The following is a 70575-nucleotide window of genomic DNA, read 5'->3' as shown; positions in this document are numbered from 1 at the left end:
CGACGGTGGCGGGAGCAGGGCGGAGCGGTCAGCACTTGTGTTTTACTGCCCTGCGTTTTCGATATTGAAGCGAATCTGATCCGAGGGCCGCCCTGTCCCGCTTCTCCTGGCCGGGGGGTGGGTGATTTATTTTCACTCCCTGCTTTAGTTTAAAACCTCTTTTCAAGATGACATGCCTAATGCCTTACAAAGATTGGAACCTTCTCTATGGGTTTTGTCTAAATAGCATCTACTTGGAGCCTAAATGCAGAGCAGCTGCTAAGGCTTGAGTAACAATGAAATTTTGTTTAGGCCTTGAGAATGAGTCGACCAAAGAAACATGCGAGATGCCACAAGGATGAGAAGCTCTCTCATCAGCTCAAAATGTGACTGGAGTTTGATAACAGCAGTCTTAGAGCTACTTGGAGGACATCCTGGGTATTTCTTGAAACATCACCAAGACTGGTCAGCAGAATGGTGTCCTGAGATGACTCAATACTGAGTATGGACAATGGGAGTCAGGGGCTTTCACCCCCAAACCACCACCAGAGACCAGAGACTTAGCGCCTGCACAGAAATAACAACGGGACACAGGGAAGTTACAGTGCGTGCTTCAGCACGATGTTGTGAATACACATTAGGGAGGTTAAGCTTTGTATGAGATGAGTTTTGGTTCCTTCTGACATCTAAGAATCCCCGGCAAATTCCTTTTGGGTGTGCTGGTTTAATCCAGCATCCAGACTTGCTCAACTCTGTGAGAAAACAATATCTCATCTGTGAGCGCTATTTGGTGTTTTTTGCACTCCGGTAATGGACTCGCAGCTTCTGAGGGCAGGGAAGATGGGCTCGGCCTATCCGATCCCAGGCTCAGCCTGTCAACTGCTCCCACAAGTTCTTTATGCTATTCCCTTGACTTCTCTGTGGTGGTGCCTTCCCCCACCCTTCCTCTATTCTTAGGGAATTTTATACTATTTGCTACGTTTAGGTGGAGCTTGAGTGACTCAAGACATACATACCTTTGTTATGGATTGGTTTAGAAATCCTCGCTTCCATTGTTAAGGTAAAAACCTCCCTGTACATGCTTCAAGGTGGGTTGGGGGTGGGTACGCTTGGAGATGGAGATGTGTGTTGGGATTATAATGAGATTATAATGAGCAACCTTTATCCATTGGGCAAATTTCTGGTTCAGTAACTAGCATTTTCAGACAGAAATTAACATTTATCCTTTTTAATGGACAGCAGCTGTACCTCATCTGCAAACCTGACAGCAGCTCCACCATCTGGTGACAGCACCCGTGCGTTGTTACAACAGGCCCAGCCACAACACCTTCACCTCACTCCGACCCCCATGTCTTTTATCTGATCCCACACTGAGCTTCCTCAGGCGCCACCAATGGAGAACGCAGGCCGGGGCTGTGGGGTGGAATCACAGAGAACAGATTTCTTCAACCCTGCACAGCTGCCTTTGATGCTGAAGGTGTGGATGTAGCTTTGTTCTCAGTAAGTGTATCCTTGGTATTTAGTTCCAATAACTCGCCCTCTCAGTAATTATTCCACAGAAGGTCACATTAATAAACACTTACTTACCTGAGAACAAGCTCCAGGTGGGGAACAGAACCATCCTATTGAACGTGTGCATGATGAACAGTAACTAACTAAGACTTCCCTCTCGACTGAGAACAAAGAATTAGAGTAGTAAACAACGGTGACGATAAACGAAAATAATCAACAACGTGGGACGATGGATTAATTGGATAAGAATAACATCAGTGCAGGGAATTGTGAAATGCTACGGAATGAAATAATCGAACCTCACCGAGCGAAAGTTAATATCAGATCTAACAATCCAAAAGCAATTAATTACTGACGATGCCGGCACCGGTTCGGTCACCGCAAGCGCCGCGGGGGGTCACGGTGCGCTCGGCAGCCGGGTGCCTGCCCAGGGGTGCCCGGGCCAGCTCAGGCCGCAGCCCGGCCCCGCTCCCCAGGGCTGTGCTGGGCCCTCGCGGGGGCCCCGGCCCCGGCCCACGGACACGGCGGCGCCGGGGCCGGTCCCGGGTTCCTCAGGGCGGCCGAACCGGCGCTGCCGCCGGGCTCAAAGCAGCGCCCGCGGCCCGCCCCGCGGCCCAGCGCCGGCCAATGAGCGCCGGCAGCGGCGCAGGCCCTCGGCGGGGATTGGTCAGCGCCGCTGCAGGGCTCGGCCTGTCAGGGAGCGGCCGGAATCGGCCCCTCAGCCCCGGGCCGGGAAGCGGCGGCCCATGGAGAGCACGGGGAGGGGGCGGCGTGGGCCGGGGCGGCTCCGCTCCCCGCGCCGGGCCCGGGCCGTGCGGCCCGCGGGTCCCCGGGCCCCGCTCCCCGGTGCCCCACCCCGCGCTGCCCCCCCCGGGCCAGGGTGCGTGTCCGTGTCCCGGCCTGGCCCCCCGGGCAGCGCCCCCCGGCAGTGGCTTCGTGCAGCACCGGGCGCCCCCGGCCGACACGAGCGACTCGGCCCCGCCCTCGCCGCAGCCTCGAGTGGGCGCCGGAGCAGGACGGGGGCGTTGGGGGGCGGCCCCCAGAGCCCCCCCAGCCTGGCCCTGCGGCCCTTCCCGGCCCAGCCCGAGGGCCCCGGGCCGGGGCAGCCGGGGCCAAGGCCGGCGGGGCAGCGGGCAGGGCCGCAGCCGGGCAGAGGCCCCGGGAGGGGACAGCGCCGGGGACACGGGTGTCCGCACAGCGGCCGCAGCCGGTGCCGCTGCCGTGGGGCACGCACACAAACCAGCCCAGGCAGGTGGCGCCTGCACGGGGACTGCCGTGTCCTCTTCCAGCCTGATCGGAGGCACAAACATCTTTTAGAAACCCCTAAGCACAGCGTAACAAGGGATATATAATATATTCTATTATAATATATATAATATAACAGAAACCTCAGAGAGCTCTACAGAGACCGGGCACGAGGCAAAGCGGGGTGTCCTTGGCTTGCAAGCTGGGAAAGCGGAATGTTCCACTAGATGAAGAAAGAGCTGCGGGACTTTTGCTGAGTAGCAGCACAAAATAGCAAAATGCACGCTCAAGAAATTAAGTCAAGAAGCCGACACCGGGAGCACCAGAGACCACAGATGGACTGCCGGCAAAGGGCGGGGTTATGGAAATAGTTTATGTTTAATGCATTGACTAAGTGGTAGAAACAAACGAACATGCAATAGGCATATGTAATAAATACCAAGAAGTGTGAATCACACATGCTCAAAGCGGCAAAAGGGGGGGCTTTGTCACCCCCGCCACAAAAGTTTTGTTGATGGTTCAGGGAAGTCTCATAAAGCTGTAGTGGTCTGGCGTGAAGATAACGATTGGCATCATTCCGTTAAAATTATTGATGGTTCAACTCAATTAGTAGAACTTGGCACAGCTTTAGCTTCCTTAGAGCTTTTTAAGGAGGAACATCTGAATCTGATTTGTGATTCTGAATACGTAGCCAAGGTCCTCCAGTGCATCCCTGTGGGGGACTACGGTGGGTCCCTGGATTCCCTGACGGAGGGCGTGGGAACAGGGATCAGCCTTGAAGATATTAAGGCCTACCCGTGAGAAAGATGGGAGTAAAGGAGTATCTGGAGATATTAAGGTGTACCCGTGAGAGAGAAGGGATGTACCCGTGAGAGAGAAGGGAGTAGAAGAGTAACACTGATGATAGAAAAATTAGCCAATGAGATGTTACTGCTGTAACATGTAACCAATAGTGAAGAGACACATGAATTGGTAAAACTGTATAAAAATGCACTTGTGGCAATAAATGGCATCTACTACTTTCATCCTGGAAGAACTTGGTCTATGTCATTTGTCCGTCTCAACCGCGTCACATCCCTTCTGCTTTTCTTAAAGAAATGTCGCAACAGCAGCTCTTTGAAATGTTTATATCATTGCAAACTGTACTACAGCTTCGCAGACACCCACTGTTTGTTACTCATATACGCTCTCACACAACTTTAGCAGGTCCCATAACAGAAGGAAATGCAGTTGCGGACTCTTACACTGTAGCTACAGTCTGCTTGCAGTCTGCCAGGGCTCCACATGCTTTTTTCCATCAAAATGCTGCTGCTTTAAAAAAGGATGTTTGATCAGCCCCTCTAACAAGTGAAGGACATAGTTCGCTCTTGCCTGGAATGTCAAGGCCTTATTATAAATTCACCCTCCCTTGGAGTTCACCCTCACGGGCTCACAGCTGATGCCATTTGACAGACTGAGGTTACATCTCATCTTTTGACCATTTGAAACATGTACCCGTTTCTATAGATACGTTTTCAGGTATGCTTTGTGCATCTGCTCACACTAGTGAGAAAAGCAAGGGTGCTCAGTGCCACTGGACCCGCTGCTTTGCTGTGCTGGGTGTGCCACAACAGATTAAACTGATAACGGTCCTGGCTACGCTGCCAAATCCATGCAAGATTTTTTACAGCAACAGGTGTTTCACATGTCACAGGTATTCCACATTCTCCCACTGGACAGGCTATTGTTGAACGGGCACATTCTACTCTGAAACATCTGTTATTAAAACACCTTTACATTTATGCACCCAGCTAAACGCCCATGCGTCTGCAAACGCAGACATGAAGGCATATGCGGGTACAAACGTCTACAAGGACGACCCTCGTGTTTATGCGTGTGAAGGCACGCACATCTGTGTGCACAACCGCAAACTGACAGGTGTGGGCTGGCGGCGGCTTTTTCTTAACCGGCGGCAGCACCGAGCGCGGTGCGATCGCCCCACGGGGCAGCACCAGCGCGGAGCGGCCGCGGCAGCTGCAGTACCGGGCTCGGGCCACCAGGTGGCAGCAGCGAGAGCAACGAGGGAGACCCACCGCGCATGCGCAGTTCCAGCGCGGCTGTACCGGGTTTTCCGCGCGGGGCAGCGCAGAGCGCGTTCACACGGGGCCGGTTTTGAGATGCGGTGACGAATTGTTCTCACCATGGGGCAGCACAAACGATGTTTACAGAGCGCCACTGCGCACGGGCCGGTTTCCAGCTGTAGTACTGAATTGTAGGCAGCAGACGGCAACAGACACCATGGCAAATGGGAGCCAGCGCGCATCGCCCCCTGCGAGCTGCAGTACGAACTTTTTGCAACAGGTGGCAGAACAAGCCTTGTTCGAAGGGTGCCACTGAGCATGCGCAGACCGTGAGCGGCTGTACTGCAGCTCACTGAGCAGGCGGCAGCAGAGAACGTGCTCCCTTGGCGTGACTTGAGCAGCTGCAGGGTCCCTGGAGCTGCAGGCACCGTGGCTCTGTGAACCCTAAATCTAAACGTAACTGTATACCCTATTGGCAGCCTGGTCCTTGGGCTCAAATGCCCACATGCGTGGGTGGCTGAGATCAGAAAGGTGTCCCTGGAGCTGTAGGATTTGTGGCTCTTAGAACCCTAACACTAGCCCTTATTGCACCCAGCGACTGGGGCTCAGCACACAGAATCACAGAATAGTTAGTGCTGGAAGGGACCTCTGGAGATCATCCAGTCCAACCCACCTGCTAAAGCAGGGTCACCAGAGCACATCACACAGGGTCGGTCCAGGCAGGTTTTGAGTGTCTCCAGAGAAGGAGACTTCACAACCTCTCTGGCAGCCTGTTCCAGACTCTGGCACCTCAAGTTAAAAAGGTTTCTCCTCACATTTAGATGGAACCTCCTATGCTTCAATCTGTGCCCATTGCCCCATATCCTATCATTGTGCACCACTGAAAATAGTCTCGTCCCATCCTTTCGACATCCACCTTTCAGATATCTGTAAGCATTCCCCTCTCAGCCTTCTCTTCTCTGGGCTGAACAGACCCAGCTCGCCTCATAAGAAAGATGCTCCAGGCCCCTAATCACCTATGCAGCCCACTCTGGAACTCCCTACAGTTATTCCTTGTCCTTGTTAAACTGGGGAGCCCAGAACTGGATGCAGTGCTCCAGATGTGGCCTCACCAGGGCAGAGTAGAGGGGAAGGACAACATCCCTCGACTTGCTGGTCACACTTTTCCTAATGCACCCCAGGATACCGTGGTCCTTCTTGGCCACAAGGGCACACTGTTGACTCATGGTCAACCTGTTGTTGACCCACACTCCCAGGTCCTTCTCTGCAGAGCTGCTTTCCAGAAGGCCCACCCCTAACCTGTACTGGTGCCAGGGGTTGTTCCTCACCAGGGGCAGGACGCTACACTTGCCCTTGTTGAACTTCATTAGGTTCTTCTCTGCCCAGTCCTCCAGCCTGCCCAGGTCTCGCTGGATGGCAGCACAGCCTCTGGTGTGTCAGCCCTTCCTCCCAGCAAGCAAACTCGCTGGGGGTGCACTCAGCCTCTTCATCCAGGTCATTGATGAACAGGTTGAACGGGACTGGACCTAATACTGATGCCGGGGGAACCCCACTAACGCATGGGTCCTCACGTGTGTGGGCTGCCCACATGAGAAAAGTGTGGCATTCCATCTAAAGCCACAGTCTCCCTGGAGCTGTAGGATTTGTGGATCTTGGAACCCTAACCGTACCTCTACCCCTAATTGCACCCAGAGACTGGGACTCAGGTCCCCATATGCGTGGGTGGCCCAGATGAGAAAAGTGTGCAAGGAGCAACATTGGTGGCAGTACTGTGCTCTCCTTGGCATGCCTTTTGCAGATGCAATTTCCCTGGAGCTGCAGGATTTCTGGCTCTCAAAGCTCTTCAACTAACTCTAACCCTACCCCTCATTGTAGCCAGCAACTGGGGCTCTGGTCCCCATGGGCGTGGGTTGCCCAGATGAGAAAGGTGTGCAGTGAGTAATGCTGGTGCAGTGCTGTGCTCTCCTTGGCATGCCTTTTGCAGCCCCAGTGTCACTGGAGCTGTGGATTTGTGGCTCTCAGAACCCTAACCCTACCCCTAACTGCACACAGCGACTACAGCTCATGTCACCATGGGTCACAGAGTTTATAAAGGTGTGCAGGGAGAAATGCTGGTGCAGTGCCATGCGCTCCTTGGCATACCTCTTGTAGCCCCAGTGTCCCTGGAGCTACGTGCTTTGTGCCATTCAGAACGCTAACTCTACCCCTAACGGCACCCAGTGGCTGGGGTTCAGGTCACCACATGCGTGGGTGATGCAGACGAGAAAGATGTGCAGGGAGCAATTTTGGTGCAGTGCAATGCTCTCCTTTTGCACTCCTATCTTGTTCTTGCTGTCAGGCTCTTTGGGATGGGAGTTTCAGCTGCAGAGTCACACACTGATCTTGTGTGTCCTTTCCTGCCGGTGTGTCCACGGGAACAGGTGTCCCAGCTTTCCTCTGACCTGGGGGGCTGTGGGTAATGAAGTCTGTGCAGCCGGGGAATGAGCTGAATCTCCCTAAATCAAATGCCATCATTAGGACACTTGGGTATCTCCTTGAGGTTTCCTTCCAAACTCTGAGCTTCCGTCCAGGATGCAGACCTGTCCTATGTCATCTTCGTGTTATCTGAAAGCCCCATGGAGAAGTGCAAAGATGCTACAACAGAGAAATCCTTTTGGCTTTGTGAAATGAGCCGTGTGTGTCCTGGGCTGCAAGTGTGGTGCAGAGACCTTAGGAAAGGCGAGACATGTTGTGGTCTGATGTGCATCCCTCCGCAATCAGCAGTGCCTGGTGGCTTTTCGGGGTAACATGGGAGTGTCATCAGCCTCCACCTCAGAAAGGTGCCAGCCCAGGGCAGCTGGAGCAAGACAGAGGGACAGACCAGCTGCCCTCACTCTGCACCGACCCACAGGCCCCCTCTGGTCTCGCAGGACTCGCTCTGTTCTCCCTGAGTGCAGCAGAAATGCTGAGGGTTCCTGACATCCGAGAACTAAGCCACAGGGTGGGAGGGGAGAAGCAGTTGTAAAAACCCAAACCTCATTCTGCAGTCCTGGTTCCTTATCACTGGCAGTGCAGATGCTGACGGGCCCTTCTGCACCAGGAGCGGTTCCATCAGACACAGCTGGACCCCAGGACTGGCCCCTGTCCCCGTTCCCATGGCCCCTGCTGCAGAGCCGGGCCGACTCCTCGGCAGCCAGCGGGCACAGGGCTGTGGCTGTGTGAATGAGGAGTCATGCCCTCTGTGTGTTTGGACAAAAACAAAGCCCCCCCAGGGATTATTTTTTTTTTTTCCCTGAGTTCCTTCCTCCAAGGCCCTTTTGGAGCTGCAGGGACAGCTCCTGCGTGCACGGGTGGAGGGGAAAACAGTCCCAGCAAGGCAGCAGTGCCAGGGACCACCAGTGCTTGGTCTTCTGGAGCTGTTCTCTTTCCACTTCCACACTCTGCTTCTGTATTTGTGCAAGGCCTGAGTGCTCCGGCAGCCTGGTCACCATCCTGCTGTGTGGCAGAGCTGTGAGCGCAGGCAGGGACAGGCAATGGGCACTGCTGTGACAGAGCTGGACTCAGAACAGCCTTTCCAGAAAGAAAGCTGATCTTGTCAGGGCAGGGCCTGAAGGTTTAGGTCTGTCCCCATGTGCCAAAGCTGGTGGGGAAGAAGACTGGCCTGGCTGAACAGAGAGCTTCAGCTGCAACCCAGGAAACAAAGGGCAATATATAACGTGTGGAAGAAGGGGCAGGCAACTCAGGACTACAAGGATGCCATGAAGCTGCACAGGGAAAAAATTAGAAGGGCCAAAGCACAACTAGAGCTGAGCCTGGCTACTGCTGTAGTAGGGAACAAAAAATGTTTCTATAAATACATCAGCAACGAAAGGAGGGCAAGAATCTCCACCCTCTGATGGATGCAGGGGGAAACACAGTGACAGAGGACAAGGGAATGGCTGAGGTACTAAACGCCTTCTTGGCCTCAGTCTTCAACAGTAAGACCAGTTGTGCTCCAGGTACACAGCCTCCGAGACAGAAGACAGGGACAGTGAGCAAAATGAAGCCCCCATAATACAAGGGGAAATGTTTGGTGAGCTGCTCCACCATTTGGACACACACAAGTCGATGGGGCCAGATGGGATCCATCCAGGATACTGAGGGAGCTGGGGTAGGTGCTCACTAAGCTCACCATCATTTATCCTTACCTTTATTACTTTTACAGCTACTGGAGAGTGTCCAGAGGAGGACCACAAAGTTAATGAAGGGTTTAGAGGGGAAGCTGTATGAGGAGCAGCTAAAGTCACCTGGTTTGTTCAGCTGGAGCAGAGACTCAGGGGAGACCTCATCACAGTCCACAGCTTCGTCACCAGGGGAGGAGCGGCAGGGCTGAGCTCTTCTCTCTGTGACAGGGACAGACCCCAGGGAATGGCAGGAAGATGTGCCAGGGGAGGGGCAGTTGGACACGAGGAAAAGGTTCTTCACCCAGAGGTGCTGGACACTGGAACAGGCTCCCCAGGGAGGTGTCCCGGCCCCAACCTGACAGTGTTCAAGAAGAGACTGGACAACGTCCTCAGACACACGGGGTGACCTGTGGGGTGTCCTGTGCAGGGACAGGAGTTGGACTCCATTATCTTTGTGGGTCTCTTCCAACTCAAGATATTCTATGATTCTGTGGTTCTATGATCATGTGCTATCTGCTCTGGTGAACTTGCTTTAACAGAGGGATGGGAGTAGATGATCTCCAGAGGTCCCGTCCTACCCCAAGCATTCTGTCATTCTGTTACCTCACACCCTCTAGCACTTTCGGGCCATGACACCCACCTCCAGGGTCATGTCCCCACTTCCCTCCCTTCCCAAACTCACTTCAAGGGTGAGAATCCACCTCCACTCCCCCAAAAAATGAGGTTTGGCCCCTTCTTTCTTCCCAATAGACACTAGAATGCTTCTGGTGACACTGGTTTGCACTGGGACAACCCTAAGGTAGATTTGGGAAGGGAGAAAGAGGCTGTTACTGCCGCTTCTGCAGCCCTTTTTAGGGGTTACACCCCCCAGCAACTGCCTAGGATCCCCACCCTGCTGCCCATGGGGGACCCTCCTACCGCACACCAGGACCTATCAGCTAGGACTGGGGCCGCACCTGCCCACACCCCTGGGGTATTTTCACACCTCCAAGATGCCAGGTAAGGTTAAAAAAAAAACCAACAACAAAGCTAATTTTAGCACTCAGGGACAGGGTGGGGTGTGACTTGTCTGGGGACCCAAGTGGTGACACATGAGCTTGGGGATGCTTCCACGTTCCCCACCCACCATGGGAACCGCAGCAACCCCAGGATGACACCCCCAAGCATACCTGCATGAGGTGGAGGTGATGCTCAGATGGGTGGTCCTGGACCCTCACATGTGTCCCCACATCCCCCCCTCCATGGGTGGTACCACCTTGGGGCCCCCTCAGTGCCTCCCCCACCAAAGCCACCACACCTGCTCTCCACCCCACCGCCCTTTGTCCCCTTTCCCATGAGGAGGGTTGGAAGGAGGCATGGATGAACCTCCATGCTGATATTTTACCCCGGGGGTGGGGACAAGGACAAATTCTCCCACATGCATCACCCATCGGACTTGCACCCTTGGGGTGATCCGATGGCAGTTCCTAATTGCTTACTCAGCAATTAACTCACCTTGAAAGTTTCCCTTTCTGTTTTGAGGGTGTTTTTGGAGTGATTTGCATCCTGCCACCAGCTCTGTCCCTCAGCCAAGCCCACATCTCCCCAGCGGGGCACTGGACCACTTTGTGTGTCTCCAGCAGTCTGTGGAAACAGGCAAGTGACAATAAAATTAGTGTTTTATTCAACTATTAAAAGTGCTGTTGCAAACAGCCATGCAGGGAGGAAGAAGATGGTAGATATCCTGGTGTCTGCCACCCCCAGAACCCCACCCATGCCCGTGTCCTCCCCCACTCGCTGCTGGCTCTTGGGTGGATCCACTCAGGTGTTGACAATGTGGGTCAGTAGCTGGATGTGGATCCGGGGAGGAAGGAGAGATGGCAGTGAGATGGAGGGGTTGTCCCCACTGCAGTGGGTGGGGGGACACAGCGTCAGGGTCCTGGAGATGTGGCACCCACCTCCTGCGAGGTGTTCACCTTCTCCAGGTTGACATTAGTCCTGGGGGTCTCCAAGGCTGTGGGGGTGGAAGGAGAGGTGGCGTGGACACCCAGAAGTTCCACTGGTGCCACAGCCCACCCATCCAGCTGCCATCCAGCTCCCCCTGCCCCGTTACTTTCCCACGTAGCTCCAGGGTTGCTGGCGGTGAAGCCGTGGTAGTCATGCCAGTTTTCATCTACATTGCAATACGGGTCTAAGTAGGAGGTCCACTTATTTCTCCGTGGTGGGACAGGGATGGATGAGAACAGGTGTGGTCCCCATAATGATGCATTTGCCTGTACTTTTCCTTCGGCCTCTGAGCCCACACCATGAAGATGGTGAAGATGGTGATGGTCATGACCAGCCTGGCCACTGGCACTCCTACTGCCACCCTCATCTTGCTGAACTGTGAGCTGCAGGCACTGTCTTGGTACCAGAATGCCACCTGATCTGAGCACCTGGTGGGGACACACAGGAGGTGAAGGTGATGCTGGCTTCACCCCAGATCTAGAGGGGACACAAGTTCTGGGGAGTGGATGCACAGTGGGGTGCTTACCGGCATTCTAGTCCCAAGTGTGCCAATGTTCATGTACCATGGATGCAGAGGTAAGGGTGAGCAGATCATTTGTCACATCTGGTGATGCAGATGACACCAGTGACAGTGACATGTGGGGATTAGTAGGACTCACAAAGCTCCAGGATGTAGCTGTCGCACAGACCTAAGGGTGGAGACACATGGCTCAAGGTGTGCAGGGATGTGGCTTGCGGGGTTCTGGGGTGGGGACAAATGTCCCGTGGTGTCCCTTATTCTTCCAACCTCTTGCACCCCATAGTTGGCGACATTGGTAAATGTACGCTTGAAACAGAAAGTATCTGGGATGGAGAGAGCAGCTGCTGGTGGGAACCCTTGAACTCAGGTCCCTCCCAGAAAGGACCTTGCCCTGGTGCCAACTGACATGTGGGGACTCACCACCAGCATCACTCAGTTTTTTCCTTGACAGTTTTCATTGCAGCTGGTGTAGTTGTCAAAGGTGCTGGCAACGTTCTTGAAGATACTCTCCACCATCTTGTTGGCTGTGGTGCTGGTGGGCACCTTCAGGATGACCGTGTATTCCAGCACAATGCTGCCCTGGCTGCAAGGAGAAGGGGCACCAGTGACTCAGTCATCCCACACTGCAGGGAACCCAACTGGGACCATTTTGGGGTTCCCAGTGTGGAGGGACAGTGTGGCCACCATTACATGGGGCTGGACCATCCTGGAGGAGACCCAGGGACACGATATGGCTTGTAGGGCTGTGGATGCCCCATCCTTGGAGAGCATCACCTTTAATTGACCCTCCATGGATGCCTTCACCCCAAATCACCCTGCCAGAGCAGATGGAGGGGGTCAGCACCCCATGAGGACACACCACCCAGCCCCAGGTGGGCACTCACATCAGTTTGTGGATGACCACATCTTGGTAGCCCTCTGTGTGCTTGTAAACCTCCCTCATCTGGAAGACAAAGAGAAACCACGGGGAGATCTGGGCATCAGCCCCAACTTGCCCTGATTGTCCCCCCAACATGTCCCCCAGCATGGGGGGCATCGCTGTGCCCTGACCCGCTCCGTGAATTCCTTCTTGAAATCCTTGAAAGCTGCAAAGGACTTCTCTGCTAGGTCATCTGTGAAATTCCTGTTTTCAACCTTCACCTTCACCTCCACCATCGCATTCACTGTCACTTCTTCAAGCAGAAGGAGACCCGTAAGTGACAGAGCCAGGTGTCCCCATCCCACTCACTGTGCCCTTGGTCATGGGACCAGGTCAATCCCTCCATGGTGACCCCATTCCCAGGTTGGTCCCTCTGAGGTGACCCAACCCCCTTCCCAGATGAGTCCCTCAGTGTGGCCCCATTCCCACATTGGTCTCTCAGTGGTGGCCCGTTCATGGATCTGTCCCTCTGTGGTGAACTCAACCCCATTCTAGGGTCAGTCTCTCCATGGTGGCCCCATTCTCAGGTTTGTCCCTCCATGGTGGCCCCATTCCCAGGCTGGTCCCTCTGTGGTGGCCCCATTCCCAGGCTGGTCCTTCTGAGGTGACCTCAGACCAAATCCTGAGTTGGTGACCCCCAAAGCAGGCCCAGTGTGGTACAGCACACCATGAGATGGCTCCCTACCATCTTGGACCCCGATGATCTCCTTGGCAAACTGGCACTCAAGGCCCTGGAAATTTTCAGGGCATTGGCATCTACTGTTGACCCAGGTGCCACCATTTTGGCAAATAGCTGTCTCACAATAGGTGCTGTAGTACACGCCAGGACACCAGCACTTGATGCTGTCCCACATGGCCCCATTCTGGCATTGACGTGGAAGAGGTACCCCAGGACATGCATGCTGTAACACAGCCCAGAGAAACCCCAGAGGTGCAAGAGAATGCTTGGGGCATGGTGAGAGGTCAAGGAGTAGGGACATGGCCAGGTGGTGCCACCAAGAAGGAGGACTCACCTGGACTGGTGGTGGTTGCTGCAGTGGTGGTGGTTGTAGTAGTGGTGATGGTCATAGTAATTGAGGTGGGGGTCGTGGTCGTAGTAATAGGGACAGTGGTGGTGGTGGTCATAGTGGTAGGTACAGTGGTGGTGGTTGTAATGGTGGGGCTGGGGGTGCTGGTTATAGTGGTAGGGATGGTGTGGGGTATGGTCACAGTGGCAGGGATGGTGGTGGTGGTGGTCACAGTGGTGGTGATCACAGAGACATGCTGTGTCAAGGAATGCCCAACACTCACTTCCAAGGTCCATGAGACTCCTCTGGGCGTGTCCCAGCACCTCCAAGACCCTGTCCTATCCCCACCAGCCCTGGCCGTGGCTTGTCCCCACTGTGGAGTGAGACCGGGAACAGAAGCAGGGTGGGGACAGGGGAATGGGGACGTAGGATGGGGGACACACGATGAGGACATGGGACGAGAATATGGGACATGGGATGGGGATGTGGGATACAGGATTAGGATGTGGAACATGGGATGGGGACATGGGACATGATGTGGGGATGTGGGACAAGGGATTAGGACACGGGATGAAGATTTTGGACTTGGGATGGGGATGTGGGACATGGGATGAGGACATGGGACATGGGATGGAGACGTGGGACATGGGGATATGGGACAGGCCTGGGAGGTAGCACCAGGCCAGGGACATCAGATGACACCCATATGTCCCCTGCCACAACCAGTCTCCTACAGAGTACTTGGGGACCCGACCAATCCCGTGTAGCCCCTGTCTGCTCCGCATCCTGATGCCACCACAGAGGGGACACAGAGAAGGGACATCTTGGCCACATTTGGGGCCATGGTGGCTGAGGGTCATGGTGGTGACAATCTATGGGGTGCTGGTGTCCCCACAATATCCTCACCCAGGGTTGGGAGCAGTTCCTGGTAGGAAGCCATCCATTGCCCAGATGTCATTGAGGTCACCTGGGGGTGTCACCAAGCAAGGGACACAGACAATTCCTTGAGCAGATGTCACACTCCCCATGTCAGGCGATGTGGCCCAGCAGGTGACAAAGGGTCCCATATGGGGACACCGGGGTGGGAAGGGATGAGCTCAGGTGGTCCCTAAGTGTGAGGGGACACTGGGACACCCTCATGGGGTGGCAGTGCTGTGTGGGGAGGCTGCAATGTCATGGAGTAATGCTGCTGTGGGGTGGCCCTGCCATGGGTGACAGTGTCACGGGGTGACAGGGCCGGGGGCTGTGCAAGATTTTGGGGTGGATCCATGCAGTTTTGGGGACAATCCATGTGAGCTTGGGTCTGTGTGAGATTTTGGGGTGAATCTCTTCAGGCTTGGGGCACAAGGACAGTTGGGGTGAAATCCATATGAATTTGGGGGTGAATCCATGTGAATTTGGGGGTCAATCCACAGGGATTTGGGAGTCATGTCACTTTTGGAGTGGATCCACGTGGTTTTGGGGTGGATTCATGTGGTTTTGGGGTACAGTGACACTTGGGGGTGGATCCATGGGTTTCTGGGGTGCAGCACCCATTTTGCAGTGAATCTGTGCAGGATTGGGGGCTGAGCTGGATGTTCCCCCCACTCAAGACCCCTCCGGGCCCCACAGGAAGGTGCTGAGACCCAAATGAGTCACCCCCGCCTGAGTCACTCCCCCCCTGGGGCTGGGGGGTTTGGGGAGCGGGGGCAGATGCCGGGGGGGTCGTGCTGGGGTCCACAATAAGGACTCGTTTTTGGGGTGCAGTGGGACATGCACGTGCATGGCTGGGGGGGGGTGAGTGCACCCCTGTGTCTCACACTCGTGTCCGTGCCTGTGACGGGATGTGTGTCCCCCCAACCCCGGCGTCCCACTGTCTGCTCCAGCCCCGTCCGTGAATAATCCCCTTCCCGACGCCTTGTTTGGGTGGAAAAGCAGTAAATTTGGGTTTCTGAGGAAATTCCTCTCCCCTTACTCCTTTCCCTGCTCCCCCCGCCCCCGCTGACACAATGGCCAATTTTGGGCAAAATAACGCCGGAAAAAGGTTATTTTCCAGTATATTTCTGGGCTGCAGGTTTGGGGTGGCACAACTCATGGTCCGCGACCCGCCCCCCCAGTTCCCCTCAACCCCTTTACGAGCCCCTGGGGAATCCCCATAAGGGTGGGTACCAGTGGGTCTCTGCGGGATCTATGGGGCACTGGGAGCATGGGTGGGCGTTGGGCCCGATCCTGGCGCCGTTTCAGCCCGGGTTATTTTTACCCCGGGGTGGTTTGGCCACCGTCCCCGCCCCCTCGCCCCCTCCATCCGGAACCGTCTCTCGGAAGGACCCAGGCGTCCGGGCAGCGCACCCAGTGTCCCGCCCCGCCCTCCTCTCTGGCCAAGAGAACCCAGGCGTCCGGACACCCGCCGCCGCCGCCGCCGCGGGTTCGGGCTCACTCAGCGCCCTGGGAAGGGACCCAGGCGTCCGGGCAGCCCCCGCCCCCGCCCGTGTCGGCTCCACGCGCCTGAGCCTCTCTCAGCCCTGGGAAAAGAACCCAGGCGTCCGGGCACCGCGGGGTTTCCCAGCCCCCCCGCGGTGTCACCGCAGCCACCGCGTCACCCCGCAGGAAGGGGCTCTGGCGTCGCCCTGGGGAGAAACCCGGGTTCGAGGAGGCGGTGACACCCTGATCGGATGCCTGGGTCCTCTGAGATCTGTGACACCCCGTCAGGTCACCCGCCCCCCCATAACGCCACCAAAGGGCCACCCGTGGGGATGGGGGGATGTGGGGGACGTGGGGGACACTAGATGCCACTGAGGACATGGGACACATGTGGAGACACAGAGGGGACGCAGGAGACGTGAGGGGGACACACTGGGGACATGGGGGAGCACAGGAGGCCAAGGAGGCCACTGGGGACATGAGGGAGGCACTGGGAACACGGGACACAGGGAGGGGCATGGGGACACGAGTTGGTGACACACACACCCCCTCCCCTGGCCCCTCCCTCTGCCCTTTAAAGCCGCTGCCAGGGCCGGATGCCGCCCAGAGCCAGGAGCAGCAGCACTGAGTGGGACTGGGGACACTGGGACGCAGGTACAATAGGGACACTGGGACGCAGGTACAATAGGGACACTGGGACGCAGGTACAATACCGGGACCGACACTGGGAGACTGGGAATGACACTGGGACCAAGACCGAGACATTGGGACTGAAACTGGGGACCAAGGCTAAAACCAGGATACTGGAACCGACACTGGGACCAACACCAGGACCAATATCGGGATACTGGTACCGACACCAGGGTTGATACTGGGGGAGCGGAACCAACACTGGGCCTGAGACTGGGACACTGGGATTGAGACCAACAGGTAAAGGAGCAATAGGACTAGGACTGGAACCAGCACCGGGATTGGGACTGGGGCCAGCACTGGAACTGGTATTGGAATGAGCACTACAACTGGGATTAGGATGAGCACCAGGATTGGGAGCAGCATTGGGACTGGAATCAGTACTGGGGTCACCACTGGGGTCACGTTGGTGAACTCAGTGACCTCCAGATGCCTGGGTCCACTGGGAGGGACTTGGGTCATCAAGGTCACACCAGTGACCCCCAGACGCTTGGATCCCTCCAGGATGCGGGTGGTCCCGGCGGCTCTGGTGGCCCTGGCCTGGGTGGCCCTGGTGGGTGCCAGGATACCAGCGACAGGACGGGTGGCCCAGCTGGTGGCTGATTTCGGGCTGAGGCTCTTCCGGGAGGCAGTGGGACACCGAGGGGACACCAACGTCATCTTCGCCCCTCACGGGGCCACCACTGTTCTGCTGGCCCTTCAGCTGGCCACCGGCAGGCATGGCCGTCACCAGCTTGAGGGTGCCATGGGCTTCAGTATCAATGGTGAGGGTTCTCAGGGTCCTTGTCCCCATGGTGGGGTCCCCACCGCCATGTAGGACACTTTGGGGTCCTTGTGCCCATTGTGGGGACCCCATCCCCACACCAGCTCACCCATGGGTGTCCCAATCCCGATCCTGGATCTCCCACAGGTGTCCCCACACTAGGTCACCTGTGGGTGTCCCTATGCCAGGTCGCCCATGGGTGCCCCCATCCCCACATTTTGACTCAGTTTCCCTGAACCCACAGATCCAGGGGTGGTGGCAGAGCTCTGGGTGCTGCGCCGGGCACTGAGGGGACCCAGACATCTCCTGGCTGTGGCCGAGGGGCTTTTTGTGGGGCAGGGGCTGACGCTGACCCCTGGCTTCGTCCCCCTCTTCACCCGCACCCTCGGCCCCCGGCGCCTGGCCAGGGTTGACTTCCAACAGGGAGAGGGGGCCCGTGCCCTCCTCAACGCCTGGGTGCAGGAGCGGACGCAGGGTGAGACCCTGGGGGGCTCGGGGTGGGGGTGCCTGGACTCCTGGGTTCCTTGGGAATGGGGGTGCTGGGTGCCTGGACGCCTGGGTCCCCCTCCACCACAGAAGGGGACTCCAGGAGCACCCTTGTCCCCTCAGGGCGGATCCGGGGGCTGCTGCCCCCTGGTGCGGTCGGTGCCAGCACGTGCCTGGTCCTGGCTAGCGCCCTCTACTTCAGGGGGGCCTGGAGGAGCCCCTTCCCCACCCTCGCCACCCGCCCCCGCCCCTTCCACAGACCAGATGGCACCACAGTGACTGTCCCCATGATGGAGAAGACGGCCAAGTTCAACTACGGTGAGACCCCTGGCCCTGAGACGCCTGGGTCCCCTGTGTCACCCCAGCCTCCCCATGTCACCTTGAGGTCCCTTATGTCACCCTGCTTGAACCCCCCACCCCATCTCCCGGATGCCTGGATCCCCCCATGTCACGCTGGTTCCCCTGTGTCACCCTGCTTGACCCCCACACCCCATCTCCCAGATGCCTGGGTCCCATCATGTCACCCTGGGTCCCCAATGTCACCTTATTGACCCTCCTGCCCCCCCACCTCCTGGACACCTGGGTCCCCTCTGATGCCACCGTGTCTCCGCAGGGGACTTCGAGATGCCGGGAGGGGTCCCCTATGAGGTGGTGGAGGTCCCCTACGCTGGGGGGGAGGTGGCCATGCTTCTGGTGGCCCTGACCTGGCAGGATGTCCCCATTGTCACCCTCACCGCCTCCTTGATGCCCAACTTGTCACCACCTGGGTCACCAACATGACCCCTGTGACTCGTGTCCTCATCCTGCCCCGGTGAGTCTGGACGCTGGGGTCCCCTTTGGTGTGGGGAGGGGGAATTCTTGGGTCCCTGGGTGGGGGAGATGGGTGAGTCCCTTATGGATGTGGGGGGGACCCCTGGATTCCTGCATCCCCCTAGGGATATAGGGGGGCCCCCCAGATCCCTGGATGCCCTTGAGCAGGGATGATGGATGGGTCCCCTTGGAGATGTGGGGTGGGTGGCTCCAAAAGCCTGGGTCCCCTATGGATGTGGGGAGGGTCCCCCAGATGCCTGGGTCCCCTGCGAACTCCACTGCCCCTCAGCTTCTCCCTAGAGACCAGCTGGGACCTCAAGGCACCACTAAAGTCCTTGGGGGTCCATGCTCCCTTTGACCCCAACGCTGCTGATTTCACCCCACTCTCAGGTAAAAGTTGAGAGTCCCTGGGTGGGTGGTGGGGGGAGCCAGGCGTCCAAGGACCCCCCTCACTCACCTCTCACCCCTGGATCAGCTGAGGAGCCCCTCGTCCTGGGCCAAGTCCTGCAGAAGGTGAGGATGGAGGTGACAGAGAATGGCACCGAGGTGACATCGGCCACTGGTGAGTGACATGGGGGGCCAAGATGCCTGGATCCCTGCATTGGGGAGAGCCAGACACCTGGGTCCCTTTGGGAGGGGAGTGCCTGGACACCTGGGTTCCTTGGGGCTGGGGGTGCCTGGAGGGAGGGGTCTCACTGCTCACGCCCTCCCCTCCAGCTGCCATCATATATTCCCGCATGGCGCCCCTGGAAATCCTCCTGGATCGGCCCTTCCTCTTCCTCGTGCGCCACAACCCCACTGGTATGGGGGGACATGGGGAGGGTGGGAGTTGAGGGGCTGGGGGGAGGTGCCTGGGACACATGGATGTGGGGCTGGGGGAGTTTCGTGTCCCCTAGATCTGGGTTTGGGGGTCCATGCCCTTGGATGTGGGTCTTGGGAGGCTTCACACCCATGGATGTGTGTCTTAGGGGGCTTCATGTCCCATGGATCTGGGTTGAGGAGCTTCACACCTTATCGATGTGGGTCTTGGGGGACTCCATGCCCCATGTCTGGGAGGCTCTGTCCCCCCTTGCTTTGGGTCTGGGCGGCTCCCTGACCCCTCTCTCCCCCACAGGCACCATCCTCTTCGTGGGGCAGGTGACAGAGCCTTGAGTGCCCCAAGGCAGGGTCAGCTCCACGGCAATGTCACCCCCATAGTGGGACCAGCCCCACGGCAGGGTCAACCCTACAGTGGGGTCAGCCCCACGGCATGATGGGCCCCCCCATGGGGGGATGTGGGGTTGGGAGAGCTGTAATTTATTGGGGAGAGTATTACATTGCGGGGAGCCAATCCCCACGTCCCGGTGTTGGGGCCCACCATGACATCCCAGTACTGGGGTCAACCACCACATCCTGATATTGGGGTCAACCCCCCATCAGGACGTTGGGGGTCAACCATCATGTCCCAGTGTCGGGGTCAATCATCACATCCTGGTGTTGAGGTCAACAACCTGTCACGGTGTTGGGGTCAGCCCTCCATCATGTCATGGAGTTGGGGTCAACCACCACATCCCCATGTTGGAATCCACCATCACATTCTGATTTTGGGGTCAACCCCTCATCACAGTGTTGGGGTCAACACCCCTGTCCCAACACGGTGGTCCCAATGTTGGGGTCAGGTTTGGGCATTCAGGGTGTTCGGGATGTTTGGTTTGGGTCAAAATAAAGAGATTCTGGTAACAATGTGGGCTGAGGTGGGGTGGGGGACCCCAAATTGTGCCTGTCATCCCCAAATCTGTCCCCAAGGATCACTAACTGCCCCAGTCACCCTCAAAACTACCCCCAGGGACCCCAGATTACCCCCATGACAACCCCAAATCTGCTCCCCCCACCATGGTGACGGACACTGGGGTGCCCCTCTCTTGCTGTCGCCGTGTAAACTCACCATCATCGCCATGGAAACAGCCCCCCGTCGGTTGTCCTGTTGCCATGGTGACCGGAGTTCCCCTGCCCCCCCTCGCCACCCTGTTGCTATGGTGACAGGAAGACACGCCCCCATCCCCCCCCCCCCCCGCGTCACCAGGGAGGGAACCCCCGGGCTCCCCGCCCCCCACTGCCACGGGACCCCCCCCGTTGCCATGGAAACACCCCCCCCCCGCGACCGCGTTCCGCGCGTCCCGCCCGCTGCCCTCTCCCGTTGCCCGGGCAACAGCCCCGCCCTGACCCCGCCCCCCGGCAGCCCCGCCCTCCGGGGAGCTGCGGCGCATGCGCAGTGAGGCCGGTGCTGGACCAGCGCGAGTCTGACCCCACTGGCCCCAGGGCCTGCCCTGGGCTGGGCCCCAGCGGCCCCCGTTTGTGAGGGAAAGGCTGTGGGTGTTGTGTGCCTAGGCTTTAGGAAAGCCTTTGACACTGTGTCCCACGGCATTCTCCTGGAGAAACTGGCAGCTCATGGCTTGGATGGGCGTATTCCTCCCTGGGTAAAGAACCGGCTGGAGGGCCGGGCCCAGAGAGCTGTGAATGGAGCTGGAGCCAGTTGGGGGCCGGTCATGAGTGCTGTTTGCCAGGGCCCAGTTCTGGGGCCAGTTCTGTTTAACATCTTGATCAATTATGTGGATCAGGGATCGAGTGCACCCTCAGTAAGTTCAGAGATGCCACCAGGTTGGGTGGAGTTCTGATAAATACAAGGAATTTGTTCATTAAAGTGCCTTTGTTGGATCTTGGGAACAATTTCTTCCCCAAAGGGCTGTGGGGCATTGGAACAGGCTGCCCAGGGCAGTGGTGGAGTCACCATCCCTGGAGGGGTTGGACAGACGGAGATGAGGTTCTCAGGGACATGGGGCAGTGCCAGGGGTGGGGGAACGGTTGGACTTGATGATCTTGAGGGTCTTTTCCAACCAAAATTATCCTATGATGCTCTAAAACAAACATTGCAAGCATGCCTGTCATCATTTTTTTTAATCTTTCTTTGGATTTTCTTAGTGGGAGAACACATTTCTGCATGTATGTTCTCTTGAGGGCTGGAGGGAATATAATTAAAACTGATTCTGAGATTTTATTCCAATATCTTTCATATTTCAGTAACTAGACTTGCCGAAAACCAGAGGGGGATGTACTGTTCACATTTTGTCCTTCAAGAATTCAGGGAGATACTTTGCATTTTTTGGTGCTGCTTCTTGATTTTTGGACTTGATTATCCTACTAGTTTAAAATTGCATGCTACCTGAGGATTTCCTATCAAAAGGCAAGTAAGAATAAATGGTCAGTATGAAATCATAAGATCTAAATCTATACAGTTAAAACAGAAAACATTACTGTGCGCACATTTTCCTATGGGGATAGAAGAAAAGCTATAGAAATAATGTACTGCTATAGCCATTTGAAATGCTGAGAAACACTCCAGTGACACCTAAATATATTCCCTGTTTTCATTGTAATACTCCAGCTCTGAATGGAGCAAGCAGAATATGGAGATCCAGTAATACCACACTAGACCATGCTGAATTCTCAATAAAGCCTACTAAACTCATTAAAATATCCACTTCCCATACAGCTTTTTTGTCAGTATGTAAGATACAGGAGCATACAAACCACATCAACTGTGTCTCACCTCAGCTGAAAAACATTTGACAAAGTGAGTGCAAGATTGCAGTGGCCAAGCAACATTATCACAGACAAGGGCAAGACCTCAAGTGTAAGAAAATCAAGAGCTCGGTGTAATACATAGGAAGCTGCAAATACAGTGTTCTTCACTTACAGTAGCTGCAAGATTTTATTAATTTTTTTTTTTTTTTTTTTAATCCATTGCTGGGTTGGGGTTGTTTGTTTGTTTGGGGTTTTTTTGTTTTGTTTTCCCTGCATTTGAGTTGTATTAAACCACTTGGCCTACCTGGTGTTGAACTGTGCTTGTATTCTAGCTTGTGCTGTGGATTCTTCCTGCAAAGAAGAAAACAGTAAAAAGCCCAATTCACCACTGTGTTCCACAGTTAAGAAGCTCTGAACTCCCTGGTATTTTATGTTTGTTTTTTTTTTTTTTTTAATAAAATTCTGTGACCAGTGCCTCAGCGCAGTCTCTCAGCTTATAGAATGTGAAAAAAAAAAAAAAAGGTTAAAAAAGAGTTCCTATTCATTCGGCATTAAAAAAATACAGATGGCCGATCAAAAGAGATGAGAGAGTTTCCAAAGTTGTGAGATGCATTTGTTGAGCATGGTAAGAACCCATCCAATTATTTACTCTCATTAAAAATGAATCCAGAACATAGCTCCTGGTGCATTAAGCACGATGCATGCACAGTGCATCACAGGTCAGACACACCCAGATGAAGCTTCCCTGTTCTGCAACATAAAGCTACAAATTAAATAGTTTTGAAAATCAAATAATTTGGAAAGAACTGCTTGTCTCAAAGAATCACAGGGAGAGGCCCCAGAAAGATTCTTCAGAGGGATCACTCATTTCTGCAGTATGCTGCTGCAATCTAGCAAATTCAATTTACAAGCATGTAGGACTTCTATAAAAACATAGCATGAAAGCAATGAAAGAAAATATGAAGTCCATGTACTCTTGGATTTGCAATACATGTTCCTTTCGTGATCCAGGTCATTAAGACACTTATTGATCCTCCTCCTGTTATCCAGTGCTGCTCTACTGCTTTAATGTAGTCCAACTTGCATTGTGCTAATAGGCCTTGTTAGTATATCAGAGGCTTTTCTCAGAGCCGCATGTTAAAATAGTCTCAACCTGATGTATTCTTGTGCAGAAAATTTAAGAAATTTCTAACTTTGGAAGAAAACCCATTCAGTTGCTCTGATTAGGTTTTATCAAGCTCTTCTGCTGTGCCACTTCTTGGAGCTGAGCTCACAGCTTGGCCACAGCAACAGCTGCTCTGCTACTGCCCACAGGGCAGCGTGGCAGGGACATCGGGGCCACAGGGCAGGGGGAGTCAACTAATATCCTGACAAAAACCTCCTCTTGTAAGGAAATGGTGTGGTGACGAGCAAAGCCAGGAGCGTCCACCTGTATTGCTCGGTGGGTATGCATCAGCTGCTGGTAAGCCTTGTGCTGAAATGGCCACAGATGAGTCTTATGAGACTTTATTAGAGGGGAGAAAAATGATTCCTGAAGGAGAGACTTGTACAGCTCTTGGAGGCAAACTCTGTGGTGTTGCCAAAGGGGGATTTTTTTGTGCTCTTGTGAAGTTGTTCCATTTCCGCACCCTCACGTGAGCACACAGCTACTCTGCATCGATGCCCAGCTGGGGTGAAGGCTCCTTAGAAACACGGGATTTCTGCCGAGATCGCTACGCAGCCTGACTGCCCCGGCAGCTGCTCTCTCACATGGCAGCAGCAGGTCAATAAGGTAAGCACTTCCCTGGAAGTGTTTAAAAGACGTATAGATTCTTAGGGACACGGTTTGATGCCAGAGTTAGGTTAATGGTTGGATTTGAGGATTTTGAAGGTCTCTTCCAACCAAAACAATTCTATGGTTCTATATTGCCTAGTGAAAGGCAGCTGTTGGTGTTCCACTCAGCCACTGTGTAAAGCAGCACTGCATAGGTTGTTTAGTGCCTCCATGTCACAGAGGAGTGATTTAGGGTTCTGCTCACTGCAGAACAATGTTTAGATTTCTCAAAGAAAAATGTGACTCAAAAAGAGTTCGGTGCTGGGTTCACTCTATTATTTACTGCATGGGGGAAATATGCCAAGCTGAATGCTGCTGGCCTTCTCTCCAGAAGCCTGTACCCGTTCACAAAGCAAACGTTCAGGCGTCTTCCCTCCCTGATAACCGTTCACTCTGGAGTCTGTATTTTAGAATTCCAGAGGCAAACTTTCAGGCGAGGCCTGATAACCGTATGCAAAGCGGACTTTCAGGAAACAAAATTCTCAGACATAAAAAACAAAAAAAGGAATAGAATAGCAGGAGGGCTGGCTCAAGCTGGGTACCTGCGCAGAGGTCCAACCTGAGCAGAGGAAACCATTGACTTTTATCTCTTTACGGACCATTCACACCATGATTCAGTCCAACAGCAATGTTTCACTTTGGGGTCTCCTTGCTTCTCATTGGATCTTTTTCACTGATCTCACATGTGCCTTTGTTTAGTTCAGCTGTAGACACTGTTTATAGCCCATGGCCTTCCAGGTACTGTTTGTCTGAATAAATCCTTTTCTTCTCAGCAAAGTGCAAAACAGGCCCCGTTCTGCAGATGTCTGCAATGTCTCTGTGGAGGGATGGTTAGATAGTAGGGGTCATGTGAATCTAATACAGTTAGCAGAACAAGAGTTAGATAAGCAGCGAACTCAGCTCATGTGAACCGCAAGCAAGACGCTGACTTGACAAAGTTATAAGAACCTTGACATTCCGTTTTTAACAAACAAAAGCCTTGCTGTTAGAAGTTCGTTGGGAAAAACAATGTAGAAACAAAAAGAATGTGGATCTAAGGGTGGAGTTGGTAGTTAAATTGTAACCAATAATGAGCTTAAGTTTTGTAATATGCATAAGCCAATTACTGATTATACTGAGTATCTGTTGCTAGACGAATTAAGTTAATGTAATCCCTAGATTTTAGCCAATCAGGTTATGACTAGTAGGCATAATTATTGGAACATGTATAAAAGTGAACTGCTCTGTAATAAAGTTGAAGTTTGCTCATACTTATATTAAGTGTTTGCGTCTTCCCTCGCTGCGACAAATGCGACAAATGGCGCCCGAACAGGGACCAAAAGGAAGCCCTGCAGCCACGGTCTAGCACAGTCCAGCGAGTAGGGGATAGCGGTCTCGAAGCAGCACGAGAAGACAAAAGAGCTGGACTCCGTGCCCGGAACGACCTTAAAGAAGGGTTCCGCCGCTAAAGGCCGCCGACGTCTTGCAAGGGCTGCAACAGCGCGCTGAAGAAACAAGGTATGGATAGACAAGCGGCTTATGATTTATTTAAGTGCTTCTTACAGAAGCATCAGCTTAAGGATATTGATTTAGATAAGGAGTTAGCAGGGTTGCTCACGTATGGAGTAGCCAAGGGTTGTCTTAATCCTAATGAGGTTTTTGATGTAGAGGAGTGGTGTCGCTTTGGAGAAAAATTGTGGAATGCAGCTATCAAGGAGGAAAAGGCAGCTAGGAAGTTGGGACAGCCCTGGCGGGTGGTAACAAATGCCTTAAAACAATATCATGTGGAGCAGAAGGCTGCCCATGCCACCTCGGCAGCCCTAGCTTCCCCATCGGCCACTAATGCAGCCACTGGAGAGGGTTCGGCTTTTGCCTCGTCATGCCCGTTGCCCCCTGCCACTAATGTTGTTTTCATGCCGTCGGGTTCATACGCCAGTTCAGTTCCTTCTGCGCCTCCTATGCTATCTCCCGGTCAACCGAGCGAGGAGCACTGGTCATCTCCCCCCGAAGGGGAGGGGAAGGCTCGCGCGCCTATAGACTCTAAAGACACTGATACGAGGGGAGGTGCAGAGCGGGTGGCGAACGAGTGGCAGAAGTTGTGGCAAGAGGTTTCTAATCAAGCCTGGATGTCAGGGGACAAAGAGGCGGCTGAGGCCCTGGCCATTGCCTTTCCAGTAATATATTCTCCCACTGCTGGTGGCCTGAACGCCACCATCACTGCCCTAGATTGGAAGCTGCTGTTGCAATTACGGGCCACGGTTAGTGACTCGGGTCTCCATGGTGAGCCCACCCGTCAAATGCTAAATTACATTTGGGGAGGTGTTTTAGAACGTAAGAAAGCACTTGGAAATATGAGGAAGGAAGATCTTGTCAAACATTATAATCAATGGTGGCTGCTGGGTAAATTAGATGAATGGGAAAAGTGGCCGGAGAATAGAACCTTGAAGTATAACATTTTGTTGCAAGTGGTGTTGTTTTTAAAGCCAGAAGAGCAGGACAAAAATAAAACTCTACAAGAGATCATTAAATAATTTCAGACAGCTTTACAAGTGGAATGCTTTGAACTTCAACAAGCTGAGAATTAACTGATAACACACAAGTCATAGAAAACTTACTGAGGTCTGCAAGATGTTTGCTTTATTAACCTGTTTTCTTTGTAGGTATCTGTTTAAGCATATTACAGTTTAATAAGTCTTTGCCTGTTGTATAATATAGCAAGTTCACAGAATCATGAGAATCTGTTGACTCAAAATATGCATTTTGTGATTATACAGAAGAATATGAGTAATTCAGTTTTTTACAGCATGAATGTGATGATTAGATTTTGTGTGTAACAGTTGTTACTTTTCTTTCTACCATGCTAGCTTTATTCCAACATCCAGACTTGCGCAACTCTGTGATAGGCTGTGTCTCATCTCGGTGTACTAAATTTGGCTCTTTTGTACGCACACCAAGTAAAGAATCTTGTTTTGGGATAACAGTTGTAGCACTTCAGATGAGACGCATACAAAAGCCTTGCCCAGTCCAGCTTGCTAGGGCAGCAGGGGGGCAAGTGCCGCTTGGGCTCCAGCGCGCACTGACCTGTTTTGTCAGGGAGATCCAGCGACAATCTCGTCCTTGCTGAGCTGCAAGCAGTACAAAGGTGCAATGCTAAAATTGAGATATTGTCTCGAATAAGTGTAACTGTGATCCATCTGCATATTTGAACTCAGTGTTTGGTTTTCATATCTGAGCTCAGTATTTTAGTTTGTATATATATATATATATATTTGGTACCAAAATAATTTTGTTTGGGGAGATAATTACAAAATGGGAACCGGTTCCGCTACTAAAATACAACCTTGATCCCCTTTAGGATGCATCCTTACTTATTAGAATAACTTTTTGGGAAATACTCTGATAAAAGAAAAATGTAGTTTGAATGTGGAATTCTGGGGTTTAGTACTATATTGCAATTAATGTTGTTCTACAGAACTTTGGAAAAAATGAGATGAAGTATCGTACTGTAAGAAAAAAAAAAAAAGAAGAAGAATGCTTGTTAAACTTTGATTCGTATTGAATTTATGTGCTAGTTAGAAGTATAGGAAATAAAAGGTTGTATTTAAAAGTTGCTAAAATATGAACTGATTTAGATCTAGAAGAAATAAATTAATGAAGTAATGGTTAATATGCTGTTTATTAACATCTTTAAGAAATTACAAAAAGTAAATAGGGCTAAAGAATGTAGCTACTGCTGAGCTAATTGGAATTGCATATAAAGTGTATTATGTTTGGAATTAAATGGGAATATTTAAAATAAATAAATAAATAAATAAGCAAAATATCCCAGGTCTGCGCTGTACAGCTTGAACATAAATTTAAAGCCTGTGTCAAGCTTCAAGATAAACTCAGCTCATTGTAACTAAGAAGTTTTGCCAGGGCCAGGCAGCTCCCACTTAGCACCAGCGATTGTGCCACTTGTGTGGCCTTGCTTGTATCTAAACTTCAGCGAGAAGATTCTAAAGCGACGAAAGGGGGGGTTCTCCCCACCCCGACACTGCAGCGGTGGTGTAATTCTGAATGAAGCAGTCTGAGGGTGAAATTTAAAGGTATCTCCAGCAGATCCGTAGTTCTAATGAAGCTGGGAAATTAAACCAAAACCTTTTTTATATAGACTTTTTCTGTGGTAACTAATTGTAAGAGACTTCTTATTAAATTCACCGTGATAGTTTTTGAAATCTTGAGAAAGAAAGGAGGGCCATTTTTTGAAACCAATGGAATGCCAAATTTGGAACAAAGTTTTAACAGATGAATTCTCGTATTTGCCAGAAAGTCCTATACCTTTCTTGGGTCAAGATTTGTTAAGTAAATTGTAAACTCAAATAATGTTTTCTGAGAATTCCATTCAGTTGCATGTCCCATAAGAAGATGTTTGGATGGTGCAGATCTGCTTGCTGCAAGTGAGAAATCTCCAAGGAAATTTTAGATGCTGTATTTCCACTAGTACCCGCAGCCGAAGAATCGGTAAAGCCAACACTACACTGATAAAACTTAAATAGGACTTCAATCTGGTAAGGAAAAACAATATCCAATAAATATGAAAGCCAAAATGGAGTTAGAGACTTTGATGAACAAATTTATGACAACCTTACAGGCTGACTGCATTCGATTGGACTTGCATATTTGTCTACTTATAGCTACAACACAAAAACAACCTGTGGCTATTGTGGGACAGTATGTTGACAATGCTAACAGACTGATATACTGATTGTTACTGATCAAAAAATGCAGGGAATTAATTTAAGTCTTAATGGGTCATGATCCTTTTGTCATATATGTACCATTTGTGAAATCTAATTTTGATCTTTTTTTTTATTATTTGCAATCTATGTCCTTTTAAGTTACATTAGGTGATTTTCTTAATGGCGTAGCTTTTGGCATGCCTAGATGTAAATTGATGTAGAATCTGCATGTCTTTGATGTCAAGCTACAGAACATACTTGTATTTGGTCTCATCCTACACGCTTACACAGTTTTTGTAGATAGTTTAGGAAAGTCTCACAAAGCTGTAGTAGTCTGATGTGAAGATAACAATTAGCATCATTCTGTTAAAATTATTGAAGGTTCAACCCAATTAATAGAACTTAATGCAGCTTTACATGCCTTAGAGCTTTTTAAGGAGGAACCTCTAAATTTGATTTGTGATTCTGAGTAAGTAGTCAGGACCATCCCCTTCACCTTTTTTGAAGAAATCTCGCAACAGTAGCTCTTTGAATTGTTTGTATCATTGCAAACTGCATTACAGCATTGCAGACACCCACTATCTGTTACTCATATATGCTCTCATACGACTTTACCAGATCTCATAACAGAAGGAAGTTGCGGACTCATACTGTAGCTACAGTCTGCTTCCAGTCTGCCAGGGCTTCACATATTTTCTTCCATTAGAATACTGCTACTTTAAAATAAATGTTTTATCCGACACTCGAACAAATAAAAGACACAGTTTGCTCTTAGCTGAAATGTCAAGGCCTAATTACAAATTTACGCTCCCTTGGAGTTAACCCTCACAGGCTCATAGCTAATGCCATTTAGCAGACTGATGTTACATATGTCTTATCCTTTGGTCGTTTGAAATATGTACACATTTCTATAGATACTTTTTCAGGTATGCTTTGTGCATCTGCTTGTACTAGTGAGAAAAGCATGGATGTCTAGTGCCACTGGACCCACTGTTTTGCTATGCTGGGTGTGCCACAACAAATTAAAACTAGCAATGGTCCTGGCTAAACTGCTAGATCCGCGTAATATTTTTTATAGCAATGGGATGTTTCGCATGTCACAGGTATTCCACATTCTGCCACTAGATAAGCTATTATTAAACAGGTGCATTCCACACTGAAACAAATGTTATTAAAACAAAAAGGGGGAAGAGGATATGTCTGTGTTCTTATTCCAACAGGACCAAAGTGGCTCCCTGTGAAATACGTTAAACCTCACTATGAGCTAGAAAAACAGTGCAAAAATCCAATGCCAGAGATGCAATGTCTGTCCCTGCAGCAGACGGCAACGAAGAAACAGAAGAGACCAAGAGAAGAGGCCAATGATGTTACCTTGAGGCAGCTAAAGAAGTTACAACAAAATGCAAGTACTGTTATGACAGCAGCAGGCCCCTCACTCCAGTTAACACTTTCTTAGCCTATTCGGGTATTATCTCTTGCAACAGTGCAGTAACAATGACGTGCATTGGGTAGATGGTGCATGGATACCACCAGAAGGTCAATTGCTGGAAAACAAGGATTGGATTAAACTTAATCAAATGCAGCAGTATTTTGTTGAGATCCCTGCTGTATGTATTTATAAGAAATTAATTGACAATTGTTTGTCAGGGAAGTTTCACCTGTTTTATCAGTGATGAGGAATGGAGAAGTGGTTCAGAGTAATTTAGATTTTGTTTCCATTCTGGGTCTTAATATGCAAGGTATCTAAAATAACCACAGAAGATGTTTTGAGTTTGTACTGGACCCCCTGTAAATTAGAGGCACTAGCATATCAGAATGATACAGATTTAAATTATTTGGATTAGGGATTAACTGGCAAAAAAACTTTCAGTGCATTTGTTTTCCTTATTAGGATGACTAACCAGCCTTCTCCAATATTTGTTAATAACTGTAATTGTTGTAATTTGTATTATTCAATTTTATTGTAAGTTGATTTGTAATAATAATGTATAACAGGAAAATAACACAGAAGGTATGATGATCCACAATGGACATTCAAACTCACCAACAGAATGCCCCCTTTTGACTTTGGAGGCAAGAGGTGACTGCACCACCACTCCAAAGTAGTCTGTCAGATCATGACTGTGGTCGCAGGGTGGATTGTGTGGCAGTTGCACATTCCCCTAAGATTTAGAGCCTTCAATGGGGCCGTTGATGGCTCTTTCTTACCTGTCCCCAGGTCACATCCTCCCTGGTCTCGGGCCAGGGTGACTTCACCTCTACCAGCTAGTGGGACAGAAGGGATGGGACCCTCGGTCAATTGACAGGGTCCTCAACAAGACGTGCCCGGAGCTATGTTGTAATGCCCGCAGCCACATCTGACTAGACTAGAAAACGGGGTTCCCGCCGAAGATGCCCCTTGAGTGATCTTCTCGGAGCTGCGGGTCTGTAAACTAGAGTCCTTGTCTTGAATGAGCCCTTGCCTAATTTAGGCAGGTGATTATTTATTGTGAGTACCCTGAAGTGAGAGGCCTCTAGTTTTGTTTCTTGTGAGTGACTACATGCACGTTGTGGATCCTCATTATTCTTATGTTATTGTATTCAAATAATCTCCTTAACTGATATCTGAACCTGTATTTTATGTTATCAGAGTGCTAAATATATGTAATACCATTGAAACTGAATTATAATGCTTATGAGCAAAATCAAGTAAAACAACACTTCCAAAAGAACAGTCTCAGATAATGTACAAGGCCTGATTTAAGATTTAGCCAGTGCCCTGAAAAACAAGTGCATAATTTAAGAATTAGCACTGTAAGATATAATGGTTAACATTATCTAATAGTATAAAATGATTAGACCCAAAAACTTGGTTTTCAGGCCTCAATCTGCACATATGGATTTTTGTGGAAATTAGGATGGCTGAGAAATCTACTTTTGCATGGATTAATAATACTGTCTGTGATTGTTGCTATATTGTTAATTGTGCACTTGGTTTGCGCAAAAACAAAAAAGGGGGAATTGTGGAGGGATGGTTAGATAGTAGGGGTCATGTGAATCTAATACAGTTAGCAGAACAAGAGTTAGATAAGCAGCGAACTCAGCTCATGTGAACCGCAAGCAAGACGCTGACTTGACAAAGTTATAAGAACCTTGACATTCCGTTTTTAACAAACAAAAGCCTTGCTGTTAGAAGTTCGTTGGGAAAAACAATGTAGAAACAAAAAGAATGTGGATCTAAGGGTGGAGTTGGTAGTTAAATTGTAACCAATAATGAGCTTAAGTTTTGTAATATGCATAAGCCAATTACTGATTATACTGAGTATCTGTTGCTAGACGAATTAAGTTAATGTAATCCCTAGATTTTAGCCAATCAGGTTATGACTAGTAGGCATAATTATTGGAACATGTATAAAAGTGAACTGCTCTGTAATAAAGTTGAAGTTTGCTCATACTTATATTAAGTGTTTGCGTCTTCCCTCGCTGCGACAAATGCGACATGTCTCCATGTTAGCCTTGTATTGTTATTTTTTTCCCCAGTGAGTTCCATTCTTTCCAGCAAAGTGTGAACTAGACCTTATATTGAAAGTGTTTGGTGTAGTTTGTAGTTGCTTTTGGTAAATATGAGCAGAATTTTACAGCTTAAGATTTTAGCAAAGATTATTTACAAAGTTTTCTTTTACAGCAAAGATTTTAGCTAAGTAACATGAAGCAGAGAGTATATTAAAAATCATACAACCTTATACTTCTAGATGATTCATTATATCTAGTATGCATTTACTTAAGCCAAATGATTGATATGAAACATAAATTGGGCTCATCCACTGACGTGTGAGTAGTAAAACCATCGCCATACAGCTGGTTATTTAGCAGAGCAAGCTCAAAGCGGGCCCACCCGGGGTGTCATATTTATAAAATAAAGTGGTTGGCTCGTAGTCAAATTGCAGACAGTGGGAAAGGTCTGCACGAGACTCCCTGCGCCCACAACCCATCGGTGTTCAGTGTGCTGTTCTGCTTCCCTGTGGGTCTCCTGAAAGGAGCTCTTGGCCTGGCTGCAGCCCAGGCCTTTCCCTGCTCTGGAGTCTGAACCAAACTGCTGCTGCTCTGGCTGGGGAGGGTGGAGGGAGTGCATCCAGCACACTCCAGTTCCTCCAAAACCTTCTCAGCTCTCACAGGCATCAAAGCAAACATAGTGAAAGACAGTGGCTTTGTTGGGGGTAACTCTATTCTCCACCGAGTTTGATGGGTTTGGGTAACTGTCTTCAGACAAAGCCGTGCCAAGAGCCCATAACTTAAATAACCTCACTTGGTGCTTCCAGAAGGTGTTGGCCTTGACCACTTGCATCTCAGGTAGACACCGGTTCTGCATCAGGGTCACACACCCCATTGCTGGGCTTATGCTGCAGTGTGCTCAGCTGGTGTTCACTGTTCCAGGGGCGGCCAAGAGTCAATCTACAGGGAAATAAAAAGCAGGAAACTATCACTGGCTGATTGACGGAAGGGGACCATGACTGTATTTTTAAGTCTGAATTTTCTACTGAAATCTGGCATCTCTGGCTGGTTTGGATCCTGCCACCTCTGGCTTTGGAGTCCAGCATGGTCTGGAGCACAGATGGCTTTGTTCCAGCCAAGGGACCACTACAGTTTTTTAATTAATCAAGAGATGTGTGAACTGTAGCAGGCAAGAAAGAATTTCACTTTTCCTGCTGTTGGAGTGTTGGCTCTTGGGCCCACCCAAAGACTGGACTATACCTGACTGCTATATAGCGTGTCCCACCTGGGAGCCTGGGGCTGGGCTTGGTTGGTGGTGAGTGATTTAACAAGTGAAAGGAAACAATTCACTGGTGCAGCATCACTAAAATGACCAAAAACCAACAGAAGAGGGAGAAAAGTCACCTAGTCCCGCTCCTTGTGTTGCCAAACCTAATGGGTTTCTCCAGCCTGCTTTAAAACCAGCCAAACACTCCTCGACCTTGCCTGTCAGAAAGACCTTCTGGGTTTCCATCTGACCCTCCATGGCCGCACTACAAGCCAAGGCCATGAGTTCCACATTAACCACGCGAGGTGGAAAACATGTTCCTGCCACCCTCTTCCTGGCATGCAGACTGTCACCGTACTGTCCCCGTATTTCCTTCAGGCCAAGCAGCCCCCAGTGCTGCGAGCCGGGGCGGCTGTGGGGCCGCCGGCTCCCTCCTAATGCTTCCCCCGGGCCGTGGGCGCTGAATCACTCACGGGGCGTTTGGGCTACAGGTTTTCCTCCCACATGGTGCCGGTGCAGACACTGTGACCGCCCCACAGCGATGCTCCTCTGCCCATCAGCCCTTCCCGGAGCGGCGGCGCGGTTTTCTGCTGGCACCGGAGGAGCGAGAGCGGCGCTGCCGTAATTCCTCCCACTGATGGTCCCTCAGGGCCTCACCTCACGGTGACACAGGCGGTTAGTGGCTCAGCAGTCCCGCGGGGACACGTGAAAATTTACCCGCGGGCGTACGAACAGACCCCGGATCCCCCGGACCCTCCTCCGGCGGCGCCGCAGGCGGCACTGAGCCCCGCGGCCCCGGCCCGCCCGCTGCCAGCAGAACCGCCCCCGGGGAGGAGCCGGGGCGGGGCGGGCCGGGCCCGGGGCGGGGCGGGCCGGGCCCGGGGCGGGGCGGGCCGGGCCCGGGGCGGGGCGGGCCGGGCCCGGGGCGGGGCGGGCCGGGCCCGGGGCGGGGCGGGCCGGGCCCGGGGCGGGGCGGGCCGGGCCCGGGGCGGGGCGGGCCGGGCCCGGGGCGGGGCGGGCCGGCGGGGAACGCGGGCTCGGCCGGGCCGCAGCCCGGAGCCGGGCGGCCGCGGTGTGGGCTGCGCTGCCGCCTGCGTGCGGCCCGGCGGGTCTGGTCTGGGTCGGAAGGGACCCCGAAGGGGCGCTCGGTGCCGCCCCCGCTGTGAGCGGGGACACCCGCCCCGCGGCCCCTGCGCTGCCCTCCCCGCCAAGGGGCGAGCGGGTGCGGGGCTGCCGGGGGCGCTCCTGCAAACACCCGCCGGGCTGTTCGTCCCCTGGAGGCGGCTGCGCCTCCGGAAAGGTCTGACCGAGCACAGCGCGGGGCGGCGAGCCGCGGAAACTCGGGCCTGGAGAGCGGCTGTTCTGCTCCTGAAGGGACAACCCCCGCTTGCGGTTTGTGTCTGGAAATAAAGGTCTGGCTCTGGCTGCATCCCTCGGGTCATCCCCTCCCTTGGCTCACAGGCCGCCTGTGCAGAAACGAGCAGCCCCGGTTCGAGTCCTGTTTGTAAAGTTACTGTTAGATGTATTTTATTTATGTACTAACAGCTGTACATCTAATTGACTAATTGAATTCTGATTGAATAATCAATTCTGAAGTATTTTTCACCCAGGTATATCTTCAATGCTCTGGTTTGGGGGGTTTTTGTGGTGTTTTTTTTTTTTTTTGTGCTGAAAAATTGCTTTAAAATGGTTTTAAATAGGTGTCTTGCTAGCTTGTGTTCTGCTGGCATGTGTATGTGTAACACCACCACCCCCTCCCAAAAAAATCCAGATCCACCTCACCCTGAAACTGAAGTCTAGTTCTGGACCCCTTGAATCCCTTTGAATGACGAGTCATTTTCTTGTGGGCAAAGTGGATCCAGACGTGTATCTTGTGTACTGAACTGGCCAGTACACACATTTCTTGTAAATCTCAGCTACCCAGGTCACATTCTCTGTCAGTGTTGGAATAAGAATTTCATGTAAGATGGATTGATATCTGCGTGCTGGTGGGATTTTATTTGGGAGATCACAGATGGCCTTCAGCTTTGAGGATCAAATTTAACCACAATTCTAAAACAGAAAATGAGAACTAGAAATATATATATATATATATTTTTTTTTTTCCCCCATTGACCAGCTTCAAGGTTTCTAAGTGAATTGGCCTCTGTGTTCCTTGTGCCTCTCTTGTCACAGCAAAGTCAGGACTACCCACACGTATAAGTTTAGGCATGTGTCAGAGACTTTGCAGGACTGGAGGCAGGTTGATGAATAGCAAGGAGAGATTTTCCTTCTAAAAGAATAAACTTGTGGCTTTTATTCTTTTATTCATGTTCCTGTCTGTCTTTCAATCCTGGAAGGTGTCCCACATCTCTTAATCGTGGACCAAGTGCTTTCCTGGAGAGGACGGCACGGCAGGCTGGCCCTCTGTCCCTGGGAGTGACCCTCAGAGCTGGTCTGGTTTTCTCGAGCAACTGCATTCTTCTGCAGAATTTAAGCCCTTCCATGATTTAATGTTGGTTCTGCAGAGCTTGTAATCAGGGGGGTGCCCGGGGCTGTGCTGGTGGGGTGTGCGGGTGTTGAGAGCTCGGCTGTGCCTGTGCTGCCCGCCGCAGCCATGGCTCCTCCGTTCACACACGAATGAAATCTGAGCACAGTCTCCGTTAATAGCTGTTCTGGAGCCATAGAAAAGTGAATGCTGAGACTGAACTACTTAATCTGAAGCTGCTTTTTCTTCCAGGGAAAATGCTGCATGAGATTAAAAGCCTTGTCATCGAGGAACCAAAGTACTGTCTGGACGTTACCTCTACTTAGAGGAATTTTCACGGGAGTGAGGGGGAAAAAGACAATGTCTCTCAAGAAAACTAATTGCCTCTCAAGAGAAAATCTGAAGAAGATACTAATATTGTAACTAGAAGGCAGAAAACAGAACAAGTGAGAAAGACTGTGTCTGAGGAATGTCAGGCAGAAGCTGGAGAGAGGTGTGTGGTACCAGAAAGAGTGACCAGTCTGAAAGCAAGACTTAGAAGACCCTTCCAAAAGCAGTGGAGAGAAATCTATTGCGAATGAGCAGGTTGGCTTCGGTTTCAGAGTTTCTTGTTGCAGTGAAGCAATTGCCGAAATACTTCCTTCAAAGGTATGCCGAAGTATCTGTGTTTTAAAATAATTTAGCAAAGGCAAAGGGAGATGTGTAGTTTATTAGTAATTTCAATCATGAGTTGTGTGTTTTAGAAAAACAAATCGATTGAAGCTTTTTCTGTATTTTCTTAAAACCCCCCTTAACCTGCATTTACCTTAAACAAGTGGCAATACAAGGGCTGTTGTTAATTTCTGGGCACTGTTACCCTGAGTATTTTGGATGTGAGTGTTCATATCCCACTGAAAGAGGAAAAAATAACATTAGAAACCCTCAACCTGATACAATAGCTGTAAGTCATTTAAACCAGACGCAAAAGATGTTTCCATGATCCTATTTTTTAAGAACAAAAATACATGCTTTAGACAATTATGATTAATTGGAAGAGAACACACTACCTAATCTGAACACTACCGTAAAGAGGATTTAATATTTAAGCAAGCTGGGAAGGGGTTTTGTTGGCCAGAAATCCATCAGCACTTGAGTCTTTAAGGGAACCCATTTTTGTAACACTGAATGGATATTTTTAATTATAACACCATTTCCTCTAAGCAGGAGAAGATTATTCACTGTATGCTAGCACTCAGCTATTCACACCCACACAGACGTAGGCAATTACTGGTTGGCCTGTGGCCTCTGAAGACATGTATCTCCTTTTGTTCAGAGATTCTCCAGCTTCAGCAAGCGCCCAGATGTCACAGCAGAAATGTAGGGTCCTGAAAAGAAGTCAGGAAGTTACAAAGGATGAGTGGGCAAGTAAGAGGCGAAAGCCTGCATCCCATCTGTCCTAAATGAACTGCTCAGCTCCAGGCTGATGGCACAGGCCAGCTGCAGTTCAGGGTCTCGGGCACAAATCTTCTGCAGTAAGGTATTTATCCCTTGCAGGGAAATGAATGAGAGGAGGTCTCTGTTACTTAGTTCAGTAAAGGGAAAAGAAACTTCTCTTGAGATCTGTTTGCCTTTTCTGGAGGATGGACTTGAGCAGAAAGGCGAAGAGTGCACTAATAGGCTGAGGGGATGAGGGAATCGGTTCCACTTTGTTTAACTCAGTAACTGTTTTGTTGGGGGTTTGAAGCCTTGTTCCCAGCGGGCATGCCATAATTCCTTCCCCTCTCTCTCTCTGGCCTGTTAATTGTGCCGATGTTGCTCCAGATTTACAGAAGGTGGAACATCCACCATTAAGGGGAGGTTCTCGCCTTAGGATGCCCGCAGCCTCTAGCTTGGCCTTGCCCTTGGTCCGTGAGAGCCACGGCTCTGACCGCAAACCTGAGTGAGCAGGGGATGCGGATATAGGACTTTTGCAGGGAGCACCCGAGCCGCTGGGCTGCTGGACAGGGTGAGACCCACGTCAGCCAATTCCTCTTTTAGCTCCAAGTGCTTTTTGATAGAGATGCAGGTCTCCTGGGAACTGTGGGAATGTGCTCCTGTGTCTGGAAAAGATGCCCGAGTTCCTGGCGTAAGAAGGGCACTGGGATTTAGAGGTCAGAGTTGAGGCAGGTATGGAAGATGGCAGTAGCTGTGATCTAGTAGAAAAATGTCTTTTTGTATATTCAAGCAGATTTTTTTTCTCCTCTGCTAATCCAGTGTGGAATATGAGTCAAAACCTGCTTGTCATCCTAGGACTGCAGGATTGTTTGGTTAGTTACCTCCCAGATATTTCTCATTCCAGTGTTTTTCTATTCCCTGTTGAAAACATGTCAAGCTGATTCAAAATGTTTAATGCAAATTATAATGAAAACCATATGTCTTATGTTAAGGGTGACTGTGCAAAAGCTTTCAGCTGAGTCAAGGTTAGCACGTGATTGCACACATGTGCGTGTGTGCTGTGCACGCGGCCGGCACAGGTCACTGCGCTGCACCAGGCAGCATCCCTCCTCCTTCTGCATTAGAACCAGATTTAGGAGATGCGTTGAAAGGGCCTCTGAAAGCCCTTTGTTAAATGTCTGCCACCAGTGTGATGGGAGGGCTGGGGTGTTTTCCTAGTTCATTATGGAGTTTGCTCCTTTTCTATGTATTGCTGTGTTATCCCTGCCAGAGATGATGTTTTCCAACTCCTAAAAGTACTTCTGACCAGCCTATCCATTTCCTTTCAAGCAGGCTGAAGAGTACTGCCAGGTATATGAAAAATCTCCTGAGGTGACACTACGTGCTTCCTTATAGAAGGTACTAGTCCACAGGTGGATTTACACATACATTTTATAAAATTGTCATGTGCAAATTGGGTATCATATTATACAACTATCTGTATTTTTTGAACATCCAGTCTCAGTGTTTCTAATGAGCCTGGTGTAGCAAAGTAGCATCCTTCAGACTCTGATTGAAAACCTTTTTGTTTGAAGAGGAAGATAAGTTGCCCAGACTGTTCCCTTCTGCTCCAGGAACATATGTTCCTCCTAACAAAGGTAATTTCAGGCTGAGAAGATAAAAGTGGTAGGAGCCATTTTTAAGGTATTGTTAGAACAGTTCAAACTGCATATACAAGCACAAAAAATAATTAGGTCAGCCTGCCTTCTGTATGAAGAATCTCCTTTAAGATATAAAAAGCAGGAAAAGAAAAACAAACAACTTGCAATGCTCTTTGTCTGTTCCAACATCCGTTTGTGTCTGCTCTACAAATGAATTAAAAACAATTAAGAAAAACACAAACTGAGATGATAGTGATATGCAGGATCTACATGATGGCTCTCAGACAATCTCAGTAATTAGTCCGTAGTGATTGTGTGTTTAGAGACACAGCATACACCAGTCATGCTTCATATTTATTTTGAGATCTGCAGTGCTTATAGTTTGCATTACTGCAATTCAGATTACTGCCAAAACTATAGTATTTAGATGAGATCGGACAACTGCTGAACATGATAAATTTTGATTATTTGATAACAAACCTTCTTCCAAAGAAGAGTAAGCAAGTTAGATGAGCAAAAATGAAGATAGTAGGTTGGTGCAAAAGTAATCGTGGCTTTTGCATTGTTGAAATTTGCCATTTCATATTGGAGTACATTCTTAAATAAATGTGGTTATGTTATGCATCATTTTAATGTGCTTTTCTCGCTTTATAGTTTTTTGCTACTGACTTATTACTTGCTCTTTATTTTATCTTTATTTTAGACTATGGAAATTATGTTAGAAAAAAAGCAAATTCAAGTTCAAAATGGGTCGTAAAGCAGCAGAGTCAACTTGCAACATCAACAATGCATTTGGCCCAGAAACTGCTAACGAACATACAGTGCAGTGGTGGTGGTTCAAGAAGTTTCGCAAAGGAGATGAGAGCCTTGAAGGTGAGGAGCGTAGTGACCGACCATCGGAAGTTGACAACAACCAGTTGAGAGCAATCATCGAAGCTGATCCTCTTACAACTACACGAGAAGTTGCTTGTATCAGGAATAGTGTGGCCAGCAGGACTGGAGGAGTGATCGTGCCACTGTACTCGGTGCTGGTGAGGCCCCATCTTGAATACTGTGTTCAGTTTTGGGCCCCTCATCATAAGAAGGACGTTGAAATACTAGAGAGAGTTCAGAGGGGGCGATGAAGCTGGGGAAGGGGCTGGAGCACAAGTGTGATGGGAGTGGCTGAGGGACCTGGGGGGTTCACCTGGAGAACAGGAGCTGAGGGGAGACCTTCTGATCTCTGAACTGCCTGAAAGGAGCTTGGAGCCAGGGGGGGTCGGGCTCTGCTCCCCAGGAACAAGCGCCAGGACCAGAGGAAACGGCCTCAAGTTGTGCCACGGGAGGTTTAGATTGGATATTAGGAACAATTTCTTCCTGGAAAGGGTTGTCAGCATTGGAACAGGCTGCCCAGGGCAGTGGTGGAGTCACCGTCCCTGGAGGGGTTTAAAAGGTGTTTAGACGAGGTTCCAAGTGACATGGTTTAGTGCTGGAGTTGGGTTGTGGTTGGACTCGACGATCCTGAGGGTCTCTTCCAACTGAAATGATTCTATGATTCTAACTCAATGTTGACCATTCTATGGTTTTCACCATTTGAAGAAAATGGGAAATGTGAAAAAACTCCATAAGTAGGTGCCTCATGAGCTGACCGAAAATTTTTAAAAATCGTCCTTTTGAAGTGTCCTCTTATTCTATGCGACAACAAACCATTTCTCAATCAGATTGTGATGTGCGACGAAAAGTGGATTGTATACGACAACCAGCAACAACCAGCTCAGTGGCTGGACCAAGAAGAACCTCTAATGCACTTCCCAAAGTCAAACTTGCACCAAAAAAATGTCATGGTCACTGTTTGGTTGCCTGCTACAGACAATTCTAAGAAGAGCTTTTGTTTCATAGTTCTGTGGTATTTATATTTTTATGTTCAAGCCTTCTCTTTTGATGGCTGGATTTGCCTTTTTCCATATTTTTTTAAAACCAAGCCTTTCATTAAAGTTTAGAAGACCAACTTCCATGAGAGGATGCAGGCAGCAGCATAGTAGTGCAGGAAGGCAAACCAAGGGAGCAAGTGAGGAACACACCTCAAGAAGCTGGCGGGCCTTGCGGATAGCGATTGCTTTCAAGCACACAGTTGACAGTCATATTATTCAATAATGAGTGGGAAAAGAAAGGTAGATATGTATGAGGGAAACAGGAAGGAAGAAAGAAAAGGCTGAGCTTTGTTTACTCGAATACCAGTGGTGTTTGAACTATGTCTAAGCAAAAGAATAGCTGACAACAACAGCCGAAGCACCCACTATGCCAAAGGCAGAAAAGAGCAGTGGCTCAAACAAAGTCTGTTTTTACTGCATGCTGTGATCAGGCTGCTTGCTGGGAAGCATGAAAATAGTCTAAGAGCAAACCTCCATGGACAGGGATTTGTGCGCAGGCCTGGCCGGGGAAGGCTGAAACGTGGTTCTTTTGGCACTAGGCCAGGCTGCAGTCCTCTCGTTACCTAATGGCATCAGAGGTTCAGGGAATGTGGATGATCTGATCGCATCACTGGGAACCGTGCTGTCCACAGAGAAACGTGAAACTAGCTGAGGTTTCCACGTAATTTAGACTGAGAGCCCCATAGTCAGTGAAAGGATGTTCAGTGGCTGATGACTTCAGGCCTTTCTTCCCAGCCACTCACAGTTATCTGTTTTAGTGTTTAAGCAACTTTGTGTGTAAAATAAGGCACATAATGTGTTCCATGATGAAGATAATCTCATGTGCTTTAAGTGTTTTGTTCCCCTCCAGCTATGGACCTTATGGTTGGAATAATGAATCCTTATCCTACAAGTCCAGAGCCAGCCCACCTGCTTCCCGTGAAAAGGACCCTTTGTCAACACTGTGCAAAAACCAGCTGAGTCCTGCTAACATCCATTAGAACTCCAGGGCTTCTTCAGCCAGCAGCAGCAACTCAGGGTCGTGCAAAGGAAGCAACAGCAGCCCAGTGATGAGGCGAGTCTTTATTTCAGCATCCTGGTGTTCAGCACACTGACTCACCTTCTCTGTACTCTAGTGTGGCATCAGCTGTCTGGGTTGCTGAGCAGGTCATCTTGCCTTCTCAGCATAGGTGTGACTCCTTGTATTGGTGGCTCGACAGTCAACAGGGTGCTCCATCTTGTGTAAGAGCTTTATTGTTTCAGCACTGTGAACGTCAAGGTTACTTTTAGTCAGAGCCCTTTGTAGTTGGTTTTCCCTCCAAGGCAGGCTCCTTCATGTGCTTTCATACCATCAAGTCTCATGTGGATTTACCGGTTCTTTTGTAAAAGGGACCTTTCGCTTTGGAGAGAGTTGAATGGGGTAGTAGAGTCCACCGGGTTGAAAGCAAGCCAAGGCTGGAAACGCCAGGTGCCCTGTAAGGCCCATCCTTCAGAACCACCAAAGGAGTGGATGAAGAAGAGAGCCATGAAATGGGAGCAGTTCCTATGATTCCAGTGGCTGTTTTACCTGGATAGAGGGAAACTTACTGCTATTATCTTGGATGGTGGGGAATCCCTGAAATGCAGTATCCCGCTAGACAAGGTGCATGAGGTGTTCAAATCAAAATGGGAATCACCAGGAACATTCAAGGGCCTGAGTGCCTTCAGAACCATTGGACAAGCAAACAACTCATCATTTGAGGCCATGATCACAGTGAAAGAAATCTCTAAAAACATCAAAGAGATAAGCAAAAAAGCAGTGCAAGGACCAGACGGACTAAGTTTGAGGGATCTTATTAAAATAGATCAGCATTACACCCAGTTGATGGAATTATTCAATCTATGGATGGTATCTGGTATAATACCGGATGTTGTGAAAGAATGTTGGACTGTGTTAATATCTAAATAGGCCCTGCTGGAATGCCAAAATGACATCAACAATTGGCGGCCAATTACCATCGGATCAACCACCTTGAGCTTGTTCTCAAGACTTTTAACAGTGAGAGTGACCAAGGCATGCCCCATCAGCTCGTGACAGAGAAGTTTTATGAGATCATCAGGATATGCTGAAAATTTGAAATCATTACAACTCTTAATGCAAAGGGTAAGAAGAGAGAAGCAACCCTTGAGGGTGTTCCTCATTGATCTAGCTAAAGCCTTAGACACCATGAGCCATTCTCATATTATGGCCCTTAAACAGTGTGGACCAACATATTGTTGCCCTGATTAAAAACACGTACCATAACAGCATTACTTGTATTGACTTGTATTGACTTGTATTGACTTGTATTGACTTGTATTGACTTGTATTGACTTGTATTGACTTGTATTGACTTGTATTGACTTGTATTGACTTGTATTGACTTGTATTGACTTGTATTGACTTGTATTGACTTGTATTGACTTGTATTGACTTGTATTGACTTGTATTGACTTGTATTGACTTGTATTGACTTGTATTGACTTGTATTGACTTGTATTGACTTGTATTGACTTGTATTGACTTGTATTGACTTGTATTGACTTGTATTGACTTGTATTGACTTGTATTGACTTGTATTGACTTGTATTGACAGTCGAATCCCACTGGAATTCGGATTGGTGTAAAAAACGGCAGTCCAGCGTCTCCAATATTATTTATCATTAGACCCTCTGCTATGGAAACTGGAGGAGCAAGGAGAAGGATTCCTACACTGTGTGAGAAATATATCAGTCACGGCCTTTGCATATGAGTAGGTATTGTTCATGGGAAGGAATGGAAAAAAAATTGAAATTTTAGGTCTTTGTGATCTAACTTGCCTCAAAGTACAGGGAGAAAAGTGCCACAATTTTTACATCCAGCCAACTAAAGATGAATATAAAATCAATGACTGTGATTTTTGGACAATTAATGACACCCTTTTGAATATGATTGAACCTGATGATTCAGAAAAGTACTTAGGGTTACATGTGCATCCGTGGTCAGGAATATCAAAACCAGAACTTTTGGAAAAAGTGAAAGGATGGATTTAAAAAATTGAAAAGTCAGCATTTAAGTCTCTTGTGAAATGTGACATCTTGAATGGATATGCAATTCTGTGACTGAACCAATTAGCTGATCAAGCCGAGGTAAAAATTACTTACCTAGAAAACCTTGACTTGACAATTTGAATGGCTGTCAAGGAATGGTTACATCTACCACCAAGTACCGGTGACCGCATCCTGTATTCCAGCACTAGGAATGGTGGACTGGATATAACTAGACTCTGGGGATTGATCCCTAGTGTGTAAGCCCAAAGACTGCATAGAATTGCAGTGTCTTCAGATGAAAAAATAAGAACTATTGTGAAGCATGAAGGTACTGAGAAAGAATTTGAAAAATATTGGGTTGCAGCGAAAGGATATAAAATTCCATCTATATGGGACCCAAGAGTAGTTCTCATTATATCAGAGGAACTGGGCAGTGAAGAACCACTTTCGTAATGGGAGATACCCACTCTGAAAATAATTTTTCCAAGGCTTGGTAACTGGAGAAAACAAGAATTTGTCAACTGGACCAAGCTTCCCTCCCAGGGCCATGGGATTACGAATTTTGAGAGGGATAAAATCAGTAATAAATGGATTGAATTTTACAGAGGCATTCCCCACAGAAAGCTCATTAGTGCATTACAATTAAGGGCAAATGTCCACCCAATGAGAGAATTTTTAGCAAAGGGTAGACAAGGAACTGAACTGAAATCATGCCAGCATTTCCAGGCACAAATTGAGAGTTGTGCACATGTAATTGGATTTTGCCCTGCAGCTAAGGATGCTAGAATTAAAAACCATAATGAACAATGTGAAATTCTGATTGGCGAGGTTAAAAAGAAAGAATGGGTAGTATTTCAAGAAGTAAATAATGCCTGGTTTGACATACAATGAGCAACTGTTTCTTGTCGGGATGTGGAGAGACCCAATTCAGTTTATAAACCTTTTTAATCATTTAAAGAGTACACTTCTTGGACAGAATTGCCCCCAAATCATCACTCTTCCATATCTTTTCTCCTTTTTTTCTGACGTAATGGGGAGGTGGCATAGGGGAATAGTTTCTTTTTTTATCCAAAGATGGCCAAGGAACAGGTCCCAGGTTGATGCAAAGGCACAAAGGAAGCCAGAATTTTTATGTGGTGTTGTGCTGGTTTATCTGAAAATGGGTTAATTTTCTTCATGCAGTTAGAAACCTTTCTTTTTCATAGCTAGCACAGTCATTATTTGGAGTTAGTCTGAGAACAAGAGATAACATCCAACACAGAGCTAATGTTCTGAATTGCTCTGGTCTGAGAGCCAAGGACACTCTGAGCTCTGCCCACAGGCCTGAGGCAGCGAGGAAGGGGATGGATGGACAGAGCTGGATGGACACCCAGACTGAGCAATAGGAGTATTCCAGCCCATTAGCGTCATGGTCATTATTTAAGGAGTCAGGGCCTTCCAGTTTGCTCTCTGGCTCTTCCGCTCTCTCTCTCACTCTTGTTTGCTCTGGGGTGCAGCCGGGGGGGTTTCGGTTGGGACATTTAGTTCGACTTTTTGCTGTTTTGCAGAGGCCTCTGAGCCTTGCTGCCTTTTTCTTTTTTTCTCCTCTCTTTGGGATCAGCTGTTTCGGGGCCAGGGTGCTGCCTTCCTGGGACTGGCTGCTTAGTGTGGACAGAGTTCATGGGGAATTGCCTTGAATATCTTTTATATTTACTAGTAGTGTATTAGTATTTTGTTATTTTATTAAACTGTGTTTATCTCAATCCAAGTTTCTCCCTTCCCTGTTGATTCTCTCCCTTCTTTGGGGAGAGTGTGGGAGGAGGCGGTGAGTGAGCAGCTGTCGTGGTTGTATTGCCAACTGGGGTTAAACCACGACAGGTGTGCACTGACACAGCACCGTTACCTGCATTTCCAGTCTCTGGAGTCCCAACTGTGCTGCAGAGCCTGGAGTTCTGAGTTACCTTCATCTGCCCTGCATGACAGCATGTACAATGCAACTACCACAGTCAAAAAGTTGGTTTTGATTCTCTTCGCAGCCTGAAGCACCACATGGGTCAGGAGACAAGCCAGGATACCCAGTGAGGACTCACACTTTTCTGCACTTAAAGTTCAGGTGTTCCGGGGAATCTCAGGTGACATGGCATGCCAGTTCCTGGGTGCAAGGAGCTGGTCCAGTGCCTTGTCTCCATTTCTGTAATGGTGGCTTTGATGCCTGGCTGATGTGCAGAGTGTACATGGATGCTGACAACTATTGAGCAACCTGCTCTGAAAGAATTAACAAGATGGGCTGCTCTTTTTGGAAGTGTGTTAGGATAGCAAAAAAGAAGGACGTGGTTTGGGGCGAATTAAAAGGGATGCAAAAGTTGTTGTCAGGGCTATTTGAGGGTACTTGTAAAGCAGCCCTGCACCTTATGTGAATTAATTCTGTGTTCAGGGAGAACCTGTAGCTTTTTCTAATTTGAAAACGTGAAGGGGAAGGAAAGACAGCACCATTCAGGCTGGAAGGAACCTTGGGAAGTGTCTTGACCAACCTCCTGCTCAAAGCAGGGTCAGTCCAGATTACTCAGGGCTTTATTCAAACACATCTTGGGCACTTTCTGGGACAGAGTGGGTGCACACTCCATGGGAAACAACTTGCAGTTCTTTACTATCCTCATGATGACCACCAGTGCTCTCCCCACGTCCAGCAATCCTGTCTTTTCATCACAGAAAGGAAAGAGGATGGACAAGTGCAATCTACCGTGGGTAAACCCAGTCACCTTCTCTTTCAGAGAAATGGGGTCCAAGTGGACATGTTCTGGAGCTGAGCCTTTAGTCCTGCTGCTCATCCATTGGCCATTTTTGAAAAGTGCATGCAATATGTGAGTGCTGCCAGTGGTCAGGGAGTCCCCCAGTCTCCATGACCTTTCATAGAGGATGACGAGTGGCCTCACTGACATCGTCCTGCTGTCTCAGCTCCCTGGGATGCTGCCCCTCCTGTCTCAGAGACTGGTAAGGATTGCATTAGTTCAAGTGACCTCTGACTTGATCCCCATCCACTACTGGTTATTCTCCTCCAGATTCCTGCCTCCAGTCACAGAGGCTTGGGAGGCCTTCCTGGTAAAAACAGAGGACAAGAACACACAGAGGATATCACCTCTATCCCTTAATAAATTCAGCAGTGGCCAGACAGTATCTTTGTTTCTCGTTTAATTCTTCCTGAAGTAGTAACAGCTCATTATGGTGCCCCTGAATTGTTTTACAGGTTTAGACTGGGTTTCAATGCAGACTGTTGCTGTGCTTGGAGGATGCTGTCCTCGAAGACCAGATTAATTAATTTGTGCCACCATGCCTTATCTGTTTATTCCACCCATGTCACAGCTCTGTCTCCAACACTAATGGCTTCAGCTCACCCCGTCAGGTCCCTGGCTGAGGACATTGCCTCACATTTGGGCTGAACCACCCCAGCTGTGTCACCAGCCCAGCTCTGACCTGCCACAAGGAGACCTGGTACCAAGTGTCCAAGAGCCCATGTGTGCAAAGGCTTTGCTTCAGCATAGAGACATGACATGGTCAAAAGATTGCTGTCTTTCTAGCCCTAGGACTCCAAACCCTAATGCCTAAATTCATTCAACTGAAGATATCCCCTCCAGCTTAGAGAAGCCAGCTCCTTTGCTGTAACCTTCCTGGTGTCCTGTCTAATGATGGGACAAGAAAATACGATTCTTATGACCAAATGTGTTTCTAATAGGAAAAATGCCACTGCTGGAAAGAATTGTCTCTGCAGAGGTGAGAGAAGGAACATCACTGATTACTTCAGCCCATTTCACAGGACCTTCCCCTGGAGCCCCAGGGACAACTCAAGGGACCCCAGAGGGGACATTAAAATGTCTTGGGCCACTCCTGTGCTGCTGAGCTGGGCTGCGCTCCTGGCACAGAGGGAGCTCATGGCAAGCGGCAGCGCTGCAGAGAGACAGCTCTGCCCAGGAGCAGCTCCTCTGCAAAGCGCAGCAGGGCTGGGGGCTCTGCCTGCAGCACCGAGGGGAGAGGAGCTGGGCAGAGAGAGGGAAACGCAGTCTGGGGTGGTGAGACAGCTGAGAGCTCACTGGAGGAGAAAGCTTCACAGTCCTTAACACAATAAGTCTCTGGCTGAACAGCAGTGCAGATGAGCATCCTGCAATTGTCTTACAGAGCTGAAACATCCCATGGTTGGTGTAGAGGAGAATGATGTGCTCCTCAGCAGGGATTCCTTGCATGGACAGGGCACGACAGCTGCCTTCTCCCAGCTGCAGGGATGTAATGCCAGGTGTGCAGACAGGGGTGCCCAGGGCTGTCCTGCAGAGCAGGGTCCCTGCACCCCAGGGGCCGTGCACTGCAGCAGGGACTCTGCTGCTGGCCAGGGTCAGCGCTCAGCCTGCCCAGGGAGCTCCCCATGGTGTTGTGAGAGAAGCTGTGGGTGGAAGGAGTGGCCCCAGGCAGGGCAGGACAGGGTCTTTCTGCTGTTGAGAGGAAACTGCTTGGGTGCGGACTGCTCACAGTTCCAGCTCACTCCTAGGACATTTGCACAGGGTCATTCTGAAGGATATTGAGGCAGCATTTATCTAACAGGGGAGAATTTTATGCTTTGAGTTTTACCATTCTTGGTTGGGTGGGTGGGCACTGGGAGTTGGGAATTTATTCCTCTGCTTCGGAGAAGGCACTAAGACCCCAGTTCTCCTTAGGACTTGTCTGAGCTGCTCCTGAGCCCCTGCACACACAGAGATGCCCCTGGGCAGTGCCCGGTGCCAGGAGGCGTCTGCCGGGCAGAGCTGAGCACACAGCGGGTGAGTTTGGCTCTATGAGCAGTGACAGGGAGGAGACCCAGGGACAGAGAAACAGCTCCCAGCAGAGACAGCTCCAGGCAGCAGACACATGGGCAGGGGGTGGGAGGGAGCTACTACCAGAAACGATGTGGGAGGGGGGATTCAGGAACCCCCCTGCAGCCCCATGCAGTGCACACACATTGGTCTCCTCTCCTCCCCAGCAGAGCCCCTGCCCCAAGGCCATGGCGTCCAGGCCATGAGTCACCACCTCGGCAGCTGGACCTCCTGGAATGTGGTACACAAAAAAAGGTGTTGAAAGCACTTGCCCTACAGTGACATCATGTGAGTGGCAGCAGCACAGCCAGGTAAGGAGAAGGTTTCACATCATGCCCATCTGCCTTTCTATCCTTGCTTTATTTTTTTGGAGCACTGCAGTGTTCTTCCCTGTTTCTCCACCTGTCCACGGTGCTCTTAGTCTCTGGGGTTGGGGTGGGGATGTGAGTAAATTTTTGTTCTGATACTGACTCCAGGGGTCCTGCCCCAGAGGTATCTTCATGGGAACTAGATGCCCAAGCTGCATTTTAAGCTGTGATGAACCATGTCATTCAGTTGGTAGTAATGGAGAATGAGCTGACACATCCTTCATTCAGGGAGGGGGTTTTCTATGAGAAATGGCGTGTTTTTTTCCTCAAAGAAGTCTCACCAAAACTGTCATTGTTTTCTCCTCCTGTGACAGGTCCTCATGCGCAGAGGCAGCAAATGTCCAAGAGCAGCTCCATCAGGCAGTTCCTCCTCCTGGCGTTCACAGACACACGGGAGCTGCAGCTCTTGCACTTCTGGCTCTTCCTGGGCATCTCCCTGGCTGCCCTCCTGGGCAACGACCTCATCATCACCACCATAGCCTGTGACCAGCACCTCCACACCCCCATGTACTTCTTCCTCCTCAACCTCTCCCTGCTCCTCCTGGGCTCCATCTCTATCATTGTGCCCAAACCCATGGTCAGTTCCCTTTCAGACACCAGGACAATTTCCTACTCAGGATGTTCTGCCCGTGTTTGGTTTTTTTTCTGTTCATTTTTGATGTCAGTAGAATTTTTCGTTTTCACAGTCATGTCCTATGACCGCTACATTGCCATCTGCAAACCCCTGCACTACGGGACCCTCCTGGGCAGCAGAGCTTGTGTCCACATGGCAGCAGCTGCATGGGCCAGTGGGTTTCTCACTGCTCTGCTGCACACGACAAATACATTTTCACTACCACTCTGCAAGGGCAATGCTCTGGACCAGTTCTCCTGTGAAATCCTCCAGATCTTCAAGCTCTCCTGCTCACACTCCTACCTCAGGGAATTTGAACTCGTCATGTTTAATGCTTTTGTATTTTGGTGGTGTTTTGTTTTTATTGTGCTGTCCTATGTGCAGATCTGCAGGGCTGTGCTGAGGATCCCCTCTGAGCAGGGACGGCACAAAGCCTTTTCCACGTGCCTCCCTCACCTGGCCGTGGTCTCCCTGTTTATTGGCACTGGCACGTTTGCCTACGTGAAGCCTCCCTCCATCTCTTCCCCATCACTGGACTGGGTGGTGGTAGTTCTGTACTCCGTGGTGCCTCCAGCGGTGATCCCCCCTCATCTACAGCATGAGGAACCAGGAGCTGAAGGCGTGCATTAGGAAAGTTATTGAAGAGATGGTTCTCAATAGTGGTAAATTTTGCATCACTCTTTGCAGGCTTGTCCTTTGTTTGCTGTTTTATAATTTTTGTTATCATTATCTGCATTGTTACAAGTTTTTATTAGTTTCCTACATAAATGTTTTAATCCCTCTTACTTCTCTCAAGGAATGAACCTGCTCTGTCTAATCTGGATCTGATATAAAAGTATGCCTCTCACTGGGATAGATCTGACGCTCTCATAGCATCTCTGAAATAAAATAGGATCACCCCAGTGCACTGACTGATGTTTGGGCTCTTCTTCCAAAGCTGATGTCAACAACAAGCCCCAGGAATTTCACCCCCAAAGGGCCTACTTTTCCTTTGGATTGGAAGAGAAAAGCTCATGGTCCCATTGGTAGTTGTTAGAGACCAAGGGGGTTGGATTTTGGACTCACCCATTGGTGTGTGGTGACCATGGAGATGGTGAACAGTCAGTGAGGTACGTACCCAGGGCTTTCTCAGATATGACAGTGCAGAAGAAATTCTCCAGGAAGGTAATCTGGAGCTTCCTGGAGAGCCTTGGTGTTCTATGGGGACAACATGTGCCTTGGAAGAAAGCAGTGACTGAAGCCCCACTAAGTGAGAGATCACCCAAGTTGGAGTCACGCAAACAAAAAGTTCTAAATACCAGTATGTGCAAGGAAAAATAGATGGATATCCCCAACCATACTCAGACCAACAGAGAACAGCACCTTTGCAGCCACCACACCAACAACAGAATACAGACAACCATGGACAACACAACTGTCCCCATCCAGTTCCTGTCTCAGGCTGATCTGGTGTGAAGGTCAAGAATGTTCTGTTGATCCTCTGCAGCACTTATCCATGGGCACACACACTCACAGTCCCACCAGTGTGGGCCTGAGTTTGGGTCTGCCCAGGTGTCCTACCCAGTCTTGGAGATGTTACTCGTTTGGCAACTTCAGCGTTGTGTCTCTCCACATCCTGGTGTCCTCCTCCTCCAGCCAGCCCCAATTGGAGCTGGCCAGCAAAGCATGGATGTACATTCACACACACATACACACACACTAATCAGCTCACACAGCTAATAGCCACGAGGAGTTTAATAAGAAGGCAGGATACACCATGGTGATCAGGCAGAGGGTTTGAACAGATCAGCACCGAGCAGCTCCTTCCTCACTGCAGTGGGCCCCTTGCATCCCTCTCCTCTCCCCATGCACAGGCTTCTTCCTCCCAGTCCACCTGGATCCCTCCCTTTCCGTGCCCCAGTCCCCTCCCTAATTAACAACTGCCACAAATTACTTTTTCCCCAATGGTCTCAGGTTTGTTTCATTTGTACCATCATTTGGTAGTTGGGATGCCATGGCCAAGATCATCTGGGCCTTAAATGACATCACTGATGGGTTACCCTGGCACTGCTGGCCTTGCAAGGCTTGATGACCCAGAAGCTCCCAAGTACCCTTCCAGTTCTCCAAGCAGTTTGGCCTCTTCTCATGCCTCTGCTCGTCAGCCGCTTGTGACACCCAGCTGGGACATGTGGTCACACTGGTACTTCTAGTCCCTTCTCACAAGGTTCTCTGATACATGCCAGTTTCTCTTGACATGTCCCATATGTTACCATTTGATGTAGAGGTGTCTTCACCCTAGGGCAGGGCCTGACCAGGGGCTCACTCATCTGACTGCAGGCTTCACAGCTGGTGTTCTTGGTGACCTCATGATGCCAGCCTGCTCATGACCAATCACACTGCCGTCATGAGGTGACCTCCAAGCAACAGCCAGACTACGTTGGTTTTACCCACATCTCCACTCCTTGAGCTATCATCTGTGCAATGCTGGGATTTGTGATACGCTTGGTGATGTCACAGCACCTCCCTGCTGCAATTCATAGAATCACAGAATCATTTTCATTGTAACAGACCCTCAAGATCATCAAGTCCAACCATTAACCCAAAACTGGCACTAAACCATGTCCCTAAGAACATCATCTACACGTCTTTTAAACCCTCCAGGGATGGTAACAACCACTGCCCTGGGCAGCCTGTTCCAGTGGCTGACAACCCTTTCCATGAAGAAATTTTTTCCTAATATCCAATCTAAATCTCCCCTGGCAAAACTTGAAGCCGTTTCCTTTCGTCCTATCACTTGCTACTTGGGAGAAGAGACCAACACCCTCCATGCTCCAACCTCCTTCCAGGTAGTTGTAGAGAGCGAGAAGGTCTCCCCTCAGCCTCCTTTTCTCAAGGCTGAACAGCCTCAGTTCCCTCAGCCACTCCCCATCAGACTTGAGATCCAGACTCTTCACCAGCTTTGCTGCCCTTCTCTGAACTCTTTCCAGCACCTCAAGGTCTTTCTTGTCATGAGGGGCCCAAAACTGACCTCAGGATTGGAGGTGTGGCCTCCCCAGTGCCCAGTACAGGGGTATGATCCCTTCCTTAGTACCGCTGGCAACACTAGTGCTGATACAAGCCAGGACGCTGGTGGCCTTCTTGGCCACCTGGGCACAATACTGATTTATGTTCAGCCTCTGTTGGCCAGCACCCAACTGGATTTGACTCCGTTCACCACAACTCTTTGGGCCTGGCTATCCATCCAGTTCTTTACCCAGCAAAGAGTAGGCCGATCCAAGCCATGAGCTGCCAGTTTCTCCAGGAGAATGCTGTAGGAAACAGTGTCAAAGGCTTTCCTAAAGTCGAGGTACACAACATCCACAGCCTTACCCTCATCCACTAAGCAGGTCACCTTGTCATAGAAGGAGATCAGATTGGTGAAGCAGAACCTGCCTTTCATAAACCCATGCTGACTGAGCCTGATCCCTTGGTTGTCTTGTATGTGCTGCGTGATGGCTCTCAGGATGATCTGTTCCATAACCTTCCCCAGCACCGAGGTCATAATGATAGGCCTGTAATTCCCTGGATCCTCCTTCTGGCCCTTCTTGTAGATTGGTATCGCATTTGCCAACTTCCAGTGAACTGGGACCACCCTGGTGAGGCAGGACTGCTGATGAATGATGGAAAGTGTCTTGGTGAACACCACCACTGGCTCCCTCAGTACCCTTGGGTGAGTCCCATCTGGCCACATAGACTTGTGCATTTCTAAATTGTGTAGGAGGCTGCTAAACATTTTCCATGGGATTATTTGGGCTTCATTCTGCTCCCTGTCCCTCTCTTCCAGTTCAGGAGGGTCAGTACCTGGAGCACAACTGGTCTTACTATTAAAGACTGAGGCAACGAAGTCATTTAGTACCTCAGCCTTTCCTTTGTCCTCTGTCACTATTTTTCCTCCGCCACATCCACCAGAGGGTGGAGATTCTCCCTAGCCCTCCATTTGCTGCTAATGTATTTACATAAATATTTTCTGTTCCCTTCTACAGCAGTAGCCAGGCCCAGTTCTACTTGGGCTTTGGCCCTTCTAATTTTCTCACTGTGTAACTTCATGGCATCCTTGTAGTCCTCCTGAATTGCCTGACCCTTCTTCCATAGGTTATAAACTCTCCTTTTATTCCCGAGTTCCAGCCAAAGTTCTCTATTCAGCCAGGCCGGTCTTCCTCCCTGCCAGCTCGTCTTTTGGCACATGGGAACAGCCTGCTCCTGCACCTCTAAGATTTCCTTCCTGAAGAACAGGTCAGAGTCTGCCCTGCAGAAGTCCAAGGTAGCTGTTCTGCTGACCGCCCTCCTTCTCCAAGAATAGAAAACTGTATCATGATGGCTATGCCCAAGGTGACCTCCAAACAACACATTACCCACGAATTCTTCTCTATTCACAAACAACAGGTCCAGTGGGGCGCCTTCCTGCTAATCTTTCCTGTGATGATACAGTGCTGGCCACAACACGGAGTTCACCACAGATGTGATGAGGTGCTTTCTTCACATTTTTACATTTTCTGGCATCTTACAATTCACATCCTTTCCTCCATTCTGAAAATCTCTTTCAGCAAAAAGATGTTTACACCTCCTCATCTTATCTGATCGTTGTTTGATGTTACAACTGTCAATGGATCTTTAACGTGGCGTATTGCTTACCAGATGCTAACAGAATAGGAAAGCCAAACAAAATATGCTCTCTTTTCTAAGTGGTCTTAATATTTTGAATCAGTCCCCTCATCTACAGTCTAGGAGACAGAGAGCTTGGAAGGTGGTTCAGAAATGCCTTCTTTAAACAAATGGGTCTCATTGGGATCCAAATAAAAGTTGGCTGATTTGAACAGCATCTAAGCTGCTCCTTACTTGCGCCTTTAGAGATTTCCAGAGATTTCTAAGTTGAGCAACAGAGAGGACAAATGCTACTTGATGATGTCTGCAGTCACGGATAACAGAGTGGCAGAATGGTTGAGGTTGGAAGGGACCTCTGGAGGTTGTCTGGTGCAGCCCCCTGCTCAGGCAGGGACTCCCAGAGCTGGTTGCCCAGGGCCATGTCCAGATGGCTTTTGTGTATCTCCAAAGGTGACGACTCCACAACTCCCTGGGCAATCTCTGCCAGGGCTCGGTCACCCAGGCAGTAAAAAACTGTTTCCTGATGCTCTGGGGGAAACTCCTGTGTTTCAGTTTGTGCCCATTGCCTCTGGTCCTGTCACTGGGCACCTCTGGAAAGAGCCTGGCTCCATCCTCTTGGCACCTTCCCTTCAGGGATTGATACACATTGATGGGATCCCCCGTGAGCCTTCTCTTCTCCAGGCTGAGCAGCCCCAGCTCTCTCAGCCTGTCCCCATTGGACAGACACTCTAGGCCCTTCATCATCGTCGTGACGGTCTGGTGAACTCTCTCTAGTATGTCCATGTCTCTCTTGCAGAGGGAAGCCCAGAACTAGACACGGTTCTTCAGGAGTGGCCTCACCAGTGCTGAGGACAGGGGAACGATGACCTCCCTCGATCTGCTGGCAGCAGTCTCACTGTTTACAGAAGCTCTCATTCACCCCTGACTTCCCTGGAAAATAATTCTTATGTGTTTGTGGCTCCATCTACTTTTTTATATATATCAACGTTTATTTCTTTTTTTATTTCCTGAGCTATGACAAAAGGAAAAAATTAGATATCCCAGGCCTCGGGGTTGTTTCCCTTGTTAAAATACATTGGGACGAGCAAACTTTAATCTCAAGGTTAACTTACAGTGTAACGAAGTGAGAAAACATTGTAGATAGCAGACGATGAGAGGACACAATAAACCTGCTGCATTGACTATACCGCATGTGCTTTAACATTGCAAAAAAAAAAAAAAAAAGAGTCTTCAGCCCACAGAGGAAAAGATTACTGGTAAAAGCTATTTTAAAGCTCTGCTCTCACTGTATAATTAATCAAATCCCATCTTCTTAATAGACACTATAAGACTTCCTGGGAAGTTTTTAGTTGATGAAGGGTCAACCTTTGATATATTCCTTAGCTGCTTAGATTCACCTAACAAAAGGCAAGCCATTCTTGTTGGCCATTTGTCAACCTTAAGCGTGGGTTTTTTCCATCTCTACTTCTACCAAACAGGATATAAAATATGGTGGCTCATCTTTGCCAGAGGAAGCACAAAGAGGAGCTGCCTTGTGGGCAAAAGACAGAGAGGCAGTGGGAGCACTTTACAAACCAGTGCCCGTGAAGTCTGAGAGCACCACTTGAAGGAAAGGCCGAGTTAAGAAGCAGGAGAGAGAGCATTTGGAGACAGAGCTTGGGGCAAAGCCCAGGCAGCACAAAACACTAGAAGAAGTAGTGACAAAACAGCAGGAAAGGTAGGAGGCCCAGGAGACCCAGGAGTTGGAGAGTGATGGTGACCAGGCTGCCCGCATGCTCCACTTCCAAAATGAACCTCCTGCTGCAGAGGTGAGTCTTCCTGAAGTACGTCCTGGGGTGGTTCCAGCATCCCCGTTCCCCTGCAGTCCCCCGAAAGCTGTCATGACCCAGGCAGGGCCACGGGGACCCAGTCCGGGCCAGGCGTTCCGTCGCCCCCAACCCCATCTCCCCATGCAGGGTAGCAGCTGGGGCAGGAGAAGGTTTAACGACTGCAGTTTTCTGTCTCTTAGTGATCCAAACACTCTTCCAGTGGAAGAAAGGCGATCCTCTCTGCAGCACGTCAAGATATGGTAAAGTGGGCGTCTGAAGTCACTGGTATCATATGGAAGAAATCCCGTTTCTGCCTACTGAGCAGGAGGGGAAGCAGGTGGTTAACTCAGGGGCAGGTGTTTGCATGGCACCCATCTACATAAGGCTTCAGATCACTTCACTGTCTGGTGTAAGTGCTCTTCCAAAGAAAAACAACCATCTGCTCAGAGCAAACAGGTACTTACAGCAGCACAGCAGCCTCAGCTGGGCTGACTCTTGCCATCCCCCTTGGGAGGGTGTTCCTCCCCTTCCCCCATGCTCCTCCTGCGGACCCTGAGCCATTTCTCATGGCTGCCAGTGTCCAGCCCAGCCATGGCAGGGGCGGTGTGCCCAGCCGGGGTCCAGGCAGGCGGCCGGACCCACGGCTCCTTGGTCCCTCAGCCCAGCAGGCCAGAGATCCTCTCACCCGGGCCCCCCGCTGTCCCCATCACCCCCAAGTCCCCCATTGCGCCTGCCGCCTATGCCCCATCACCCTGTGCTTTCCTCGGCTCCCTCCCAGGTCTCTGGTTGGCGCAGGGGCTCCTGGCACGGTGGTGACATGGGGGGAAAGCCCAGAGGGGTGGCAGGGCTGGATCTGTCCCCTATGCCTGCGCTGGCTGGGTGTCCCAAGGGGCCATGCCATGGTGGGAGGGGGCGGTGAGGACCCTGTGGGTGGTGGGAAGGGGTGGCAAGGCCCCAGGGCCTGTGGGGAGACACCCCCGCTGTCATCCACACACCAAGACCCTGACCTGGGGCCCCTGGGCCTGAACAGTGGGCTTGGGTTCAGCTGGGCCTGGGGCTAAAGCCTACCCCATCAGCCCACCACGGCCACCATGTCATGGCCACCAGCTCCCCGCGGGCACTGGCGTCTGGGCCAGCACCACCGCTCCTGAGCCAGGAGCCCCAGGAGGTGACGGGGCCCCAGGGTGATGGAATTTGGCAGTGGACTTTGAGGTGCGGGGAGGAAAACTGGCAGCTCTTACACACCAGGAGGCACTGTTTTCAATTCAAATAACCAAAATTCTCCTGATGTTCAAAGCCAGTTTGGTCCAAAGGACTCAAAAAGCCTCTGAAAGGAGTTGCATGTTCACAGGAGACAGCATTAGATGACCCATGATTGTTTCCGTGTCCAGTTCCGGTGTTTGAGAAGGCCCATAAGCAAAGCCCCGGTTTTCCATTAAAGATGGATTTCAGTCACAGCCTCCAGCTTCTCACGGGCAGAACCGTTGAGGGCTAAGAGGGAAACGAAGCCCCATCCAGAAGGCAGCCAGTGTTACCGAGTGTGAGCCACTGTGCCTGCTCAGGGCCAGGACACACCTCACAAGGCCACGCAGCCCCACCCCCCTTTGTGTGCTGGGGCCAGGACCGGGGGCTGAGGCCACACTCGCGCACCCCCGGCCGGCTGCAGACGCTGTGTCCGCACTGCGCGGTCAAGGGCGGCGGCAGCTGCTGGGAGGGAGCGACGTGCAGCCTCGGTGGCTGTTGGTGGCAGCGTGTGGCTGGCATCGCCGCAGCCATGAACCAGCAGGGTGTGGGCCGGGGACCCGGGGTGCGCAGCCGCCCCTCGCCCTGCCGGGGCCTGGCGCAGAAGGACAAGCGCGAGCGGCAGCTGGAGAGGGTGCGGGCTGAGCTGGAGGCCGAGCGACTCCGCGCCCAAGAGCTGCGCTGCCGCTTCACCGCTGCAACGCGTGAGCTGAAGGAGGCGGCAGAGCGGGACCGGCGGCTCCTGGCCAAACGGCTGCACTCCGCATGGGAGCAGCGGCAGGCACGGGAGCTGCAGCGGCTGCGGGAGCTCATCCGGCGGCAGCGGGCGGTGGAGATCCGCCAGCTGCTGCGCTCCAAGGAGGCTGAGCTGCGCGAGGCGCAGGGGATGCTGCAGCAGCAGCGCGGCAACGCCGTCCGTGAGGCACGGGACCTGCAGCGGCAGCTGGCCAGGGAGCTGGTGAGAGGAGCCTGGAGCAGCAGCCAGGCCCGCGCGGAGCTCCAGGACGTCCTCAGCAAGCTGCGCTGGGAGAGCGATGGCGAGCAGGCCGCCCGCATCCTCCGCCTGGAAGACCAGCTGCTGCAGCAGAGGAGACTCTTCCTAAAGTACATCTTGGAGCGGTTCGAGGGCGAGCAGCCCACTTCCTGCACCGAGGCCAGGGCCTGGCACCGTCTGCACACCGGGGCCATCACACCCTGCTCTTTGGAGAGCCTCATGGCATCTTACTCCCGCCATGGAGAAGGGCAGCAGAAAACTCAGAAGAACTTCACAGAGGCTCGTCTCCGGGAGGAAGGGAACAGCGCACAGGTTTTGCCAGAGACTGCGGGGCAAGACTTGGCGCTGCGCTGCTTGGAGTCCCCGCTGCAAGGAAGGACCGGCCGTGGGCGCTCGGTGGCACAGGCGGGTGTTGCGGCCGTAGAGCAGCAGCAGGACTGGCTGCCTGGGAGCACTTACGTCAGGCTGCTGGAGCAGAACGCCCACCTCCAGAGTGTCCTGAAGGACCTCGAGCGGCGATGCAGTGTCCTTCAAGGGAACTGTCTGCTGAGGAAGGCAAGCTGTCCTCAAGTGCAGGAGGAAGTGGAGAGGCTCAAGCAGAAGGCTGCTAAGCTGGCTCTCGTTAGCAAGCAGCTGGAAGAAAGAGCCAGGCAACTGAGAGAGGCCATTTCACACCTGAGAACACCACAGTGCAGACAGCCCTGACCACCAGCGTGCCTCCGGAGCTAAGGGAGTCCTGGCAGCATGCAGATGACAAAATGAGTTCCTGCAGCAGCAGTGACAGTACATGCACTTGACAAAGGACTCTGTGGCCGTGTGTTGGCTGACAGACTCAGGTCAGCCAGAAGTCTTGGCTCGATGTGTTGGAAACAACAAATAAAGGAATAATCTTTAGCCTCTTTATCTCTTCTTTGGGAGAACAAGTCTCTCGGCTTTGGTATGATGCTCATGCCCTGAGACGTGTGGTTGTCCATCTATTGCAGAGAGAAAGGGACCGTACCCAGCTACCCTCTCCCTGGCCCTGGTGGTGCATCAATCATGGTGAGCAGGGGAAAGAGCTTTCCGCTGTCTCCGCCTTTGACTCTTCCCCCTAACCACATGTTAGTGAATAGTGCAAGGTCCCACGGGCCACCCCCAACCCCTCATAATTAGAATAGGTTAGAATAGAATAGAATGGAATAGAATAGAATAGAATCATTTAGGCTGGAAAAGACCTTTATGATCATGGAGTCCAACTGTAAACCCAACACTGGCAAGTCTGCCACTGAACCGTGTCCCGAAGTGCCACATCTACACGTCTTTTAAATAGCGCCAGGGATGGTGGCTCAATCCCTTCCCTGGCTCGCCTGTTTCAATGCTCAATAAGCCTTTGGGTAACAAGTGTTTCCTAATAACCAACCTCAACCTCCCCTGGTGCTGCTCCAGGTCATTCCCTCTCCTCCTCTTGTTACAGCTACAAAGACCAGGCCCACCCTTCTCAGGGCTGCCCTGTAGGTTCTTAACACCTGCTCAGCTAATTGATGGCTGAAGGGTTTTGGTCTTTGTTAGCGGTGTGGATTATCCCCAGCAGCCAGCTCAGCCCCACACACTTGCTCCCTCCCCGCCTCCCCCTGGGATGAGGGAGAAAACAGGGAGGGCAAGAGCTGCAAGGGGAGACAGGGGAAATGCAGAGAGAGGTTGGATGTTGGAAGCCACACAGTGAGGAACTCAAGATTTCAAGAGGAGAAAATCAACAGAAAAAGATGTAAAAATCCTAATGGAAACAAAAAACAAACAACAGGGAGCTGGAAGAGAGTGACTGAGCAAGACTTGGGATCAGCCCAGTGCGTGGAGCAGCGGAACCCCATCCTTCACCTCCTGGCTGAAGCCTGCCTGGCCAGCAAAGGCTCTGAAGTGTCTCCTCCAGGGAGCATGCTGACACCTCGCACCACGTCTCGCTACTCTGTCCTGGCTTTTGTGTTTCCTGAAAGCGTAAAGCGGTTTGGTCAAATGGCGCAACTCCTGCTTGCGAGGCCCCTGCACGTGGCACCAGCTGCAACAACGGCACCCAGTGAAGGGCAGGTGGCATCAGGCGGCCGAAGTGGGTTTTTTCAAGAAGGCGAAAATGCCAATCAGTTTGTTCACACTGAGCCACATCTCGATGCTCGTGCACAGTTTATGCTTGGATTCTGTTCAGCCCAAGCTCAGGGAGAGTTCAGTCATTTGAGTCTATCACCATTGCTTTGCTGGAATTCCTCCCAGTAACAGTACTAGACTGACTACTCCCGTTTCACTTCTGGGTTTTCTGTATCAAATTGGACTGTGATCTGACACTGTGCACTAACAAAGACAATAAATCCTCGGAAAAACCAGCAGCAGCAACAACAACAAAAACCCCACAGCACAGCCATGCCAGTCCCTCTGAACAACCCCAGTGCTGTCCATGGCGCAAGAAGAATTTGGAGCCTCTTCTTTCAGTTCACCTGCTAACAGCTTCCACGATTTTTGCTGACCCTTCGCTAAGAAATTCTTTAAATCCTTTCCTCATTGCATGTATACTGTAAAAAAAGATCTTCAGCCTACAGAGGAAAAGACTACTGTGGAAAATTATTTTAAAGCCCTGCTCTCACTGTATAATTAATCAAATCTACATAAGCCTTCATATATTTATCTATTCCTTAGCTGCTTAGATTCACCTAACAAAAGGCAAGGCATTGTTGTTGATCATTTGCCAACCTTATGCATGGTGCCACGAGAAAGGCACAGCTGTTCAGTGTGTCAATGAAAGCAGGAATTACTTCTACAAAGGCAAAGTCAGGTCCCCAGAAAATCAGGGCTTTTCAGAAAAAAACATCCCCCAGAGGTTTGACAAAGGGACCCAATCTCTCGTAGCGCTGTCAAGCCTGCCTGGGCTCCGCCAGCAGCACTGCCACCCCCTACGTGGAGTCCCTGCAGAGTGCGGGCAGGGTGAGGGTGCCCAACAACCAGCAGTTTTGGGCTTCCTTCCCTCCTGCTGCACAGCCGCTCTCAGGCCCCTGTGACACGCTTTATGCCAAGCCAGGTGTCCGCAGAGGAGTTTTCGGAGATGTCCCCATCCCACCTCAGCTCCAGCCTGCCTTTCTAACCAGGAGCTGTTGAACAAAAGGCTCGGGAGCCCGAGCAGAGCTTTGGCAGAGTCCGGCTACCCAACCACCCCCATGGCTTTCCTCTCCCCAGGCACGGCTCCTGCCTGGGCTGTCATTGTCCCCATGGCACACGGTGGTTCCTGCACAGCTCTGGCTGCCCCTGACAGTGCTGGCCTGGGCGCCCCGCAGTGCCCTGGCTGGGAGAGACCCCGGATGCTTCCCCCTGCAGCTCGGGTCCCCTGGGTGCCCAGCTCCCTCCTCCTCCTCCTCCTCCTCTCCTCCCGCCCTCCTCCTCCCCGCTCCTGTCAGGGATGTGCAGCTGCGGCAGGGCTCAGCGCCAGGGACGCGGGGTGCAGGGGCACAAGGAGCAGGGCCGCAGCCGGGCCGGTACAGCAGAGCCTTGGAGAGGGCTGCCCTTGGAGCAGGGCTGAAGCTCCAGCCCTCTTCCCTGCAGGCCTTTCCCTGCCCCACCAGAGCTCACCCACTGCCGAGCGCAGCTTCCGCAGCCCCCAAGGAAAGACCCACGGTGTCAGATCCAGCGGTTTGCAGGTGGGGCTTTACTGATCAGAAGGAGGAGCTGGCGTTAACATCCTGGCAGGCTGGCACTGGCGCTTGTCACGCCGGAGGAGGCTCTTGCTGGATGTCTCTCTCGGGAGCCTCAGCGCCCCAGACGGTCTCCTGGCACTGGCCGATGTGGAGTAGATCTGCTCTCCAGAGCTGAGGAGTTGAATATAAAGCTCTGTAGTCTTGTGTCCACAGAGTGTGCAGAGCAACAAGTCTAGTCACGACACATGTGGTGGGATCTGCTTCTGTCTGGAGAGAGCAGGCCCATGCTCCCTGGGATGCAGTCCCACCCTGCTGCTCTCCGTGCCACCCACCAGGGCTGTCAGCAAAACACCCTCTTTGCCCGTCTCTGGCCTGAAGCTGCTCCACACTCACTTTTTCCGAGGTGAACACTCCAAAAGGCAAAAACTCAACCGGGAATGATTTCCCCAATTGTTTTTCACTGTCCGTGGTACCTGGGCCTCCCATTGCTCTCGCTCTTCTTTCCAGGCCTTCGGCGATGCCCCTGCTGCCCTTCTGCTCGCACTTGTTGCGCAAGGAGCCCCAGAACTTGCGTCCTTCCTCCTCCATGCACGCGCGGGGCTGTGCCTGCAGGGCCACAGCAATGCAGCACCAGGCAGCGTTAGTGTCCCTGGCAGGGGCTGGGGGGATTTTAGTGCTCCCCTTCCCCCCTGCCCCTTCTTTTCAGCCTCTCCATCAGCCCTGCTTTGCTCGCAGTCCTGACTGCAGAGCCTTTCTGCAATGACGCCTGAGCCAAGGGAGCGTGGGGCTGAAAGCAACCCGGCTGCTTGCTATCCCAGAGCAGCCTGGCAGCACCGTTGCCATTACAAACACCACCATATCGAGCCTTTGGGACGTACCGGTCCTGCCCTCCTCTTCCCTGGCCTGGCAGCTTGGGGTGCAGCTTGGGGTGCAGCTTCCCGCAGGTGTTGGCTGCTGCGTGCCTCTTTCCCCGACCGACGCCACTGCAGCACTGCCAGCTCGCTGCAGACACACAGCGGGAGGAGGTGGTGTGAGCACAGGAGAGCGCGCTCCAGCCAGGGCTCCCAGCTGGGCGCCAGCCGCGGCCGCAGGAGCGGCTCTGCCGAGAGGCCGGTGCCAGGAGAAGCGGCTCTCTCCCGCGGTGCTGCGGGGAGCAGGAGGAAGGGCACTGCGGGAGAGGAAGCACTGCCCGTGTCTGGAGACATTTACCACTTGAGCTTGTCCTGCAGATCCAGCTGCTCATCCCTCTCCCCCCTGCTCTTGCGGGCCACCTGCCCCAGGATGCAGGTCACCACCTCTCGCAGGGCCCGGTGTGTCCGTGGGGAAAGGCTCCTGCCACAGCAAGGACAAAGTCTCCCTGGCTCTGCAGCTGGGACCGTCCTGCCTCTTCCCGCACCCAGCCCCACACCTACGTGGCCCCGTTCTGCCCCACAGCCCCTTTGAGGCAGGAGGGCTTTCAAGCCCCTGCTTTGGCCCCTGCCATCGGGTCTAACCCAGCCCGTTCCCATGGCTGGAGAAACCCCCGGGCGCCCTGTGCGGCCCCGCGGCTCAGGGGCTGGCTCCCTGTGCCCACCCCACTGGCTCACCCCCCACAGCCCCAGGGCTCGGCTGGAGCGGGCACACTCGTACCGCTTAGGGGGGACAGTGTCGTCCTCAGGGACTGGGGGTAGCTCTTCTGCGGCCTCTCCCCAGTCCTCCATAATTGTCTTAATCTCCAGCAGGCTGCAGCTGGACCCCTCTGTCTGCACGCTGCTCAGGGAGCTGACTGATGAGCACTCGGAGGAGCTGGATTCCTGCACAGGAAGAGACTCTCATACAACAGCCCCACACCCGGAGGGTGCTACTTCCCAGCACGCAGACCCCAGAACACTTCTGGCTGGACCACACGGGACGGGGAGAACCGGGAGAAGGAGCTCAGCAAGCCCTTGGGGTGACCTCTGAGTGTCACCAGGGTTTCACTGCAACTCCCTGTCCCGCCTCTTGCTCAGGAAAGGCAGCATCACCCGCCCGGCTCTGCTGCAGCGACGCTGCTATGACGGCTTGGGTGCTAGAGGTACTTTGCAATCTCGGCCCCCCGGAGGAGAAAGTGCTCTTTTTCTGCAGGAATCCCAAGGACCTGGCTCCTCTCCATCTCCTTTTGGCTCTCTCCTTTTCCTTTTGCATTGGGCGTCTCCTTTTCTGCCTTGGCCTTTGCTTTGATCGTTCCTGTGGATTGCCGTTTACTTTTTTCCCCTACCGCCAGCTCTGTTTTCTTCTTTTCCTCTTCATCCAAGTATTTCCGGATGTATTGTGGAAGCTGCTCCTCCTTCTTCTTCTTCTCCCGTTTATTCTGGAAGGCAAACAAAATCCAAGGGCTGAGCTGTTTTCCTTCTTTCCCTCCCTTCTGCCCCTTCTCTTGTGCCTTGCTGTCCACGCTGGTTTGCTCCCAGGTTCCTGCAGGCTCCACCGAAGAGCCCGTCTGGAATGACCAGGGACATAAGCGACCACCAGGCTACAAAGCAGCCAGCAGCTGGCGAGCCCAGACAAGCCTTGCAGTCACACGGCCGACAGAAACAGCCCCAAGTGAGCTCTCTGGGTGTGTTTCCAGGCTACTGGAAGTGACAAGTATATTCTCAAATGACAGCGACCCTGCTCTCTCCAAGTAAACACCAAAGCAACTGGTCAGTGGTCCTGTGAACACCCAGTGAAGAATCTTGTGAGCATTGGCGTGCGTGGAGTAATGCTGCTCTACAGTCCAGTACGACGCGCTCCTGCAGCGCCCCGTGTCAGGTACCTTTTCTCTCCTCTCAATAATTCGGGCAATGAAGTCTACTGTTCTGGGTCCGACCAGAGGTGGTAGCTTTCCTTTCTCCTCCTTTTTCTTCAAGCAGCTCTTCTGGACAGCCGGTAGCTGCCTGCAAAGACACAACAGGGTGTGTTGGCAGGAGTGCAGGAGGAGCTGGTTCTGCATCTTGTGCTTCCAAATGACACACCTGCTTCTGCAGCAGAACGCGCTCTACTTGCCTCCTTGTGATCAAGTCCCCAGACACAGAGAAGACCCCAAGGTCTCAGCCTCGGATGTGCCCAATAACCCCCCTACAACTCAGGATGCCCAGGTCTCGTCCCTCTCTTGCTGGAGCAACGAGAGCAACAGGGTCCTGTGCCCGGAGATAGCACTACACCCTTCAGGTCAGTGCACTGAAGTCTGCTCCTTGGTCTCAAATACCGAGTGCTCAAGGGCTGTACGAGCAAGTTGGGTGCTGGGGACACAGTGTCAAAAGGAGGAGGACACAACCCCACGAGAAAAACCATCCTGCCACTGAGCTCTCCTTTAGAAAGGTGTCAGCGTAGAAGAGGCTCCTGGTTACTCAGGGCAATCCTCTGCGGTAACTAACTGCAGAACACTGTTCTCAGCAAACAGAAAGCTCAGGCTCATTTCAATCTGAAGGGAAAGCCAAAATGACCTTCTGCTCCTGGAATGAGCATTTGCAGTTGGGTACTCAACAGATCTGCACATCGGGAGCAAAGAAAGCAATAGTGGTGCCAGCAGAGTCTGCCAAGAAGCTACAAGACACTTGCCATGCCCAAGAAACCATTAGTTAGCAGAACGTGGGGTAAGCGCATTTGGGGTGTGTCCAGGAGAAACATCTCGCTCCCACAGAGACCAGAGCAGCGGGTCACCCTCACCCATTTATGCCAGCGTCTCACCTGGCGCGAGGCTCACTCCCCTCCGCTTTCTGACCCTGCTCTGGCTTCACAGTCAGCCCAGGTAACCAATTTGGAGAAAGCCTTGCTCGATGAAGGAGGCGCTTCTCGGCAACATCCTCTAGAAACGGGAAATGAGACGATTCTTCAGAACAGCATCTCGGTGTTGTTCTGGGAGCTGGGTGCCAATTGTGTGCCAGTTCCAACGAGAGTGACGTGCAGGTCTGCTCAGGGCTGTGGTAACACTTCTGAAGGTGGTCCTTTTCATCCCTTTGGAGGAAAGCCGTGTTTCCTGGGGTGTTTAGGCCTTTTCTGACACTGCTTTTTTGTCCAGCTCCTCATGCCTACAGTGCACCATTATTTCCTTGGGAAAACTGTTTGGATGGCTTTCTCTCATCCTTGTGCTGAAACGGGGGGTTCCCTGGCAGACACCGGTGGTCTCCAGGAACCATTCTGGGGAGGGGAATCATTTTGCTCAAGGGAAGCCGGCTCTGGGATTTCTGCATTGGTCCCCTGCACACAGATTTGCTGCTGGGGCAGGTTCACACCACAGGCATTGCTTCTGAGACATCTGAGCACATGATGGAAAGAAGCAGGCTTAGAGCTTTGCACTGTTAGCAGCACAGGCCAGGGAGTGGAGGCCACTGGGACGTGTCCTTCCACAGTCCCAGTGGCTGTTTGTGGTGCAGGGCTGTCCTGAGACCTTGTTCCATGATGGGCCGCCGGAGCTTTACCGTGATGGGTCCAGAGAGTCACAGGAAGAGCCTCTCCCTCTTCCAGGCGTCCTGGGGTATCCTCAGTTCTAATCCCCTCCAGACGCTGAGGAAGGAAACCCTGCAGCCCCCTGCCAGCAACCTGCTGGTCCCCGACCTTTCTTTCCACTGCCATCATCTTTTCCCTTCACACGTCCCGTCAGGTCTTTCCGTGTTGGCATTTTAGGCACGGTCTCAAGTTGGTACCTGAAGAGGAAGAAGGCACCAGGCTGAAGAAAGGACACTGCGTTGTTTCCCAAGGTTTCCAACCCGGAGGGCCGAAGTAGAAACTCCAGTGCCGGGAGGGGCAGGCGAGAACCCGTCAGCCTGTGCCCGTGTTTTTCCGTCCTTCCTGTGAGAATGGTCGTCCTCCCATAAAACCCCCTTGCTGCTTCTGGGGAAATGATTCCGCTCATAGTGCACATGGAGAGCAGACTATTATCTAGTGCTCTGATTTTCCAACACCTTTTTGAATTCTGATCTTGCCCTCCAAGTTCCTTGTAGAGCCTCGCAGATTAATGCCTCTGCAGCTAAAAGCAGTCTCTCACACACTGTCCCACGTTCCTCCAAGTGAAGTCAAACTGAACAAGAGCAAGCACAGAGTTCCCTGCCAACAAAGCTTCTGAAACGCTCGGTCCTCAGGGCCATCACGAGTACAGTTCTCGGTGCCGGGCAAGGCAGCTCTCCCAAGCATGAGCTGAGAAGCCACTTGGTTGCTCAGCCAAGGGCTTGCAGGAGCAAACATACCATGGTAGGACGATAACACGTCCAGAAGAGGTCTGGGAAGCAGCGGTGTCATGGCGTGAGATGACCGAGTCCCTCATCTCTGGCATCTGCAAGGAGGACAGAGACAGATGACGGGAGGTGGGGACACTGTGAAGGGCTGGCTGCTGACTCTACCTGAGCCCATCGTCAGCAAAGAACCAGAGCAGCCCAAGGGCTCTGGGCTCAGCAAGCCTTGCTCTGCCTGTGCCTCTGCTCCCGACCCCCAGAGTGGGGCACGCAGCGCTCTCCACCATCAACGCCGGCCTTTTGTCGCAAAGTGTGGCCCCTCTGGGGGTGGCTCTTGCAAAGCCAGGCCATTGCACGCAGGGGCAGTGCTGTGCAGAGAGCCTGCTGTGCTCCAGACCTCGAGGAGCCCAGGTGGCTGAACAAGGCATGGCCGGCCAGGAGAAAGCAGCCCCCAGAAAGCATTTCAGAAGAAGCAGGAGTGGCGCTGGGGAAATGAAAATCCTACCTCGAGAAGAGCTTGCAACATCTCGTCAGTCCCATTCAGCCTTTTCAAAAAGTCTAAGTAAAATCTCATTTTTATGTCTTTTCCCTGGACAATCAGCATGCCCACGTCCCTCCAGACGATGGCAACGTTCTGCCTGTTCTCTAGGCAGGCATGGAAAAGACACGAGGTCCTTTCCATGCAAAGCTGCACGGTGCCCTCAGAGACAGCGTTCTCTGAGGCTATCTGAGCATACGGCAGTTGCTCAAAATCTCGATGGCCTGAAAGACAAGAGAAGAGGAACACATGAACTTGCAGACCTGCTGGGCAGCCTGCAGTCAAAGGTCTGCAGCTTCCAGGCCCTCAGGCAATACTTTGGTACGGAGCTGTCTGGCTGGGCGAGCGCCTCTGAGGAGACACCCGGCTTGTCTCTTCCTCTTAAAGTGGACAGTGAGGTGCAGAGCAGACGGCTGTGACTTCTCTGATACAGAAAGGGAGAACAAGAGTCTTAGGCACTTGGTGGGAAGAAGAGCCGTGACTGCAGGACAAGGTGGGGAGACAGGCGCCAGGTCCCATGGCAGGCTGGAGGGTGCCAGCCCATTGGAACTCACACTTGGTGCTGTCTTTGTCATTAGAGAGAAACGCACCCCAAACACAGACCCAAGCTCTTGGTGCTCCCCGGGGTCCCACAACAGCTGCCCCAAAGGCAGTAGCGACTGGAAAGCGCAGGCATCGCAGTCACTGGGTTTTGGAAGGAACCGTCTTTTCCCTCTGGGTTTCCCCTGCCTTTCCCCCTCGCAAGGAGGCTGAGGGAGCTGGGAAGAGCCCCGGCATTTCCCTGGGCGAGGTCTGGTGCAGCGGAAAGAGGGAGCAAGAGTTGAAACATCATGGAACCAGAAGACAGCACAGCAACAAAACTGGAAGGGAACCTGTTGTTGAAGCAGGTCAGAGAGAGTGCACTCTTAGCTGTATTGTCCTCTGGTGATTATTCAAAAAGAATAGGTAGGCAGGGTCCTTTCCCAGCAGGCTGGTTTTGTCGAGTGAAGCTCTTGGCAGGACCGCAGCGGGTGGTTGGTGCTCCACTCAGTCACCTCTGCACAGCAGAGCAGCCTCCCCACCCTGCTCAAGGGCAAGCACCGCTTTCACTCTTCTTACCAGGAATGTCTATGCAACCACAGCAGAGCTCGTGGTCCTGCGCAACAGCGTTTTCAAGATGAAACACAGGTCTCTCCACAGCCACCAGATCCTGCTCCTCGAGGGCTACTCGCTTTCTGACAACTGCAAAAGTCCCAATTCCAGGGATGTGGACAGCCTGAAACAGAGGAGATGGTGGATGGGAAGAAGTCTTGGAGGGACAGACGGATGACTTGTCAGAGGATGCGGATGGTGCTTAGTGCCCTGCCCTGGCCTGCGGTACAAAGGAGCGAGACGGGCTCTTTGGAAACCTTGGGAGAAGACAAACAGGGTCTGCGCTTTTCTCTCTCACCCCCCTTCAGCCATGAAGAACCAAATAGGTCAGGAAAAGCTGACAAACAGCCTCTGGCTCAATCAGATAAAAGGCAGGGGGTTCCCACACTTGGAAGAACCCCAGATGTGTCCCAGGCTTCCAGGCTTTCACATGCAACTCTGACCGGGGGGACTCCGGAAGCCCCAGAAAAAGTCCAGCCCTTTTTCTGACACTCGGCCTGGACCTTCTTGTACATCTGAATGGACAGGGAAGGTGTCCATCGCACTGTGTGCATTGCAGTGTTGTGCTGGGGCATTGCTCCTGCTTTTAAAGGAGAGGAAGAACAACTGCACTCAATGGCAAAGGGCTGTCAGGACTTCATCAGCGTTCATCAGGATGTGAGGGGGAGAAGGATTGAAATGAGCCCGACCTTTCTGTTTGCTGAGAACAGTGTTCTGCAGTTAGTTACCACAGAGGATTGCCCTGAGTAACCAGGAGCCTCTTCTACGCTGACGCCTTTCTAAAGGAGAGCTCAGTGGCAGGGTGGCTTTTCTCGTGGGGTTGTGTCCTCCTCCTTTTGACACTGCATCCCCAGCACCCAACTTGCTCGTACAGCCCTTGAGCGCTCGGTATTTGAGACCAAGGAGCAGACTTCAGTGCACTGACCTGGAGGGTGTAGTGCTATCTCCAGGCACAGGACCCTGTTGCTCTCTTTGCTCCAGCAAGAGAGGGACGAGACCTGGGGATCCTGAGTTGTAGGGGGGTTATTGGGCACATCCGAGGCTGAGACCTTGGGGTCTTCTCTGTGTCTGAGGACTTGATCACAAGGAGGCAAGTAGAGCGCGTTCTGCTGCAGAAGCAGGTGTGTCATTTGGAAGCACAAGATGCAGAGCCAGCTCCTCCTGCACTCCTGCCAACACACCCTGTTGTGTCTTTGCAGGCAGCTACCGGCCATCCAGAAGAGCTGCTTGAAGAAAAAGGAGGAGAAAGGAAAGCTACGGCCTCTGGTCGGACCCAGAACAGTAGACTTCATTGCCCAAATTATTGAGAGGAGAGAAAAGGTACCTGACACGGAGCGCTGCAGGAGCGCGTCGTACTGGACTGTAGAGCAGCGTTGCTCCACGCACGCCAATGCTCACAAGATTCTTCACTGGGTGTTCACAGGACCACTGACCAGTTGCTTTGGTGTTTACTTCAAGAGAGCAGGGTCGCTGTCATTTGAGAATATACTTGTCACTTCCAGTAGCCTGGAAACACACCCAGAGAGCTCACTTGGGGCTGTTTCTGTCGGCCGTGTGACTGCAAGGCTTGTCTGGGCTCGCCAGCTGCCGGCTGGTTTGTAGCCTGGTGGTCGCTTACGTCCCTGGTCATTCCAGACGGGCTCTTCGGTGGAGCCTGCAGGAACCTGGGAGCAAACCAGCGTGGACAGCAAGGCACAAGAGAAGGGGCAGAAGGGAGGGAAAGAAGGAAAACAGCTCAGCCCTTGGATTTTGTTTGCCTTCCAGAATAAACGGGAGAAGAAGAAGAAGGAGGAGCAGCTTCCACAATACATCCGGAAATACTTGGAGGAAGAGGAAAAGAA

The 70575-nt window shown here is 51.4% G+C and overlaps 1 protein-coding gene and 2 long non-coding RNA genes across 6 annotated transcripts; 2 read left to right on the top strand and 1 right to left on the bottom strand.

Moving 5' to 3' along the window:
* Positions 1–13315: 13315 nt before the first annotated feature.
* LOC135995877 (plasminogen activator inhibitor 1-like) lies at positions 13316–19671 on the top strand. The gene is given in 10 exon segments (XM_065647482.1): positions 13316–13773; positions 16965–17224; positions 17468–17698; positions 17833–18027; positions 18323–18442; positions 18445–18520; positions 18809–18909; positions 18995–19081; positions 19237–19320; positions 19634–19671. Coding segments are annotated over 10 exon segments (1650 nt in total).
* A 1772-nt stretch (positions 19672–21443) lies between these two features.
* On the bottom strand, positions 21444–33957 carry LOC135995725 (uncharacterized). 2 transcript variants are annotated; one of them, XR_010607160.1, is made up of 4 exons: positions 33805–33957; positions 32879–33024; positions 22385–22431; positions 21444–21729 (listed from the first exon to the last, which is right to left on the bottom strand). It is a non-coding gene; the product is annotated as an uncharacterized LOC135995725 (long non-coding RNA). The 2 variants fall into 2 exon arrangements; XR_010607159.1 differs by lacking the exon at positions 21444–21729 and having other exon boundaries at positions 22317–22431.
* Positions 33958–34362: 405 nt separating this feature from the next.
* LOC135995879 (uncharacterized) lies at positions 34363–46884 on the top strand. Of its 3 annotated transcripts, XR_010607195.1 has the most exons (5): positions 34363–34743; positions 36051–36446; positions 38541–38609; positions 39555–39882; positions 46539–46884. It is a non-coding gene; the product is annotated as an uncharacterized LOC135995879 (long non-coding RNA). The 3 variants fall into 3 exon arrangements; XR_010607194.1 differs by lacking the exon at positions 46539–46884 and having other exon boundaries at positions 38544–38609; positions 39555–43043; XR_010607193.1 differs by lacking the exon at positions 46539–46884 and having other exon boundaries at positions 39555–43043.
* Positions 46885–70575: the final 23691 nt, after the last annotated feature.

The sequence above is a fragment of the Caloenas nicobarica genome, chromosome 17, assembly GCF_036013445.1.
Source record: "Caloenas nicobarica isolate bCalNic1 chromosome 17, bCalNic1.hap1, whole genome shotgun sequence".
Taxonomy (NCBI): Eukaryota; Metazoa; Chordata; class Aves; order Columbiformes; family Columbidae; genus Caloenas; species Caloenas nicobarica.
The sequence above is the reverse complement of the archived record's forward strand: the minus strand, read 5'-3'. Positions and strand labels throughout refer to the sequence as shown.